This window comes from Lepidothrix coronata, unplaced genomic scaffold (assembly GCF_001604755.1).
Source record: "Lepidothrix coronata isolate B3197 unplaced genomic scaffold, Lepidothrix_coronata-1.0 Scaffold27, whole genome shotgun sequence".
NCBI classification, from domain to species: Eukaryota; Metazoa; Chordata; class Aves; order Passeriformes; family Pipridae; genus Lepidothrix; species Lepidothrix coronata.
The window spans coordinates 6,791,208-6,863,296 of record NW_016690207.1 but is presented as its reverse complement, the minus strand read 5'-3'; the positions used below and the strand labels follow the sequence as shown (position 1 = coordinate 6,863,296).

At 46.1% G+C, this 72,089-nt stretch overlaps 1 protein-coding gene across 1 annotated transcript; it reads right to left on the bottom strand.

Moving 5' to 3' along the window:
• Positions 1 to 33,994: 33,994 nt before the first annotated feature.
• On the bottom strand, positions 33,995 to 66,585 carry BARX2 (BARX homeobox 2). The gene is made up of 4 exons (XM_017809455.1): positions 66,357 to 66,585; positions 38,099 to 38,396; positions 35,008 to 35,092; positions 33,995 to 34,270 (listed from the first exon to the last, which is right to left on the bottom strand). Exons 1-4 carry the CDS (start codon positions 66,583 to 66,585, stop codon positions 34,016 to 34,018), a joined length of 867 nt encoding a protein of 288 aa, XP_017664944.1. The 3' UTR covers positions 33,995 to 34,015.
• Positions 66,586 to 72,089: the final 5,504 nt, after the last annotated feature.

Here is a 72,089-nt window from a genome sequence, read left to right as displayed (position 1 = left end):
CCATGTCCATTTACACCACGGCTGGATTCAAGTGACCTGGCTTGCAGAAGCAGGAATCAAATCCCAACTGAATTCCCAGCCTTGCTCACAAGAGCCTCTTTGTGTTTATCCCCAGGTTTTCGCAGCAGGTCCCGTCTCTCCCGACTCGCTGCTCGCCTTCAGGTGATTAACATATTCTAGAGCGCTTGGGGATGGAAAGTTCCTCATATACAAATAAATGGATCTAACAGAGACGTAATGAGGCTGTAATTAGTTAACGTTTGCAGAACGCCACGAGAGGCACGGCAAGCAGCGCTCAGGAAACGCGGGTTTATTGCTGCAGAAAATGTATTATTGTTGGCACTGTGGGAGCGTTAGCGCAGCTCCGTGCCTGCTGTCGGCTCACCTTCCATGCTCTTTCACAATTGTTATTCCTCCCGAAGGGAAGTGGGGTGTGAAGGTCGGTGATTTGCATCAGCAGACTGCTCCTTCGTCAGGGCAGGGATGAGGAGCTGCGAGGACACGGAGCGGGAGGGCGGCACTGGGCAGGACCTGGCACGGGGTGCTGGGTGTGCAAAGCTTGCCCTGGATGGAGGTGCAGCCTGTGCAAGAGCTTGTCTGAGATCTCTGCTCTGTGGGCACCAGGGACAGGACCCCAGGGAATGAAGCTGTGTCAGGCCAGGGTCAGGTTGGATCTCAGGCAAAGGTTCTTCCCCCAGAGGCTGGTTGGGCACTGACCAGGCTCCCCAGGGCAGTGGGCACAGCCCCAAGGCTGCCAGAGCTCCAGGAGGGTTTGGATGATCTTGTGGTGCACATAGTGGGACTCTTGGGGATGAGCCTGTGCAGGGCTGAGGTTGGACTGGATGATCCTTGTGGGTCCCTTCCAACTCAGCACGTTCTGTGACTCTGTGACCTTGGCTGTGGGATAAATATACTGTCAGACTCTTCCACTTTAAAAGTAATCCTCAAGAGAGCAAGAAATGCCTTACCAGGGAGCACTTGGGCATTGCTGCTCTTTGCCAGAGATGCCTTTACCTCCAAATTTGCAAACAATCTTCAAGCAGCAAATTCAACATCAAGTTTTAGGGCCCTCCTGTCCCTCAATCCCTGTTTAACCCTTGCATTAATAGTAGATATCTATAGTTTTGACAGCCTCAGTACATAGAATTTCAGAATGGTTTGGGTTGGAAGGGACCTTAAAGACCAACCAGTGGATATCTTCCACTAGCCCAGGTTGTTCCAAGCCCTGTCCAACCTGGCCTTGGATACTTTCAGGGATGGGGCAGCCACAGCTTCTCTGGGCAACCTGTGCCAGGGTCTCCTCACCCTCACCAGGAAGGATTTTTTCCCAATATCCCATCTAAACCCACTCTCTTTTAGACTCTTTTAGCCATTTTTTACAGTCAGACGTCAGGTCTGACAATGGTTAAATATAGTGCAGAGGGCTCTATAGGTTGGGGGTTATGTTAAGTTGCTCCCACACATTTGAGTGCAAATATCAGGACTGAGCTAATCATGACTGAATATTGAGATAAGGGGAAAAATATGTTCTACAGACTGAGCATCTGCCCTTTCACTCTATCCTTGTGCAAGTCATAGAGGCGCATACGTTGAAAAGTTAAGATTGAAGATTTCCCACAAGCAGCTATGACTAAATATTTGCTTCACCAGGAGTATCTGGAGAGTGGATGAAAGCACCCTTAGCAGGTACAGGGACACGTACACCTTACACACATACACACATAGATGCATCAGCACTGAAGGAGAGGACAACTGTGACCTTTGGAGAGTCTGAAAAGCAAAACAAATCTAATTTCACTGTATCTTGGAGGGAAGGAACTGAGACAGCAAGTTGCATTAGAGACACTTGGCACACTGAGCAATGGCATTTGTTTTTCTGGTAAGTTCTTAAATGCTTTGAAAGAGGTGAAACGTGATCCATCTACAACATAAGCTCAGAGTCATCAATTCTAAAGCCACCCTCTCAATTACACTGACAAACAGCATTTTCCTCTACAGAATTAGGAGCAATCTCCATAATCCCTTGGCCATTGTAGCTCAGTGATGATATGCCATGTGGCCATGATCCTGTGGGCTGCCAGCCCAGTGGGTCTCCTGGGCGGGGGGATCACTTGGATGAGGGGACCACAAGGAGATAACTGGAGATGGCACTAGAAATGCTGTTGGCAAAAGAGGGAACACTCTGCTGCAAGAGATGGCACTGACTAACCATGGGGCCTGATCAGATCTCTTTGCTGGATATCTGGGAGCTCCACGTGCCACCCTGATCCCACTCTGCTGACCCTCATCCCTGCCCTGCAATATTTGGGAGGGATAAGGTAGGAAGGCAAGGAGGAACCCACCCAGCCACACTAAAGCATTCTGGGCTGCTAAAGCCTTTCCCAAGTTGCAAAGCTTTCAGTTTGTTTTCACAGCACTGGTAAGATGGGGCTTGGAGCAACACGGACTAGTGGGAGGTGTCCCTGCTCCTGGTATGAAGGTTGGAACTGAATGGTCTTTAAGGTCCCTTCCAACCATTCTGGGATTCAGTGTACTGAGGAGGGAGCAGAAGAGCTCAACAGAAATGGTCAGAGGACCAGGGAACATGAACTATATAAAGACATGGAATGAACTCATTTCCACTGATGCTCAGATTCAGACTGTGAATTTGTAACAAACCCAACATCACAAGCTGGCTGCAAAAAGAGCTCTCCCACCCTGGCTGCCATGGCAAAGATTGCAAAGAAAACCACAAAACCTAAGACCTGCAGCAACTTCGTGGCCTCCATGACTCAAATGATGGATTAGGATGTGAAACACACCTGTGGAGAATACATGGCTGCACCTGGGACAGCCAAGCTACCCCCAAATCCATATTTGAATGAGATTCACAGAGCCCTGCATGGCCAACTGCACCTTCTACCCACAAACCATCTCTTACCTAAATTTCTCATTCCCACATGGGTCTTGTGTCTCACCTACCCAAACAAGCCTGGCTTTGGTAGGCCAGCCCCAGGAGGGAAAGTGGAAGACAGCTTCATTGCCAATATCTAATCATAATTGGGAATCCAGAAACTACTTATCTTAGGAATTGCTTAATAATGCACTTAGTGTGTGAAGGATTATCATTGTATAATTAAATACAGAGAGTTTCACGGAGGGAGATAAGGATCCTGTGCAAACGGACAAGGAGGAAGGTAATTGAGATTTCAGCTTCTGCTCTGCCAGCTTCTCACCCAGATCACTGAGAACTGCCTCAACATGTGTGCCTGGAGAGAGGAGGGCTTGGAAAGCGGGAATGGAGAGGGGGAAAGCCAGCCTTGGGCATGTCACTCACTCCTGCCCTATTTGTCCCCCCCTGTTTCTATGAGCTGTGCCCACAGAATCCACAGGAAGCCCTGGAATGCAATGGGGGAATTGGTGCACAGGAACAATGGAGCCCTGGGGTGTGAATTATTTAGTGCTGAGGAAGAACAATTAAGCTCTGTGAGCTATTAAGGCCACAGGTTAAGGCCAGCCCTGTGGCAGAGTGAGGTTGGAAGAGCAGGTGAGGTGTGACACACACAGGGGACGAGTGGTGTCCAACCTCCAACAGCCTCAAGTTATTGCTTTGGCTCAAGGGACAAAAAAAGTCGCTGTTGTGATACTGCAAACACCCGGAGGACTTGCACAGGAGGTTATTGCCAACCTGTAGCTGAGCATTTCAAGGGTTGCTGGCTGTTAAGGAGGGGGTGACATAAAACCATACAATTGTTTGTGTTGGAAGGGAACTTAAAAATCCAGTTCCACCCCCTGCCATGGGCAGGGACACCTTCCACTAGCCCAGGTTTCTCCAAGCCCCGTCCAACCTGGCCTTGGACATTTCCAGGGATGGGGCAGCCACAGCTTCTCTGGGCAACCTGTTCCAGGGCCTCACCACCTTCACAGGGCAGAATTCCTTCCCAATATCCCATCTAACCTGCCCTTTGGCAGTTTAAATGTGACACCCCAGCTCCTTCTGCCTTTGAGCTGAGTTGCCAGGTTGCAGGAGGTTTAACATCCCTTCTTGAGGAGAGAGGAAAAGCCACCAAGGCTCTATCAGATTTATTTTGCTGCTTTGTTGGAAAGGGATGTGGAATAAACAGAAAAAGAAAAGGGAAAAGAGCAGGCAAGTGGAGGGGAATACAAATGAGAGTAGAGGTCCCAGCATGACATTTCTGCCACAGAATCACCTACATTTCAGCAGTGGTGCTGCCAGAATGTTGCTCAGCTCCTGGCAGATTCATGCCCCACTTCCTGGGGTTACATGAGCATTGGCAGCACTATTAGTTATGACATTTATCATGGAACCCATAAAGCCTCACAGACCCTCAGTGCCAGGCACTGAGAAAACACAAACCCAAACAAGCAAACCCCTCTTCAGAGGGTGAGCACATGCAGGGAAGACAGGCTTTGCCTGTGTGAGGAGGAGAGAGGATGAAAGGAGAAAGGCAGCTGTTGCTCACTATTATTTTCCAGTCTTTTCTGCCCAGGGAAAAAAGTAATTAGAAAATGTGTCTGGAGTAACACAGGGATCAATGGGAATGGAGGAAACAACCTGGAACTATATTCTCTGCACCTACTGAGTCTCAACTGACTCATCCAAATTACAGGATCCAGGTCCAGCCTCATAATCGAGGTGGGCAGTGAGCTTCAGAGAAAAGATCTTCAAACATAAGATGCTCTTGACCACCCTCTCCACCCTGAGCATAGAATCCTGGAATGTTTTGGATTGGAAGAGACATAAAAGCCCATCTCATTCCACCCCCTGCCATGGGCAGGGACATCTTCCAATAGACCAGGTTGCTCCAAACCCTGTGCAACCTGGTCTGAACAAGCATCTCAAAAGCCAGAGGATTGTTCTCTCTTTCCTCCCCCAAGGACACTGAAAGAATAAGCAAATAAAAGAGTCAAGGAAAGAGGAAAATGATTCAAGGCCCTTTGGCAAGACAAGCAGTAGGTGAGCACCAGCTTTGTCCAGCCAACACATCCAGGAACAAAATAAAGATGTAACAGAGGAGGGAGAAAATATTTATTTGCCTTTTTTTTTTCTAGTCCTTTTCCCTTTCAACCAAATAATATTATGCCATGGGGCTTTGACAGTCATCTGGAAACCACACAAAGCCTGTTTGTTCCCACTCCCCTCCTGGACCGGTGGAGCAGCTCTGAGGAACGAGGGTGCAAACCAATGGCCCAGCTCCACTGTTTAAAAGGGAGAAGAGGAAGGAGCAGGACAGAAGAGAGAAATCCCTGCAGGGGAGGCAGGAGGAGAGTTTCAGAGCCAGAATTCCTGGGCATGTCCCTTCCACTCCAGTCTTCTATAATTTGGAACAGCACAGCATCTCTTCTCACCCAACAGGACCCTCATTGCACTCCAAACCCACTGCTGAGCCACCAACTCAAATTTAGCTACAGACATCATCAGGACAATATTTCACTTGCACAACAAATCCCAGGGAATTTTTAATGGTGGACTTTAAGCCCTGTTAAATCGCAAAGATCTGCAGGAAATCTTGAGTGGCTCCTTCCAACCAGGCATTTAGGACACGATAAATTTGGTCTGAACTTAAACTTCCTCCCACGGGGAGCTCTGCCAGCCAAAAAGCACTTTTAAGGCAAATTCAGAGTGATGTAATGGATATGTGACTAAAGTAGTGGGTTTTAGGTAAGCCTTAATCCTTAATAAATTACAGATAATTTGTATGTAAAGGGGTTATAAAGACTATCTGGATACTTTTAATAACTAAATGGCTGAGTGAGGAGAGGAAAGAAGAGATGAGAAGACCAATTAGATATGAATTTAAACAGGAGAAACACTGGCCTGGTGGAATTAAAGCGCTCCGTGGGAAGAGGAGAGTTTTTTAAAGCATGGGAGAACCTGGAGGTGAACAGAAGGAAATGAGGAACTGACTTACAGACAAAGTTGTTTTCTTTTGTGGGGAAAATAAAAAAGATCACAGTATGAAAATCGAGCATTTTGAAGTGCTCAGATTGATCCTTTTTCAACATTTGAGACTTTTTCTATGTCAATGGCCTTTAAGAAAATTATAGCTAATGGCCTTATCAGCAAAGCACTGATTTATCAACAAGGATTTCTGCTTCAAAAAGGAAGCTTTTGGTGAAAAACGAGGGCTGTTAAGATTAAGCACTAATTTAAATTTTTTTAAAGGACATTTCAATTTTTTTTCAGTTTGATTGCTCAGTGTTCCTCAAATGCAACATAATTCAATTATCTCAGACTCTCAGCATTCCTGTATCAAGTGGGATGTTTAGAGCATAAATGGTCATGGGCTGTTTGCCCCAGCAAGCACCTACGTGGTTCAAGCAAAGGTTTTCCACTCATTAATCCACCACAAAATCCCTCTGCATGGCGGGGGATTTACTGTAACCTGGGCAGAACATCACAAAGGGGTTTGCAGGATTTGGGATGTGCCACTCAATGCTTGACTTTCACCCTCGGCATCCCGGACACCCAGCTGGTCCCACGAGGGCTTTGCCTGACTCCCTGCATCCCAAAACTTGAGTGTCCCCAGTGCTGTATCCCAGACAGGTTGGTCACCCCATCTTTCTGCGGGAAATTTGCTCAGAGCCACTGACCCATCCAAGACCAGCAGGAAAATAAACACGGGAATTTCTAAAGCACCAGAGTTTGCCTTTGGAACACAGTTTGACACTCACAGAATCATAGAACAGTTTGTTTGGGTTGGGAGGGGCCTTAAAGGCCATCCAGTCCCACCCCGGACACCTTCCACTAGCCCAGGTTGCTCCAAGCCCTGTCCAACCTGGCCTTGGACACTTCCAGGGATCCAGGGGCAGCCACAGCTTCTCTGGGCAACCTGTGCCAGGGCCTCAGCACCCTCACAGGGAACAATTCCTTCCCAATATCCCATCTAACCCTGCCCTCTGGCAGTGGGAAGCCATTCCCCCTTGTGCTGTCCCCTCATCCCTTGTCCTAAGTCCCTCTCCAGCATTCCTGGAGCCCCTTTAGGCCCTGGACTCTAAGATCTCCCGGGAATCTTCTCTTTTCCAGGCTGAACGACCCCAGTCTGTCTCTGGTCTTGCTCCAGCAGCTCCATGTCCTTCTGACGTTGGGGGTCCCAGAGCTGGAGGCAGCATTACCAGTGAGATCTTACCTGAGCAGAGGGGCAGAATCCCCTCTCGCCTGCTGCCCACGCTGTGGGATCAGCCCAGGACACAGTTGGCTTTCCGAAGTCACATTGAGCCTCTCGTCCACTCACACCCCGCTCTTTAATGTTGCTTTAAAAATCTGACCCTTTCCTTATCACAGAATCACAGAATATGCTGAGTTGGGAGAGACCCACCAGGATCACGGAGTCCACCTCCCAGCCCTGCACACGACACCCCAAGAGTCCCACCATGTGCCCGAAAGTGTTGCCAATACATGTCCCATATGTCTTTTAAATCCCTTTTTCTCTGCCAGGCTGCCCTTCCTGCCACTGCCAGAGGTGCAAACGCAAGCAAGGAGGAGCCCACCACCAGCACAGGCATGGACACTGTGAGGAGGGGCCGAATCAGTGCCCCCCTCCCTCCCAGATCCAATCTTCCATGATCCACTGGTCTGTTTTAGCAGGTGATGGATCTGGGGGCAGATAATTCTGCTTGCTGGTTAATTAATCCAGTGTTACAAGAGTCTAATGACCGCTCCTAATCCCCCTGCAATAACATTGCATACCACCTTTCCAAGCAGGGCCACCTGTTGGGGTGCAACCGGGGTGTTTGGGATCGTGGGGCTACTGGTGATTAGTGCCATACCCACTGCTGGTATTTTATTAGCCCCAATTTGATATGTTATCTGCCTTGTACACTTGATCTAAGCCTGAAATATTGTTTTACAACATTAATTAAAAAGCACTGACACTGAATGCCTGGTTCACATGCTCCCATGTGATTTATGGGTTGCATTTAATCATCTGACAACTGTGATTTACCACATCTACCTGGTGAGTACTGTGTGGACTGAAATCGATTAATGTTTGGTGGCTTTATACCTTGCTGGGGAAGGAGGGAGAGTTTCTCATGAACAGTAAACCCCAGACACACCAAAAAAAAAAAAGACAAGTCAGATATTTCAGGCATCTAAACTGCAAACAAGATAATGTGACCTGGGCAGAGTCCCACAGCAGCTGTTTGTAGAGCATTGCTTTATTAAGGATCCTGGTGACTTTTCATGGAAGGTTTAACTAATTAGTTGAGTAGGCCTTCGATAAACGAGACACTAAGTTATGTTTAGCTTTAATTACACCGAAGGCCTGTTGGCCCATTCAGTTGCTCCAAGTCAGACATGTGCTGAAGTGTTTTGCTGAATTAGGGTCAGTATAAATACACAGCTCCTGTAAGCACCTAGGAAGCTGTGCTGATATTAATGTAGTGAATGCAGATTTGCAGCTGGGGAAAAAATATCCAGAAAAATATTAAGGAAAGAAAACAGCTGGAGCTCAGAAGGGGCACAGCAACAGGCACCTCCTGTTGTTGATCCTACTCACTTTAAAAGGATAACATGCACATTTGGGGTGAGAAGCAGCTTGCTCTGGCACTTTGCCCTGGTGCAGTAAGATTTCCAGGTACAGGGAGGGAAGGTTATTGCAGAGGGCCCTGAAAGATGGAGAGTTTAGCCAGATGTCCTCCTACCAGCTTTGTCCCATCACAGTCCTCTTCTGCATCATAACATCCTTCTTGTACCTCTCCTCTGTCCACCACAGGCTCCACATTCTCCCAGTCATTCTCTCCTACTCCTATTTCCATCTCCACTTCAGCCCTCTCCTTCCACCACCAGCAATTTTAAATGCAGAGCTCTCTCACACCCCAAACTTCAACTACTCCTTCCAGTGCAGCCTCCTCCATCTCATATCATATTTGCAATTTGCTCCTTCTAATTTTCACCCACCTCTTTCCTTCTCTGGAAGCCTTGGGGGTTCCTTAGAGCAAGTGGGTCACAGCCAGCTTCATAGCTCTTTCCTTTCCACTCCCAGCTGTAGGGAAACCCTGAATCCTTCTCTTTTTCAGAGGTGTTGGGTCCTAAATTCCTCCAGGACGGAGGGAATGGCTTGCCCTTACCACTGCAGATACATCTTCTTTGTCATCTACTGTCTCCAAAGGACCCTCTGTGTGTACTAATCTATTCCCCCCAAAATTCCAGAACACCTCACATTTATTCTCATTTTCTGTTCTTCTGACCCAAATGTCTCCTGGTTTTCCCTTCCTGGATGGTCTTCCCAGCAGTTCCTTACCTTCCCTTTACCTTCAGCTGCTCTCAGGCTCTCACTTACCTTCTCTCCTTGATATTATTGTTATTATCATCATTATTCCCCACTTGTTTCTACCCTCAGCACAAGCACACCCTAATTTATACCCCCATCCTTCCCATCCCCAGTTGCTTTTCATTAAAAACCTCATTGTTTTTTGGTAGTTTTTTTCCCCAATACTTTTGGCAGTTGCTGCCCCTGCTGCTCTTTTCCCTCCTCTGCCCAGTTTCTTTTCTGCCATTTGCCCTCCTCCCTCTGGCACACAGTATTTCACTCCCATTAAACCAACATTTCCCAAAACAAAGAGGATCAGTATTCAGGTGGAAAATGTCCTAAAAACCTCAACATCTTTGCTCTCCAGATGAATTTGTGTTACCCAGTTGTTTCCCAGCTCCTCTGTTTATGTAACCTTGAAGCTCTTTTGTACAATCCTTTAGTTCTGACAGCTCAAGATTTGTTATGAACTAGTATTTTAAAATCAAAATAACTCAGAGGTACAAGAGATTGTTTCAGAGTGCCCAGACAATCTGGGCAGGGAGAAGCAACACTTATGTTGTTTGTTTTTTTTTTTTTAAGGAAAGACTTTTCCTGGCTTACCTTGTCTTCAACTCAAGAGTTGTTTGAGTAAAACAAACCCACTCCCTTTCCAATTTAATGGCCTTTAGGAAGTTGAAAATATACACATGGATACACACGTATTGTCTTTCTACCTGGCGTTTCTATGTGAATAAAGGGCTCCGAGCCAAACCCAATCAGATAAAATCTTTCAGGAACGTTTATAATGTCACAGACTTGTGCAAATCTCCAGAGTGTTTATAGCAACAGGCACCACAACAGAGCCCAGGCAGAGCGGGCACCTCCTCCAGCTGTTGGAGTGCTGGGATAGATGTGTGGCACCGCTGAGGGAGCTCCTGGCAGAGCTCAGGGGTGCTGAGGAAACCACTGCTCTGCACTCACCCCCTGCCCCGAGACCCCAGATGGACCCTGGAGGAACCCCCAGGATGGGGATGGAGCCCAACCGGCCCAACGAACCAACCCTGACTTAGGACGAGAGGAAAAGACCTCAAGTTGCACCAGGGAAAGTTTAGGCTGGACACTGGAAAAATTCCTTCCTGGAAAAGGATTGTCCAGCCCTGGCACAGGAGTCCCCATCCCTGGAAGGGTTTAGAAGAGTGTGGATGTGGCACGTGGGGACATGTTTTAGTGATGGCCTTGGGGAAGAGTTGGGCTCAATGATCTTAGAGGTTTTTTCCAACCTAAACAATTCCAAGATTCTGTATTCGCGGGTCCTTTTGTAACAAGACCCTGAGCTGCTGCACCAGTTCCTGACTCTTTGTATGAAGGAGATTAAACAGGACTTAATCACCCCATTGAAAGTGCTGTGAACTGTCAAAGACCTGGAAATCCTGGAGCGTAAGATCCAGCATGAGAAGGAAATATTATTATTATGCATTACAGTGTGAACTATCTTGTGAGGAGTTGCCCAATGGATATGGAGAAATCATCCTTCAAGTTGTGTTAAGATAAAGAGGAAAAAAACAATTCTCCTAGCTGCAAATTTTCCTACCAAAATAGTTATTCCAGAATAGCTAATCTGATAAATATCCAAAAGCAGACAACTTCTGTGTCCTGGAAGGAAGGAGTTTCATGATTTTCAGGGATTTCTAAGCATGTTTTTGGCTGTTTTGCCAGACAGCACCTAAAATAGAGGGTTTCCACTGACCTGGGCCAGACAGAAATATAAATAATGTCCATGAGGATAACATGGAAGTGATTAATTTGAGTTCTCTTTCACAGAAAAATGGGCTGGAAGGATAAAGCCAAGACATCCTTAACCATAAAAACCTTCCTACCAACACTTATCCAATACATTGATTTCTTCAAGGAATAAATTACCTGGTTCAATGTTTCTATTTCTCAATGGAAATTACTTTCCAAGAAGCTGAGTAGAGTCTATTTGCTTCTCAGTGGACAAGTCCTTTCCTTTTCACACCATTCAGCGAGACAGGAGGTGGGACCTTCACCTGCCAGGGGTGAATGCTGCCAATGCAGATGTCTGTCAACAGGTAAAATGAGTCCCTGGGCAGCTCAGGGGGATAGAGAGCTTTGAAATGGGATGGAAAAGTGTCCTGGGAAAGACAAATGTGATTTATTGAGCTAAATCACGCAAATAAAAGCAAGTAAGTGACTCAAGCATGTGCTTGCCTTAGCAGGGGTCAGCACAGTGAGACACATCCCTCTTCCCACCTGGTGGAAAACCGCCCCGGGGGATCCTCCCAGGATCCAGTTGATGATCTGGGGAACATCACTTTAAGCCAATGTGTTTCATTTCCAGTCCCCTAGGATTCCAGAGGAACAATCACAGGGGTGAAAAGGGAAGCTCCACCCAAGTTTGTGTTTCACAGGATGAGAGGAGCATTATCAACTGACAGGGAGAGGAGCCCGAGGCAGTGAGTGCCGATACCGGGCCTGCACGGGCCACGAGCTTTGATTAATGACCCCACTGGAGTTTTTTATGTCCCTCCATTGCATTCACCAGGTGGAGGAGATGCTGCTGGTCACCAGGGAAGGTGACAAAGAACCCTCACCCCCAGCCTGCAAACTCCTCTCTTCCTGAAAAACCCTTTGCAAATAGAGATCATTTGTGCAGGGCTCAGTTAAGTGGGTTTTAAACAACAATTAGCTGGGGATGGGCGATGCAGACACAGAACTGCCATTAAAGGAGGAGAAATGATTCACTGCAGCACCTTTGGAAGCGACACTGTCTTGTTGTGGGAGGAGAGGAGAAAGTACCAAGTGCCCACTCGCCAAACCGCACTCTCCTTACTCAGAGGAAATTTTTATATTGCCACCCACACAAACCCAAACCCCCATGACTCATCCCCTGATAATGAGATCAGCTTTAAAGAGACCACATTCTGAATACAATAAAGGTTGTCTCCTAAGCTGAAGGCACTTTTTCCAGCTTTTCCCACCTACTGAAAGAGGTGGAAATATCCTGATTTATTTTTCTCTTCACTTCTCCCAGGAAATGAGGCTGTCAGGAGATCCCAGGACTCCTTGAGCCAAGGATTTTTGGACAAACACCACCTATCCTCGATATCCAGCAGAAAGAATCCCAGGAGCTGGCAAAGGCCTCGTGCTCTGAGAGCACTGCCTGAGTGGGAACAGAGAGCTCTGGCCCGTGATCAGCTCTGGCTTGAGATGTTTCACTCCTTCCTGGCTCTCCTCCCACTGCTCCGTTTCCAGCTCAAACCCAGTGGTGGAGCACAGAGAAAGCATTTAACACCTGAATACACCTCCTACCCTCTGCAGCTGCTCTTGTAGGGCAGGATGGGGCTATGAATCATGGATCCCTCTGGGTTTCGGACAAGAAAAATAATTCCCAGAGGGATTTTGAGGCTCAGCTTCAAATTTAGGGTCTCTCAACCCCTCTGTAGGTTTGCTGGGTTTTTTTACATTACCCCTTTGGGCTCAGGGTTCCAATTACTCCTTTTCATTCCTTTTTTCTTTAATGATTCGGAAATATTTGAGTGACAGTTCCTTTATTAAAACATTGTTATCAGAAAGCATCCAAAGGTGGGCAGGGCTAGTGCTGCACTCAGGATTTCCATGCCTGAGGGAGAGCAAAGCTCTTCCTGGCTCTCACCTGGCCTCTGAACAGCAGAGGTTTGCTGTGCAGGCTTGGCTAAAGAAGACAGAAAAGCATGAATGTCCCGAAAGTTTGGTAGGAAAATTAATGTCCATTACCCCAGAGAGGGAAGAGATGAGGGAAAGGAGAGATCCTTCAAGAGTTTCTTCTCATCCCGCTCCTGGCAGGGGAGCCATGATCAAGGACAGGGGGTGGGCACGGGATGTACTTGTTCACCTTATCCTGGTGACCGTTCACACAGCAAAGAGCTGAGTCCTCTCCTCCTCATCTAGTTCTTCACTCACCCAAGATAAATCCAGTGGTAGTCATGTCTGAGACCCTTCTTTTGGAGCCTGGACTTTTCCATGAGTCATTTTTCCATGGTTCACTTCCTCTCCTCCTGCTTTGCCCATTGAGTTTCTTGGGACAAGAAGCCTGTAATGGTCCATCACTTGCTGGTAGAAAGTTAGTGCTATGTGGCACCTTCTGACACCTTCTGGCACATAAAAGTCTATGGAATGTACTCCGTGGAAGACCAAATTACTTGCTCATGGATCTGATGGAAAATGAGCTTTTACTCATCAATCTTTCCCCCCCCCCGCAAGTGCATATTTCTTCCCTTTTTCTTTAAAGATCATTCTAACATGAGACTTGGAGCACTGGGGCCAGAACCTGAAATAATTGTATTTAAAAAGGCCTCACCAGGGATTGCTGTTGGGTTGCTACATGTCTTCTTTGAGCTCTCTCATCTCCCAGGGCACATTCTGGCTGCAATTTCCAAGAAACTGGGTAAGAAGAGTCCAGCTACTGTCCCCAGCTTACCTTACCTGAGGAATTCAGGGTTTTGGGATGGTGGGATTGAGTGCCCAACACACACTGCTCTGTCTGCTCGACACAGCACTTTCCAGTGCTCCCAGGCTGATGTGGTTTCTGCCCAGCTAAGTCAATAAACACCCAATGGTTGTGATAAAAGGGGAAAACAACCCAACTATTTGTTCTCTCGTGCCTATTCATGAAGCAATTCCAATTTTTTAATGGACTAAATGAGCCTGAAAGCCACAAGGAGGACCTGGGAGAAGAAAGAAAACTTGCCAGCTGGGTGTGTTTGGTGGGTCACTCCCACGTTTTGGCAGGAGGGGCATCACTGGCACTCAGGGCTTGGCTGTGCCATCCCTCCTCTGCTCCCTAGGGGCAGGAAATTGGAAAAGGGGGAACTTCTGATTTTCTAATTCTGCTTTCTGCAAATTCCCCTCTTAATGGAATTGGATGGATGGTCTCGAGGCACAGGGCAAAGCCCCTTTCCTAGAGGCCACTTCTCTTTCAGGAGATCAGTTTTTTGGGAAGCCAACGTGCACTCTCCTCGATGAGAGACAGGAGCGGGGAGGTTCCCCCTGACGTGCAGGGACAGACCCTGCCGAGGACCGCGGCCACTCCCGGCCCGTCCCGTGCCAGGGGCTGCCAGGCCCCAGCACAGCCCCAGCCCACTCTCCTGCTCCCCACTGCTTGCTCTCAAATCTCTTTTTCCAAAATGATTATCGGGGCTTTTTCCTTCTTGCTTTGGCTTGGCTGGGTCACCTCTGTTGACTGTGTGTCCTTGTGCTCGTCTCTGCTCCCGAGCAGTTGGACACGGGCTGTGCCAGTGGAGCCGTGTGGGATGGGGGAGAAGGGTCTGGACAAGCAGGATGAGGCTCCACTTGAGACCCAAGATGGTGGGGAAAATTCAGCCAAAGCACTCAGTTTCCTGTACATTCCCTTTATTATAATTTAATTATTACTACTATTAATATTATTTTTATTATTACTGTTGTTGTCTTGGACTGAAATACCCATGTTGGGATTTTATTTTTGGGTCCCCTTGTTTTCCCAACAGAAAAAATATATCTGCATGTTTGAGGGGAATTCATGAACTAAGCAAGCCACAGGGAGAAAACACCTAAAATTTCAGAGTGGGGTGGAGCAGTTGGATGGGAAAGAGCCTGGGGAGGAGCTGGGAGAAAGGTGGTACAAAGGTGCTCAGGCTGGAGGCTTTGAACATGGGTGAGAGACATCAGGGGAGAAACATAAGTAGTGAGGGACAGAAAGTAAATGAGAAAGACTTTTTCTGCTCCCTTGTTTACCCATAAAACCAGAGAAGCAAAGCAATGTACACCACGTGTGCCAAGGGAAAGGGGAGGAGAGGAAAACCAACAGCCTTGCTGGCTCAGAGAGATCTCCAGGGAAAAAACAAACAACCTTTTGTGCTGTCTGGGGAGAGACACTTCCATCATCTTTACAAATTTCCACCTTGGGCAACAGCTAAATAGCCTTGCATATCTACCATCGAGACACTAAGAGCCCTGCCATAAATCTAAACCTCAAACTATCATTATTTGCTGAGGAAAATGAATGGTTTGCTCTGCACATGAAAAAAGAGCAGAGCTCCTGAAAGGGGAGACCCTCTTGGGCTGAGCACCCTCCCTGGCTGCATTTCGGGCTCACTCCTACTTGTTGGAAGGATGAGTGATTCTTGCATGTTCAGCTTGCAGAAATATCCATGGAAATGTGCTATTTTCTTGTCTCTTAAAGCTGACATTATCTGTTGCTTGCAAGAGCGAGTCAGGTTGGGAAATGCTGCCAGGTGGTCAAGTCTCAGCCACTCATTTGCAAAATGGGGTTAAGGAATAAACATTGAAGATTCTTGGGGTCCCAGAAATGACAATAATTGCGGTTAAACACATTGATACAGTCAGGAAAAGTGCCCAGAGCTTTTGTTTTCCTTGTTTCTCCCCCTACCAGAGCCCAGGTAGGGGCAGAAGCCAGTCCCAATGTTGGCTCTGGGGCAGCTGCAATGGGATTTAATTCCTCCCCTCTCATCACAGTTTCCTTTGCCCAGTGCCTGCGAGCCCTGAGGGACAGCAGGGGATGAGGGAAAACATCAGTTTCTTAACAAATTCTTGTGTCATCCTCTTGACAGCACCTTTAAGCACTGAGTGACACTCAGGAATGATGTGGCTTAACCTCAAGAGTTCAAGCAAGGGAGCATTTCCCCTTGCCAAGGAGCAGCAGTAATCCCTGGAGAAGAAATCCATCCCAGCCCTCCCCTCCCTGCCAGCAGCCACCCAGTGCTTCACCCACATGGCAGGGACACATCCAAGGCACCCTGTTCCCTCCAGGAGCTGTGTTATCTCCAGGGTACCGCTGCACTTTGGAAGAGCATCAGGGTGGTTGGTCTTGATAGGCTTAAAGGTCTTTTCCAGCCTCAGTGGTTCCATGATTTTGTATTTGAGAATGAAGGGGTATCACATGTTCCCCAAAATTACCACCTTTCCATGACTGACCATAGACACTTCCTTAACCAGCTGCAAATGGAAAAGGAGAGGGGTTAATGCAAAGCATGGGGAAGGTGAGCCCAAGTGGAGCAGACTTTGGAGCATCATCATTCCCATGGGATGCAGGCTGTGCAAACAGGGCGCCCAGCACAGCAATGAGAAGCTGGATGCCAAGGTTTTCCCCCAGCACTCCCTTTCCAGATAACACTTGTTATCTGGAGACAAATAAAAAGCCACTGGTTTAAATCCCAGGGATTAAAGGTTTAACATGACCAAGAAGAAGAAGCCTGAGGAGCATTAATTAATGTTTATATGTGGTTTCTACCTTCTCTTTGCTTTTTTTTCACCCTTTGTCTGCCTCAAAAGATGATAGGTGGAAACAGCTTCTCCTGCCAAGGCCAGGCTTCACTGGCTGAGACTCTTCTTTCTCCTCTCCAAAACATTTCAATACATGGCCTCATGATACATGTGGCTTTCCCGGTGTTTATCTGCAATTATGGCTCCCATTGTTCCCTAGCACTGGACTTTCTTATAGGCTGTGTTCTCCACACGATGATCCCAACCTGGGAAACCCTTGGCATCGCTGCCTCCACCACTGGAGCATCACTTCTCCTTCCTCTCCAAAACGGAGAGGTAATGAACTTCCCATTGATGTGACATTAAGAGCTGCAAATTCCCACCCTCAGTGGATTTTCAGGAGCTGCTCTGTGTGTGATCCTGACCTTTTTTGCTCATATCTCTGGGTCAAAGCTGTTCATGGGATGAGCCCCTGGCAGGGAGGGCAGAAGATGACACACCTAATCCCCAGACAGATGCTCAGAGGGTAGAAATGGCTCCCCTCTGATTTATGTCAGCTGGAAATACAACTCAGCTACGTCCCTAGGTTTCTGTATGATATCTGTATAACATCTCACTATGCTGCACTTGAACCCAAGAATTGTAGCTAAGCAAAAATTTCAGACTACTGCAACAGGCTGTTCCCTTCTCCTGCCCCAATGGAATACAAATCACCAAATTATTTAATGAAAAAAACCCCAACAAACAAACCAGAAAACAAACAACCCCCCCCCCCCCAGATATGTTTCCCTTTCAGATACTTATCTAAGTTTCTGAAGTTTTTTTAACTGCATTATACCTTTTCCTAATATCCTAAACCTCCCCTGACACAACTTCAGGCCATGCCCTCAGGTCCTGTTCCTGGTCCCCACAAAGAAGAGATCAAGAAACTTCATAAAACCATCCGTGTTTGGTTGTAAACTCCAGGCCTTGGATGTTGGGAATGCTGAAAAGTGGGTGCTGCAAGATAATGAAATGATAAATTAATCTCTGGGTTTTTTTCAGGAAACATCAACAGAAACAGCCTGGGGGAGATACAAACCCCAATCTAACAAGATGCCCTGTTCTCTGCATTTTCCATCATTCCGGTCTGTCCCACCTACAGATGTCTGTCCATTCCCTCTTTCCCTCCTGTCATCCCTCTGCCTCCCCAGAGGCTGATGCCCAGTGCCTGGGATGGGGCTGGAGCTGCAGGACCCTGCAGGTCTGTGCCATCCACACCTCAGCCACCACCGATCCATGTGCAGTGACACCATGTCACAGACCCCAAATGCTCCTCTCCTGGGATTTCCCCCTGCTCCCTCTCTCTATAAAGCAAGGTGGCCGGGCCAGGCCTGTGGGAGCACGGGTGCTGCCAAGGCAGGATTAAGCCTCACTACACTGGAGGATTCCAGGCACTGCCCAGCGAGCAATTCTGCAGGAAAAGGAATCCTGGAGCCCCCACTGTGTGTACTGAGTGACCACAGACCCAGCCCAGAGCATCCATCAGCTCTTGGGGGTTATTCCATCCTTTTCCTAAAGAGTTGTGGTGATCCGGCAGCGCTGGGCTGGGAGGTAATGTAACACCATGAGGGGTAACCAATGTGATCCCCTCTTTTCATCCCCCTTAGAACACAAGCACAGAATTAATTTTAACTAGAGGAAGTCTCTTAAGAAGAGAAATTTACCCTGGATATCAAGTGTTTCCAGTAATGGCAAATCCCCCATAGCCTGGGCACTGTTTTGTGCTCGATTATTCACGCTGGTAAAACGTCTCCCCCGCTGTCTCCTCCATCCACCCTCTCCATTAGGGAAAATCCAGCAGATTTAGAAATGAGACCTGTGTCATTTCAGCTTCTGTATCAGTTTTTAATGCAGGAAAGAAAAAATGTTAATTACACAAAACCTTCCCCAAGGATTTGATTCTCCAGAAGCTGAAATTGCAGCTCTTTGCTTCCGACTGGAACCCAAGAGCTGCTGAACTCACTGCCAATGTAGAGCCCTGCATGGAGGGACTTGGCACAGCCCAGCCCTATGAATAGAAGGTTCTGTACTGCCCCAGCCACGTTAATGCTGTGTCCATTCAAAAACCCTGAGCCTGACACGAGGGAATGTTTCCAAAGGGGATTGTAACTGTGAGCTGTTATTAAGCATTAAGCAAGTGCAGCATTTTCTCTGCTCATTCCCCAGGTTAAAAACAAAGGCTCAACACAACATCCCCACTCACAACCTGTTCAGAGAGCACCTATTTTTACCGCAACATCTGTTAGTACACCAAAGCACCCAGAACTCCTGAAAAAAAATCTGGATAAAAATAGATTTTTGTTAATTATAAACACCAGCAATTACAGAGATGATGGGTTTGATTCTGCTCTTACCTGCTGACAGCACAAGGACCAAGTGGGAGAAGGAGGGCAGGACTGTGACCCTGTCCTAGTTAGAACAGCTGAGACCAGTTCATCACTGGATGGGTGTAACCCAAAACTGTGCATTCTATAGCCTTCCATGCCATTTCCCAGAAACTGTTATCAATGAACTATTTACACCATCTGCACATAGAGCCTGACTCCTCAGGCTATAAACTAGGTGCTAAGAGGCCTGAGAGATAGGAGTTGCTCTTGTCCTCACACCCATTAAGGAACCCCCCACCCTGAGGGAGGTACTGAGCATTCCTGCCTGAACTGGAGGATATATAATCTTGGAGTCTTGGGACTTTTTTAACCACTCGTGGGATCCAGAGGAAGACTGCAGATCACCACTCTCAACCAAACTGCAGACCACCACTCTCAACCAGACTGCAGACCACCGCTCTTGACCGGACTGCAATCACCACTTTTGACCAGACTGCAACAGCAGTCTCACCAACAGGTTCTCCCCTCTCCCTTTATTTTTGGACTCAGGGGGCCCAAAGAACACCACTCTGTTCATGCCCCAGGGTGCTGGGTTATACATTTGGGTTTTGTGGGTTAAAACCAATTGTTTGTCTGTATAATTGTACTTATTGTATTATTTTATTAAATTGTTATTCTGACTTATAATCTCTCTTTTGGGTTGAGTTCATTTTCCCCTGCTGGTTTACCTTTAAACCAGCACAGACCCAAAGGCACATGAGGGTGCCCAGGGCATGTCCTTACCCCCATCCTCCATGGGCAAGGGGTGGATCAGTGCAGAAGGGAGAAGGAAGGATGTGCTTGAGAGCCTGATGAGGCTGCAGGACTCTTGCCACACGATGCTCCTGAAACCCAAGAGCCAAAGTGTAATTTATGCAGATAATGATCCCTTGGGTCATGACAGCCAGGAGTAAGGAGTGTTGGGAAGGCAGATCCAATGTCACATTCCGGGGTTGACCCAGCTGGCAGAGGGCAGGAAAAGGAAGAAAGATTGCTCTGCATCTGTCTGAGCCCTTGGTACCCACTGCTGACATGGGCTGGACAAATTGGACTCTTCTCTTTGGACACCCAGTTTTCTAATTTATTCCATATTCTCCACTTCCATGGAATCCCAGACTGGTTTGGGTTGGAAGACACCTTAAAGCTCATCTCGTTCCAACCCCTGCCATGGGCAGGGACACCTTCCCCGAGACTGCTCTCTGTTGTGGGTGGTCTTCAGCTAAAAACAAAGTAGTCAAACCCTAAGACATTTGATTTTGCTAAAAATATCCAGAGATCATTAATTTCCATGCAAATCAAGCCCTGGTGGCTTCAGATGTTACTGAGACTGCAGCAATCTAAATTAAGGAAAGGATCTTAACCTCTTGGTACAGTCAGAGGTGTTTCCAGAGAGTGATTCACTTCTGCAGGAGACAGGATAAATTGAGTCTTTTTCTGCACTGGCCAGGTGGAAGGAGATAGTCAGCTCAGACTGAGCAGCAAACTTCTAGATGGTCTAAGTCAGGTGAGATGAAGCCCATCCAAAGGGAGAAGTGTTTGCATCTGCTGTTGTGTAGCTTTGCCTGACAGATTCTCAAAATGAGAATAAAAATATCTTACCTTAATTTAAGAAAATATAAGTGATAATAAAGTTGATTTCCTCACCTCTGAATTGTCAGTCCTGAAAGGGCTCATTTTTTACATACCATAAAAGCTACAAAACTTTGACAAATTGATCCAGCTGTCAACTGAAACTGGAGGAGAATGTTAAGAGAACAAGCAGCAAAATTGTGTAAATCATAATAACTTCCACCAAGAAATCATGGCAGCATTTCCATGAAATCCAGGTGAAATCCACTGCTATTGGCTCCTTTGGCTCAAGAACATGACTGATATGGTGATGTGGTCATGAGAGTTACAGCAACATGAGTGGAGCCCAAAATACATTGTCAGACCCAAACTAGGCAGCAAAGCTGATCATGGCTTCCCTGGAGATGGCTGTGAAGATCCAATTTCAGATAGTAAGGGCTGGTGGCTTCAACCTGACCCTCTTTAAGGCTCACAGGAGCTCTTGGGGGGTTTGCACACCCAGTTTATTGATGTCCAGCTTTGGGTTCCTTCACCAACTCACCCCCAACAGCAAGTTCCACACGACTGTGGGGTTTCGTGATCCAACTTGTATCAGTGAGAGTTCGGAAGGATGCCGAGATTGAAACCAAAACACCGTTGAAAGCTCAACAAAAACCAATATTTATTATCAAGAGGTGGCCAACAAAACGAAAACCCGAGAGGAAGGAGTAGGAAAATAAGCCCTCAGTACGACTCCCTCTCTCAACAGGTGTTGCTTAAGAAATTATCTCACTGCCCCAGAATGCTCAGAATTCCCCAGAGCAGGAGTTGCATCCTTGGAGTGTCGGCAGGCTCACAGGATGGCGGCGGCCCCGCAAAGGGCAACATTGGCCTTGGATGTGAAGCTTGAGTTCCGCTCCCAGCACGAGCCATCTGCTTTTGATTCAATTCATTGGGGACGTCTACCTGGGCAGGTGTGGCCAGCATCTCCCAGCCAGAGGCCTTCAGTCCCTCCCCTTGTTATGCAAGTGGCATCTCCTCTGCACATGCGAGGGTACCTTGGAATTCCCCCCATGCTTGCGCGTTATACCTCAGGGGTCTTTTCTAAATGAGTCTGGGGGCTTACTTCATCCTCCTCCTCTTCACTTTCTGCTTCAAACGCCCTTGAAAGGTGATCAGCCAATCATAAGACAGCAATTAATTTCAGTTTATACAAGTTCTCGTTTATCAGTGCTTGTTTTCTCATAACTTGGCGGGAAAAGAACAAACTTTCACGACTGGCTGGGCCAAACACAGACCACATCTTTGTTGATAACATTAAGCCCTGATACACAACTCCAGACCTGAATTGCTCCCATTCCTACCTCTCACCTCCTTCTGCACCTGCTGACTGGACTAGAATTACAGGTGATAAAATATTACCAGAAAGTCTGTTGTAATATTTCCCCATGCACCGAAAGCATGTAAATTTAGAAGAATTTATGAGCAACTCTGGCCAAAGCCTTTTGAAGGCATTGCAATAGACTTCTTATGAGCAGCTGAACTCACGTCCATGCTCACTGCTGTCAGACAGGACCCCTGGGCTCTGCACTCCTGCCACTCTTGTCTTTGTTATTTTGGGATTTGCGCTTCAACTCTTTGTGCTTTTAGTTTCCACATCTGTAAAATGGGCACTTAACTTAGAAGTTCTGCATTAACTAATGTTGCTAAAGCATTAAAATCATGGCCATGGAGTTCTTGTCTTGATTTCACCCTGTGAGGAGAGTAAAATCAAAGCTCATTGCTACAGAAGAGAAGCCTTTGTGTCTCATCTTCCTCCATGAGATTGAGTTTCTAAGGTATGTTAAGAAACGAGACCCCAGAGGGGTTAGTGGTGTCCATTTAAATCTCTCAAATACCTACGCACAAATATACCAAGTGCACAAGGATTAAGTCTGAATCTGAGTGGATTAGTCAAAAAGATTCCACCGTAACATGGAACTGCTGGAGGAAAATATATAAAATTGTCGTTTTTGTCAACTTTACAATACAACTTGATCCCCCATGTATAATGAGCTGTAAGCCTGGCAATATCCCGGGATCAAGTGAAGAGAAAACTTTCACTTGGGAAAAAAACAGAGGAATTCAGAGGGTCAGAGCATCAGAGACATGAGAGATGGGAAACCTGAGGCCACCTTGCTCCCTCACTCAACACCCCATAGTCCCCACCGGCTGCACTCCTGGAGCTCGTCCAGTCCTGCTGCAAACCTACAGTCACACACACACATATAAATATATGTTTACACACTCCCAAGGTATTAAAGACAACTATGAAAGATTAGGATGTGAAGGACGTGATTAAACATATGAAATAACATGAACAAACAGACAACCTTGCTCCCTGGTTTGAAGGTTATACACATTATGATGCTACAAAAAGGGGGAGACAATTCTCTTGCAAGAAGAACATCGAAAATAAAGCAGGTGCAGCTTCCTGCAGTACTTCCCTGGCTTATGAGATGGTTCAGCTGAAAGAGGGCAGAAAAAACCACTTGTAATAGTTGTACTGGTCTAGGCACTGACCTTTAGAAGTTGCTACCAGGCTCCATGGATGGAAGAAGTTTCCAAGGGAAAAAAGCAGCTCTGACATAGAATCACAAAATCTCAGAATGGTTTGGGTTGGAGGAGACATTAAAGATCATCCAATTCCACCCCCTGCCATGGGCAGGGACACCTTCCACTAGCCCAGGTTGCTCCAAGCCCCGTCCAACCTGTCCTTGGACACTTCCAGGGATGGGGCAGCCACAGCTTCTCTGGGCAACCTGTGCCAGGGCCTCCCCACCCTCACAGGGAGGAATTCCCTTGAATCTGTCGTCAAAAGACAGGATGCACCACTCTACCCTTCTGGCAGCTGTGGGGCAGGAAGATTAAAGGACAGCAAGATTTTTTCAAGGTTTTCAAAGAGAAAAGGTCAGACCTTCTCCTAGGCTCCCATATCCAGGATTGCATTTGATCCCCAGAACTCTCCCTGCTTTCTTCCTAAAAATCCTCCCGGCCTGGGCCTGGTTGTCAGTGGCTGCATGACTGGTCACAGCTTATTCATAGCCTTAATTAGCAGGTGTGTGAGTGCCTGTACAGCCACATTTTTAGATCTCTGGGCTCTTGCAAGCTGTTGGGAAAAAAAAAAGGCATTATTTTAGGAAAAATAGCACTGCAAACCAGTGACATTCAGTTTGACGTGTGAGGATAAATTAAGGATGAGAATTCATTAAAGAAAACTCCTTCATCACATTCCTATCTTCAAGGAGAAACACAGCTGAGTTTCAGTTGATCTTGGCTTCTTCATTGACCTGGAGCAGTAAATTTTCCCCCCTTTTAGTGTTTAAATAGTTTGTCAGTGAATGATCCCATTCATAAAGTGCTGGCGATGACAGTTCTGCAAAGCTAAATGGCACTTAACTGTGCACTCAATAAATCTGCAACAAAAATAAACACAGAGGGCGAGAGGGAAAAAAAGATTAACAATGGCAGGGAGCTAAAAAGGAAAATTAAAAAAAAATCGCTGGCAGGTATGAAAGGACATTGTCATTAAAAGTGTTTGGAGTGTATTGAGCAGCATTGCTCCCATTTCCCACCCCTGTTTGCCTGACCTTTGAATTCTCAGAAGAAGAAGGGCTGGGCTGATGTCTGGGAACTCTGGTTTTGGTCAGATAAATGTGCTGTGGGCACTGCAGAGCCATCTGTCCCTGTCTCTGGGCAGGTTCCTCATCCACTGGCACCCCCTGAATTAGCCAAAGGACTCGTGGAAAGCAAAATTTGCATTTATGAAATGGTAACCCTGATTCCATACAGGAAAAATGAAGGCAAATCCTCAAATTGATGAAAGCAAGAACCAGACTGAGGAGGGAAATTAGAACAGAAAATCTGGAACTACTACAATCCAGTAAGAAACAAATCTCATGTCACAAACAAGATCCTTATCACAGAACCACAAACCCGAAGAGCAAAAGTTTTAATAAACCAACCCAACACTGAAAAAATGCCACCTGTATTTAAGAACTGGGAAGAAAATTTGACATAACAGACTTGAATAGCCTCAGAAAATAAAGCAACCCCAAACATAGAGGATATACAGGGAAATGGGATAATGTGGGAAGATGCTTGCTGTGGAAAATCTCTCTCTTCAATAGGATGATGGATTTTCTGGACAAAGCAAGGGCCATCCACCAGCAATTTGTGTAGACTCTCTAATTCTGTAAAGGGAATTAATAACTTCACTGACAAAAGCAGGGGGTTGTGTGAGTGGGTCCAGAGATCTCAGGAAAACATGTTCAGAGAGAGACAAGTGGGCTCAAGGAAGTTTATTAACAGAGTTGGTCAGGATCCTGACTGAGACTGATTTTATATAAGTATTTAATTAAAACCACGGGCAGTAAAAGCAGCGTTGAGCCATCAAAGTTTGCTGATGACAAAAAGCTGAGTCAGATTGCCATTCCCCAAAGGAATTGTACCATCTGCAGGAAAACAGGAGATGGAGGACGGGAGCACAGGAACAAGGGAGGACATGGAAGGAGCAGACCATGAGGGTGGTAATCACTGAATGATTAAATGAGGTCTCTGGCTATCAAAATCAGGTGGCCCACCTTCAAAAAACCAGCAATTTGAACTCCAGAATGAGCCAGATAAGATATCTGGGGTGGAGGCTACGCTGCTGTGAGACCTTTGCTGCAGCAACGTGTGTAATTTTCATCACCTGTGTTCAAGAAAGATAAATCCAGCCTGGAACAGAAGCAGCAGGAGGATATGGGAGTGATCCTGGGAAGGAGTTTATCTCATGGGACAAGCCTCCAGGAGCCTGGCAGGATAAAGGCTGCTCTGAGATCTGATCCCCAGCTTTAAATACCCAGGGAGAGAAGCAGCAGAGAGGGAGAACTGCTTGTGCTAGTGGACAATGCCAGGGAAAAAATAAAATGCAGTGAAATGGAACATAGAGAAGCGTAGATAGAAAATGTAATGAAGGGCTGCCACAAGAATTGGGCTCTGCAACAGCTTTCTAAGAGGAGTAGAAACCTGAAAAAACCCTCAATTTGTTTTTAAACAGAGACTGAAATATTTGTGAAAGAGAAAGGATGAACAAACACATGGAATTGCAACAACCTGGCCATATTATCCCAACAGACCCTGCTAATCCTGACTTTTATCTCCTGCCATGGTACAGGATCCCAGCTTGAAAGCCCCCCCCCCCAGCACTAACACACAGAACCTTGTTGCACAGGGAAAAGGGGAATATTTGTGTTATATTTCACAAGTATCCTTTTCCCAGTCTGATGATGTTGTAACTACTCTGAGTTTAATCGAAGTGAGCAGTAAGAAAGAACAAGCAGGAAATAAAACTGATAAAAATAGGATCCCCCGAAGAGGACACACAGCTCTGAGGAGCACTTGGAACATCAGTGGTTTGGTAACACTACCCTGTTTACCTGCTCCAGGTTTATTGCCCACAACTAGAATTCAGTTTCTTTGCTAACAGCAGGTCTTGAAAAAGAGAGAAAATCTAGAAAGTTTTGTTTTTCTGGAAGGAAAAAAGCATCCTGCCTTTGATGGATGTGCTGTAAGTCCTGACTTAGGGGAACCAGAGCTGGGGGAGACACGTGTGACACCCTCCAAAGGGCTCTGCACCTCCAGAGAGCTGCTTGGAAGTCAGGATTTGTCCTGGGTATCTCAGAGTCTCAAAGTCAAAGTGAGACAAGGGCTCATCTTGGCCCTTGTCCCACACAAACTGCCCACGTGCTGAGGAAATCAGGGAAAGCTCCCTCTCTGCTGCCTCGGGCTCCCCACAGATCTGCCTGAGCAGATGGGCTGTGTCCAAAAGGTCAATGTGCTTGGTCTAATCCAGCCCAGGGCTGGGAGCCAGGGAGCAGAGCATTCCCTGGGCAGGGGTTCAGGGAGAGTGTTCCACAGCTTTCCAACAGCGCCGTGAAGGGGAGGAGCAAGTTCATGGTCTGCTGCTCATCCCTGGTGGTGACATGGCAGGAGCAGAGGGGCAGGTCCTGGGGAAGGGGAACAATGAACCTCAGACTGAGCAGGGAAATGACTGGCTGATACTTCAGGAATGACTTATTCCCTCTCTCCTCGAACTTGGAACAAATGCCAAACCATGCTCTGCTCTCTGACATCTTCATCTCACTGCACCATGGGTGACTTTTCACTGCATGAATGGATCTAATTATTACCTCAGGGGTAAATATTCACTGAGGCACACGGAGAATAAGGGAGGTAACTCCCAGTCTGGGCTTCTAATCCCATTATCAGACACCTCCTCAGCATCATTATCCTAAATACTACAAAATGAAACACAGGGGGAAAATACCACTGTCTTTCCAGTAATGAGAAGCATGGACAGGAGAGGAAATAATTTCTCTGAGTCATGTTCCCCACCCAAATAATAGAAATATCTCTGTGTGGAGGAGCAGATGACGTTATGGATTAGCTGCTGTTAATTTTCACCATGAAACAGCTCCTGGGTGCAAATCCCAACATGGAAAGGGAGGTGGCCCAGATCTTTGCTCTCTTTGAGGTTTGCAGAGAGCTGATGCTCTGCATCCCTTGTTTGCAAGGGATCAGGCCTCTCAGACTGAAGCTGTGCTCCTCCAGTCCTCCCACACCAATCCAGGGATGGGCACAGGCACAGGAAAAAGGGCGAGATTGTTCTGGATACAGAAATTGTCCTGGTATGGAGGTTGTGGCTTGGGAGCAGCCTCAGGCGTCAGCTGTTCTGACCCCATCACTGGGGGTGGATCACAGCTCCGGGAATCCCAGGAGGTGCAATTCCCCAGACCTGCCATGGGAACAACTCTGACCAGGAAGGGGCAGAGACAGGAAGGTTTGGAAGAGAGCTGGAATTGTGGGCAATCCAAACTTCCAGTAAGGAAAGGGAAACTTCCCTCCTGGCAGGACCTTGGACCCAGAACACCAAGGCTTGTACATGCACTAAAGGTCGGGATGGAGGATGGAGGAGAAGTTTCTCCTCACTGAGCTGGTGCCACCAGCTCCAAACAGATTCACTGTGAGCAAGAACCCCCAGCCTGTGACCTGCTTGTGTATTTATCACTTATAATCCACCACTTCCAAATTTTTTGCTCCTCATTTAACTACTTAATGTTTAGGAGAATCTGTGTTCTGCAGAGGCACCAGGAAAGCTCCACAGAGAACTGTGTGTTCTGGCTTTACAGATAATCTTCCCCTCTAAATGTTGGCTTGCTAAAAAGTTCTTGAAAGCCCCAAAAATCTGCAGGGTTTGTATCCAACAGCCTCAAGGACAAAGCCCTGCTGTTTTCATGACAGTTGACACTGCTTTTTTTTCCCATTACTTTCCTAAGAATAAATAAGTAAGAGCAGGACTACAATATCAGAATTACGAGGTGACACTGCTGGAGCAACTGCCCAAGCTGTGACAGGAAAGGATGCTACTGAAAGCTTTCCCCACTGGGTTCCTTCTTGCATAAATACCAGGACCTGACTGAATTCAGGCAGCTCTCAGACCTGCTCCAACTTAATTCCCATTCTGCAACAGCCTCTCTGACATCTCACAGGACTGCAGGGTCTCTTCTTCATAAGTCAAACCTGCCTGAGCTCATTGGGGTCTGTAAGAATCAGCATCAGAATTGGGGTTTGCAGCTCTGATATAACTAATAAAGGTTTTGCTTCAGTTTAAGTAAGAGCTGGGCTCTGGGTGCTGTGAGAATGGTGAAGCGTCCAGGAACTCAACCTTTACCACCTGACAAGGCTTGTTTGGGAAGGACATTAATGGCCCTCATGTGGGAATTGCAAAAGGCCTGAAATATTTCACTGTTGTTTTATCTACAAGGGTTTGGTTCTTTTGGTTTATGCAAATACCAGAAGCATTTGCCCAAGGGGTAACCAGCACTTCCTCCCCTTTTGTTAGTGCTCCAGCACATTCAGCCGCCTCCTTCCCCAGGAAACTTTGGGTTCTGAAATTCCTCCTTGATAAATTTGTTTCTCACTGAGCTCTGGAGGGAAAGCCCCTCCTCCCAGCTGCCTGCAGGAAGGTTATCCAGGAGCAGATGATTTCAGGAAACTCTCTTAGTGAGTAACACTTTCCATTACTCTCAGTTGTTTGACAAAACAGGAGCTCCCGTGTTTCCAGCAGTGAGCTGACCTGTCAGAGCAGCCGGGGGGGGGGTTCCCTGTCCATTGGCAGCCGAGCGGCCCCTCTGCCCTTGGAGCAGCCTCTCTCCCTTTTGGAGCAGCCCCTCTCCCCTTGGAGCCGCCTCTTTCTCCGTTTGGAGCCACCTCCCCCTTTGGGAGAGATCCCAGCAGTGATAAGGGGTTCCCTTCCCAGCAGTGTCTGTAATCATTCCATTGCATTGGGACAGTACATTACAGGAGGTTCACAATATGAGAAGGGTCTGCAATTGGGGGGCAAAGCCTAGAAACTGGGTAGCTGGTTTAAAAAACACCCAACAACCAAAATAATTCTATTTCTTCTGGGGGAAAATATATTTAAATTTTAGCCTGCATTGAAAATCACCCTCATGGACTCAAACTGCAGGACTTCAAGGTCTAAAGCTTGTATCCAGTTATAGATTCCTAGACACAAGACAAGTGATAGGTTGAGTGGGGCTTTTCTGTTTTGGTGGGGGGTTTTTATTGTATTTTAACCAAATAACTCTAATTTAGGAGATTTAAATGGCAACTTCAGTGTAAAAACAAAAAGCTACTGTGCTCCAAAGATTGATGTCCCCAGACCACCTCTTCTTCAGTTTACAATAAAACCTGATAAATCCTCCTTGGCAGTACCAGACCCTGGGAAGAAAGAGGAGCTGGGTTCTCATGGGGTATCCATGCCCAACATGTAAGATTCTGTAGGATCTAGGTTTCACCAAATCTCTCCCTTTGTCAAGTCAGAAATTTGGGCTCAAATCCAGTATCGTAGTCTAAGTCTAATCCAACTGTTCTTTACCCAGCTACGCTTTAACTTCTATTATATAAAAATAAACTTATGAAAAAACCTGTCAGTCATCATCCTTGCACATGTAGCTAAACCCTAGAAAAATCTCACTTTACAGAAATAGAGCTTTATCTGTCCAAAAAAATAGTTGACTTTTCACCACAATTATTTTCCCCCTAATTTTTATATTTATGTAGTTTCATTGTGTAGTTTGATGCAGTTAAGCTTTTCCCTTTTGCCTTTTCTTTCTCTCTTCCTTGGCTCCTCTTTTTTCACTCATTCCTTTCTTACTATCCTTTTCCATTTTGCTGCCGAAGAAAGATGATGGAAAGAGGGGGGAACGCTAAACCCACCCAAACACCAAATTTCATTGTACTGGCCTGAAGCTAAATGAATCCAGACTTTTTTTTTTCCTTGTTCATCCTTGCTGGGACCTGGGGGAACCAGCCTGTGGGATGAGCTCAGAGCTTTGCAGAATTATCTCGGCAGTGGGTACAATCAGAGGTGGGTCCCAGCCAGAACTCCGGATATGAGCAGTTTCCATCCCTGCAGGGGAGTTTGGATTTCGACACCGGGGCTTGTTCCTCGCTGTCAGGACTGGAACTGGAAGCCAAACACCCCTGAACTTCAGGAGGTTCAGCCCCCAAGGGTTCATGTCTCTGGTCAGGCTCCTGGGATGAGCAACCAACACTCCTGGGACAGCAGCTCCTGGGAGGCACAACACTCACCAGTCTTTTATAGAAATAAAAGCACCTTCAGGACCCACTAAAGGCCCTTGGACAGCCCTTGGCTGTCACTCTGGGGGTGCAGGTGAAGCCTCTTTGTGCACATTCCCTCAGTCCCCAGCCCAGGGAGCAGCAGTTTGGCCTCACATCTGAATTAAGGCCAAGAGGCAGAGCCAGCACAGGGACAGCACAGAGACCTGTGCTGTTCTTTCTGGGTCTCAGGAGCTGGGAACAAACTCAACTCACAGCCACAAGAGCTGGGCAGCACCACAGCCCTTGTTAGGGGCTAAACTCCAAAGCTAAACTTCCTCCAGCCCAGCTCAGCTCAGCCCAAGGCAAATGGAAGAGTTGCTCAATTCTTGGCATTCCACCAAAAATCAGCCCAAAGGAGGAAAAATCTTAAAACAAAAGGAAAAGCAGCACTTGCCTCCCAGCAATGGGTGGGATCAGTATGTTCAGTTCCACCAGAATTTGTAGATGTTTTACTCCAACATGGAGCAGACAAGAAGGATGAAAAGATTTAGGCAAGAAATAATTCAGTGGTTCCCCCCTTTCTCCCCTGCTGTTTCCTCTCCATCCAAACACACATTCTGATCATGCTTTCCATGGACACTCCGGAGATTATCAGGAGAGACAGTGAAAGTCATTCAGTGTGAGCAGAGCAGAGGGTGTTCTGAGGGCTCATTTTGCACTTAAACAATCACATTGAAAAATCAGATACTGAGATTGCTACTCTGACAAAGGAGGAACAAAAACATCTTTAGTGTCTTATGGACTCATTAAAAACTAGCCTAGGCAGTTGGAGTATTGCATTTTCACCCAGATTGACTCATAAGTGATTAGAATGGGATTAACAAGGAAAAAAAATAATTAAAACATCACTGGAACTGTTCCCACTGCAAAATGGGGCTGAGTCAGAAGCAATTATTTTCATCTGCAAAGTGGGAAATGTCATTTTGTAAAACTCACTTTACCCTTGGCTGGAAAATGGCCAACTTTGCTTTGCTTGGGGTTTAGACACATATCCTTAAAATTTTTGGAAATTTTTTATTTTCATTCTTATCCATTTCATTGGATAGTGCAGAAACCCCACACACCACTTCCTAGTTCTGGGCAAGAAAGTGATTTCCCCCCCCCCTGTTTCTTCTTACCTAAATCTATCAAAATTCTTCAGGAATTTAGACAAATCCATTGGGCACAAAAAGCAAAAAAACTACCAAACCCACACTCATTATTATTGTATGGAATATGCTTGGGTTGAATGAAAGGCTAAACACTGAAATTCCCAAAATGCTGTGTTTAAAACACACCTCTGAAATTTATCTTGAAAAATTAATAAAATCTCAGAATGGTTTGGGCTGGAAGGGACCTTAGAGCTCATCCCATTCCAGCCCCTGCCATGGGAAGGAACACCTTCCATAGACCAGGTTGCTCCAAGCCTTGTCTAGCCTGGCCTTGAGAACAGATTCACTATATTTCACTTTGAACCCAGACAAGTTAAAATATCTTTGATGCCTTCCCTGACAGTCAGCTTTTTGTTTCTAGAATGTTCTGCATGTAAAATTTGATTTAATCAATTATTCAGGCTTATAAGTCAATGGAGTAGAGATTCTTGCACAGGGTTTTTTTGTAATCTGATGGTGAAACTCATTGTTAGACAAATTATTTCCAGTAAATTGCTCTCTTCACCCTCCCCAAGTACTGTGGCATTTCAGACTTGTGCAAACATTTTATTTTGAGATAAGAGTGCTGATGCCACTATCCAAGAACAATAGAGGATGATTATGGATCTGAGAGACCATCTAATCTAATTCCTGTATAAACAGGCTATAGGCCTTTTTTAAATTAAATGCCATTTCAAGGCCAATAGATACGGTTGAACTAAAGCACAGTTCTGGAAAGAAAAGGGGAAAAAAGACATGCACGGATAAAAATGTGCAAACAACACACTCCAGGCAAGTGCCAAAATCCTGCCCCACCACCTTTGCCTCTCACTGTGCCTGTCATGAGCCTGTCAGGGCTCCGTGGAAAGAAAAAATGTCCAAAGACAACCACATTTTGATGCATTTTAGTGGCAGAGGAAAGACTTTGCAGCTCCCAGCTGTTTTCAACACAACTGGCAAGAGGGAAATGTTTTATCTCATTTCCATCTCACATAGGAAAAAGGAGCATAAGAGCCATCAAATACCTGAGGGTTTCCAAGTTCTTTGTAAATGAGCCTTGCTGTGGTAAGTCTGGATTAGGTTTAGGTGCAAACCTGTAAATGCACTTCAAGCAGTAGTTGCCTTTTCCCAAGTGGATTATTGTGTGTTAAACACACGGTGAGTGGAGCATGTCCCACCCTGGCTTGGTCGAAGGCAGCTGGAGTTTCACCACCTGAGTATTACTGGATTCAGGTAATCCCATCCCAGAGCTGATGCAGAGCTGTAATTAGACACTTCCAAACACCTCTGAGCAAGAAACTGGGGAGAAAAGAAACCCTTTCTCCCCACTCAGCTCTCCTTGGATAAGGCACTGGAGATCTCTGGGTGTAATCCTTGCCACCATCCCAAAAAAGGGATATTAAGAAATCATCTTCACATTGTCACAAAGAGACATTATTTGGGTGTCCAAAACTGGAGCAGGGGAAGTGACAGAAAGTAGTGCCCTGGGTCTGACACATTCACCCAGTGACAAGTGGCATTTACACCCTCACCTTAGCAAGGTGCTACAAGTAGTTTACACAGAGCTTTCTGTGCAGGAAAGTCTGATGACTCCCCTTTCTCCAGGTTTTGTTAGAATAGAAAAAACAAGCCCAAAAAAGTCCCTGTCTAACACTCTGAAGTGAGAATCTCTGAAAGAGAAACAACCACCACAGCGGTTTGATTTATATATTTAATTTTTAATTAAAAAATAAAGGTTATCTTAATACATCTCTTGCAGCCTTTGGGCAAAATGCACCCTTACCAAGACTTTATGAAACATGATGCACATCTATTCTTGGCGCACATCTTAAACAAACACCAACTTTCTGCAGCAACTTCTGAAATCCATCATCCTGCCCAAACCCTGAAAACATTGAATAGTTCATTTAAAAAAAAAAACCTACAAAAATTAGTAGTGGGCCCAAAGCAAAAATCCCAGATCCAAGCATCCCAAAGCTTTTGGAGCAGACTGAAATCCAAACCCTCATCTAATTCCAAGTTTAATCCTGGATCACTGCAAATTCACAGACACGGCACCCAAACAACCCAGAGAGATGCAATTGGAATCCTGACCCGGGAGAGGATCTCCCTTTGGAAGCTTTGAGCTCACCCTGGGCCAAAGCAAACCTGGGGGTCTGAGCCCCTTCCTAGAGTTGTTTGAAGATGGGCCCATCCCTGATGAAATCAGTGCTGGTTACAGGAGGAAATGGTGCCATTGGAGCTCCCGTTCCTTGTCTGCCGCTGGTCCGAGACCAGGCCAAGCTCTTTGTTCTTTTGCACAACTCCAGGGCAAGGGTAAAGCCAAGAGAACACCCTGAGCCCTCCAGCCCAGCCACACCACACACCTCTGCCTCCCACCTTCCCCTGGACCTCTCCAGGAGCTGTCTTGGGTTTCCAGATGTGCTTTCCCTGGAATCATGTTCAGGCCCCCATCCCAAAGCTCCCTCACCAGAGGGACAGGTTGGCACCACTCCCACGGGATGTCTTTGTTCCACCTGGCCCACGATGGCTGATTCCCAAAGGCACAAAGTGACCAATCTTTAGACTTATGCACAAGGTCTACATATATATATATATTTATATATATATGTACACACACACCATTACATACATATTTAAATATATATATACATATATATATTTGGTTTTGGTTTTCCTCTTTTATCTCTTTTTTGCTTTTCTTTTTCCCTCCTTTCTTTCCCTTTTAACTTAGTGGTGTAGTCTCCTCTGAGGAGGGTTCTGGTATATGTTCTGGAGATTTCTCTGTCTCCAGCGAGGCTTCTTCTGGCTTCTCCTCTGTCAGTTTAGGCTCCTCAGGGGCTTGAGATCCCTCTGGCTCCTGACTCTGGGCCTGGCTGTTCATTTTCTCCTCTGCTTCAATCTCCTCCGAGGTGGGAATGGAGTTTTTCTTGGGGCGGCCTTTGGGCTTCGTTGGAGCTTCCTGGCCCCCCTTCAGCACCTGGAGCAAAGAGATGAACCATCAGGATCAACTTGAACTCCATCCTGTTCCTGTGTCTAATTCCCTCTCCCTTCACACCATCACTGCAGCAGCAAGACTTCCAGCCAAAGATCTGTATCCAAGCTAATCCCAAATTGGTTTGAAGTGGCAGTAACTGTCACATACATTCCAAGGAACAGCCTAGAACTGCATGTCCTCTCCCAGATCAAAATTCACGAACACCTCCACTGGAGAATGTCACAGCATTGTGGTTCCCAACCAGGACTTATTGCATGGGTCTCCTTTCTAAAAAGGTTTTAACTGGGAAAGGGCCACAAAGAGGAGAAAAGAAGAGATGAAAGGCAGGAATTAGCGATATCAGCTCTCCAAACTGCACTGTTTTCTGCAGAGCAACACAACCTTTTTGTCTGTGCACAGAACCAATCCCAAAGCACTGAGATCACAGGAGTGCCAAAAATGCAGAGGGAGATATTTTGGTTCTTCCCTCTGTTCTACTCTCATTTCTTTCACCCCTTTGCTTTGTATCCTTTCTCCTGCCTGTGGTCCCCCCTTGCCCACCACACATGCTGCAGTATGAACACGTTAAAAAAAGAGACCATCTCTAGGAAAAACGATCAAGAATAAAACCAAACTTGGTATAAATAGACTCAAATTACTGACAGGATGCTCAGCTTTCAAATCTGTTCTTTTGCAACTAGTTTTTAAGGACCGTGGAGACATGACAAGGAACCACTCACCATTTTTTTCCACTTCATCCTACGGTTCTGGTACCACGTCTTCACCTGGAGCTGAGTCAGCCCCAAGGACTGGGCTAGGTCGAGCCTGGGAGACAAAACAGACACTGAAATGACTTTACAGAGGACAAGAAGAGCTCAGATCCCAGGTACAACAATCAATCCAACACTGTAAGAGCATTCAACAGTGTCCTCTGATCTGTTGTTTTGAGAACAGTCTCACAAAAGCAGTAAATACCATGAATTTAGGATGTAAAGACAGAGGCTGCTATGGAAGAAACAGGAATATTTAGGTGTTTTCAGACTCTCTGTTCCCTTTTCTCCTCCTAGAAGTCACGGGGTTTGCCTGCCCTCTTGGAAACACAGACCTGCTGCACTCCAACTGCTGACACTCTGTGTTTGCCCATGACTTGGGGACATCACATCCCTGAAAAACAGGCCTCTGCTGTTTGAAGCAAACGCGTAGGAGCAGACACCAGCATCAGTCTGCCTTTGAAAGTGCTATTCTTTGTATCACATTTCTTCTTCACTACCTACATAAATCATAATCCTTTCCCATTTCTAATGGAACAGGAGTACATCTTAATCTATTCATTTCATCAGCACTCTGCCATTGTAGGCAATTTGGGCTTATAAGGGAATTCATTATTTGTGTGTTTTGCTTCAGGGTCTGAGTGGCAGACAACCCATAATCCTCATTCATCCTCCACAAATCTCCAACCCAGGCAAGTTCATGTGAAGCCATTCATTATTTCTATATTAAACCCCAGGATATGAGGCAAATGCAGCTCAGGGTAACTCCTGATCCTTCCCCACAGGTGACAGCACATGAATGTGGCAGTTTTGTAATGGAATTGCACAAGGGATGGGGTTGGAAATCCTCAGCAACACCAGGAAAGTGCCCCACAGAGTCACATGAGTCCTGCAGGTGGGACAGCTCCAACTCAGAGCCACATTCCAAAGTGTTCTGGATTCTGTGACTTCTTGGCAAATATCTCCTTGCCTTTGGATGGGGGAGCACATTTGTCAAGGCTGAGTTTTTCATAATAAAACTCTTATTTCAGTTGGGCTCCTGGGGCAACGAGACTTGTATTTTCAAGCACCCACATCCCCCACACCACCTCCCTGGGCTCCAACTCACTCTCATGGATTCTTGCTTCTCCCCTGCTTTGGAATCACTCTGGACCTGCAGGTTTGTTATGCCACCACATAATGTCTGTACCCCATTGATTTAAGATGTCATTGCTGATATTTAAGAGCAAAATCTGGCAGTTGTTGCCCTGTCACACCACACTCCCTCACTACCAATAAACCAGGTGCTCCAGGTGCCCTCCCAGGGGTACAACCTTCTGTCCAGGCCAAAAGCTGCAGGAGTGAACATGGATCGCAAATTCACTGCTTTGCCATCACATTTCCAGCCAGGAGCTGACAGAGAGAAACACAGCTTGGCCAACTCTTGGTGACTTAGTTCACATGTCCTGTAACTCTTTGACTACCTGCAAGCAGGGTGCCACCTCTTGCCACACACCTCTGTCACCAGCACTGCCTGGAAACCCAAGGAAACAAACACAGGGGACGTGGGACGTGGACAGGAATTGCTCATCAGCCCCAAACGTGTACAAAGCCAAGGAACAGTCACATGATAATGTTAATTAACAGCCTGAAGGGCTTCAGCAAGTGTCAACCATCTTGTGAAATGAAGCTGTGAGGAGTCAGTGCATTAGGAACTCTGCTGTGAGACAGGGTGGCCATGGCCAGGAAATCTGGTCTTGCTGTGACCCTTGGCTTTGGTGACAGGCAGCAGAGAATGCCATCTTCAGTTTAAATTTAAATCCAGGGCTGGGGTACCTTTCAAACCCTCTCTAGGTTTACAAACTTCATAGAAATTGGATGGGTCTTTTTCCTGTACCTCCTCTAGGTTTACAAACTTTGTAGAAATTGGATGGGTCTTTTTCCCTATAATTTAAATTTGAAGAGTAGAATTGAAAGCCTTTAAAAAAGCTAAAGCCTCTCTTAGTTTGGTTTGCCCATGTGGTACCAAGTAGTCCCTAAGAACTCACCTTTTCCTTCAAATGACAAGGAACTTGCCTGTGCCTTTGCAGGCAGAAGTCAACTCCAGGCAACCCTGGCTCTGTTTTCCAAGCTGATGGACAGGACACACCACCTTCCCACTGAATTGCTACCCAAGGTGCTGGCTGGAGCCAGATCAGCAGCCAGCTGGAGAGCTAACCCCTCAGGTGCCATGGACACACACCATCCCCCACCAGAGCTCAGGGCAAGACAGGCTCCATCTTTTTTCAAGTGTGCAGCAGGAGTGGGAAAGACAGAGAGCTCTTGCTCTGTACCTCTGAGCCTGGAGACCTGCTCCAAGCACATACACCACAGCTGATTTCCACTGATGTGCTCTATTCCTGTCACCTGTGATCCCAGGAGAAGTTAGCCTTGAATTTGAATCTGGCCACCCAGCAGCCAGTCTCTAACGTGCAGCTGCCATGGGTCTGAGCTGGTCCAGGAGGCTCCTGACTGCAGAGGGCTGAATTCCTGCCAGGTCCATCCCCATGAGGACGTTGTGAGTGTTCCTCAGCCTTGCCCACCCAGGGCTGGCAGTGAGGAGTGGTTTGATCTGGATCTCAAGTCACAGCAGAGCTGCAAGTTAAACTGAGTGCTGTCCACCTTTGAATGATTTAGGGAAATCTGCATCATGAAAGGTAAGACAAGGAGGAATGAGGTTGTTATACTTCAATCTTCATCAAAAACTCACCAGTTCCAAAGTTTTGTTTTCCTTTGGTGCCATCCCCCTGTGCTGTGAAGTGCCAGAGCTGCAGGAGTGTTTGGCCAATGCTGTGAGCACAGGGTGGGATTGTTGGGGTGTCTGGGCGGGGCCAGGAGTTGGACTGATTATCCTTGAGGGTCCCTTCCAACACAGCCCATTTTGTGATTTTATGGTCTGCCCACGTCCTTGGCCAATGCAGAGACCTCTCTGTGGAGCCAGAAAGCAGCACATCCACAGGGAGTGTTCAGTGTGGGGACAGCTGAGCAGGGCTGGAGCAGCCCTTCTGTTCATCCCTGATCCTGCTGTGAGCCACTGACCTACCTGTCGGGGGTAGAGAGATACTTCTGCTTCTGGAATTTCTTCTCCAGGCCCATCAGCTGGATCTCGGTGAAGATGGTCCTACTGCGGCGCGGCTTCTTGATCCTGGGCGTGGGCTGCTCTGCCTCCGACTCGCTGCTGCCCTGGGCCTCGCTGGCCACGGGCTCTGAGCCCCCAGGGCCCGGGCAGGGCTGGGCTGGCAGCACCCGGGAGCTGGTGGCAGCGGGGAGCAGGGGGGGGACCACGGAGGGCTGCCTGGTGATGACAGAGATGAGGGGATACGCCCGCAGAGAGGGCGAACCTGGCAGGGAGGGAAGCAGAGGGGGAGAAAGGTCACTTCAGTGGCAATGTGTTCAAGTGGTGGGAGCACTTGGGGACAGGAGGGAGACAGGAATAGTTGTCCTGGCTCTGTCATTCGCTTGTTAAATCACAGGATCACAGAACATGCTGAGTTGGAAGAGTCCCACCACGATCATGGAGTCCAACCCTCAGCCCTGCACAGGACCACCTCCAAATGACCACAAGCAACTCAGTTCCCCTCTCTGGCCTGTTCCTTCCCACATGGATGAATTCCTATGTCACCTGCTCTAGGTTACTCTGCTTTGGCAAGGGGGTTGGACTGGATGATCTCCAGAGGTCCCTTCCAACCTCCCCTACTCTGTGATTCTCCCAAGCTGCACAGCTTTCCCTCAGCGGGGGGGTCTTGCCAGGTCAGCCCAGGGAAGGAAGGATTGCCTTTCCACTGACTAGTTTTTCTCTTTGTAGGGGCTGTTATAACACACCCCAATGAAGTCACGTCTAATTACCAGAAGAGATGAAACTTCAAGCAAATGTTGAAATCTGTCCCCATTCAGTTCCCAACTTTGCTTCCCTGTGGACACCAGGACAGGGTTCACTTGCAAGTCACCTCATCTCCCCTTCCAGCCAAGAGACAACACAGTTCAATTCACAGCTCATTCCCTGCATCACATGAATCACACTTGCAGCCTATATTGTCCACACTGACCATATAGGAAGATGAGGATGAATAGGTCCCAAAAATTCTTCACTGACTCTTGACTCCACAACTTACACCAACTAGTTGATACCATCCCCATAAACGAACCAGTTCTGCTCCAATCCTTTCAGGTCGGGGCCGTTCTGGGATGACAAATCCAGATCCCAAGCTCTAGAGGAAGTTCTGAATCATATCAGGCCTTCTGATTTACAGCTGTAGCTGATTCCTGCTCAGCCTTAGCCCCAGGAAATCAAATGTTCCTTTAAAATCTGGGCAGGGAAATAGGGCCACGTATGGGAAACAAACACTCACTGTCAGATCCACAACTTTGCAACCAACCTGCAGAGTCTTGGGCAAGGCACTTTCTTGCACTCATTTGCCAAATGGAAATGATCCTCCTCACCTACTTCACTGGTGGTAAAACATGGATTAAAGTTTAATGTACATAAAGTATTTGGAGATCTTTAGATAAATGGTGCTGTGGAAAGGAACGTGTTACACCAGCAGGCCTGATTGGGAAACCCTCACCATGAATCACCACTAATGAAAATAATGATCTACAGACCTCATGAGTTTGTTGCAGTGAGTAGCTCCTCACTGTGGAAGAGAGGAGTTCCCAGCCTGGCCTGCTGGTGACCTGTATTCCTTACTCTCCTCCCTGAGTAAAGGGTTGTGATCCCAGAAACCAGGTCCCAGGAAAGCTGTGGTGCTCAGGGGAGATCAAAGAATCCCACAGAGTGTTGGTCATTGCTTCTGTCCACAACCATGGCAAGTTGTGCAAAATCCAGGCACTTACAAAGCAAGTTCGGGAAACTATTGCCAAAGCACTGTGAATCCCAACAGACTGGGATGTGAGCATGACCGTGACTACAGACTGGGGTTTAGACAGACTGCAACTTAAATCATCCTTTCTCCTCCACATCTCTGCAATGCCAAAACTCAAAATATTTCCATTGAATTGAAAGTCTTCCACTTAAACCACCAAGGAAGTACTTGAGAGATGAGATCAGAATTGCCCAGCCAACATTTAGCTTGTGTAAAGCTTTACCTACCTTTTCTTTCTGTGGATTTGTGCTGATCTGCAGCATCACTGAGGGACCTGGCAGAAACTCTGCCTTGATTTACAACCTCTCTGCCTGTTCAAAGACCATAAATAAGGACAGAGCACGCTGTCCTTTGTTTTACACTACTAATCCTGTGCTCTCTGATACTTCTGCACCCTCTGACACCAGCCAGTTACACAAAGGTAAACCAGAGCCTGCTGCCATATCCTGTATGCTCTTCGTCAGCACCCACTGACACCTGGAATAACAAAAATATGTCGACCCACCAATGGAACAGACCATTTCCTCTCTTTCAGCCAAATATGCCAAGAAGAACCAGCCCCTCTTCCCTTTTTGAAGGGCTCCTCCATTGCCAGAGTGCCCTGCAGGAATCCTGAAGCCACCTCCAACACAATGTACCTGGGGGAGCCGTGAGCTGCGTTGGCGTCTTCAGCTGGGGCTCAGCCGTGCACCACTGCTCCTGTTCACAGAGGATCTAAGAGAAGAGGCTTCACACATCTCAGTTCCACCCTGCTCTGAGTAAGGAGACTGAAAACTGATGCCCTACTTTACTCCCTGAAGGAGTGGATCCAGCCTTACTACACTCCCTTATCCTGCTGTTATGGGGTCCTGGTTCAAACCTGCCCATCACAGGGGAGCTCCTGCTCCTCTATGAGTTCATCCTCCAAACTGTATCCCATAGCCTGTCCCATTCCTCTCCTTGCTCATGGGTGGCTTTTGGCACTGGTTAATTGATACTTTTACCCTTGTAGCCCCGTATATTTCCAGCAGGGCTCTCCATAAAACACAAAATTACCAAGGAGTAATAAATCACCAGAGCTCAGAAAGCCCTGTAAGGGTATAAGTGACTGAAACCTCTGGACAAAAGGATTTTCGCAAGGAACTTTCTTCAAGGGAGGTCAGCAAAAGCTATTTGATATCAGAGCAACCAGGAATATTTGCTTTCCTGTAAGCCGTGGCAGCAGCACATGGGACTGCTTGGAGTGAGAGGAGGATAGTTACAGTAGTCCCAGAGCTTATGATCTGCCTTCACCAAAGAGAAAAGTCTCTTCAGACTGTTTTTCTAATAACCAGTAGGATGAGGATGAAAAGAACTGCCTTGCTCCTTCCCCGCTCAGCAGCAAGGACTCGGCTGTTTTTGCAGGGTCCGACAGTGCTCGATTATTAGAGCAGCAGATGACACTGCACTTGTTCAGGTCTGTGTTTTCAAGTGTTGAGCACCTGAATGAGGGGATTCATTTTCCCAAACGTTCAGCAGCAGCTGTGCCCTGGCCCAAGACTCAGAAAGGCTCAGCACAGGCTTATTTTTGGTGCCCACGTCAGGACACAAATTTATTTACAGCCCTTCTGAAACCGCTGCGCGACTCGTGCGCGAGGCGTGGTTTGTAACCGCTGAGCTGCTTCGAGCTCCAGGTGGGGAACAGATCTGGGAGGCTGTTGACACCAAGTGTCATGTATTTGTTCATCATCCATGTCCCTAAGAGAAACCTTTGCTTATGGTTTGACACCAACAGTTGTGACAGAGCTCTTAGAAACCATCATAAATAATGAAATCTCCTGCTGAGGTTCAACCCAGCTTATCCAAGATCAGTGTTCTGCCCTCAGCCTGAGGAGGACACAGCGTGGTTGGGGCATCAAGTAAGGATGACATCTAGAGAAAAATGGGGCTTCAAGGCTGCAGATGTTTTCGGGGAGGGGAAGCTCGAGGTCAGAAAGGGGGCAATGCTTTAGCAGCCAACTCTCCTTGCAGACAGAGCAAACCAGAGCTCCCTGACCCCTGCTTTGCACTAGGCAGCTTTTAGATCCCAAAGAAAAAAGCCCAAGTTTAGTGTCCTGCTCTGGATCTAGTTATCCCACAATTCAGAGGCCGCTGAAGTTGAGGCAGCTCATTGTCTCCATGAACATGACTCCCCTTAAACCATCCATACAGTTCTCACCCTGATTGAGCCGTGCCTTCCAAACACTGCGAAATCTGAGCTGGATCTAAACTTCACATCCCCCAGAGTTCAAAGGTATTTCAAGACTGACATGGTATTATAAGAATGGAATAATTCCCTAATCTTCAACAAATTAAATGCTGGCAAGGAGCTATTGTCTGCTCAGCACTGTTGGGACATGCTCTGTCTCCCAGGGTGGGATGAATGGAAGTGAAGGGCTCTTTCCTTTCCATCCCTGCCTTTCCGAGCAGTTCCAGCTGTTGTTTCAATGTGTACTCACCTGCACTGTTGTCTGGGCACCTTTTCCAGGCCTGCCACATTAGTCTTTTGCACATGAAAACCAAAAAGCTTCCCACAAAAGCCAGAAAGTGAGGAATTTGCTACCCTAGGAACACACTTCCTGTGGGTTATTGTTTCCATCAAAAACAACCAAGAGACCCCCAGTGCAACACCGAATCCACCAGTGGTTTAGGACTTAGGAGGTCTCAGTGCTCTTCACAGGGACAGGGGCTTCATACAGAAAAGTCCCAGTTTTATCTATTGGAATAGTCTTAATCACCCCAAGGCCTGGGGTAGTCTTGGGCTCATTTTGCTGCTAAATGCTTGGGAAGTATTAGTGTAATCCACACTTCACACTGCTCACATCTGAGGCAGTGCTGCCTCAACAACAGAATTTTTCCTGGAGTTCTTTTTTTAAGGATTTGAATAACCTCAGTTCCAAGTGGTAAGAAAGCTCTTGTCCATTCCATAAAGTCAACATCTGGCCAGTCTGCTGCTTGAACCAACCGAGAGCTAAAAACAAAAAGGACATTGGATCTGCAGAGTGTTTTTTACTATCTGAAAACATTTTGCTTTGCCGTTTAAATTGATCTGTGTTGGCAGCCCCTGGGCAGTGAATAATAGATCTACACTAAGCACTGGCACACCACCTTGAAATGAATTGACTCACTCAAACCACACAGATCTGGGAGAACCCTGGACTCCTGTTTCCTAATTATATGTAAAATATTTGTCCTATAAATATATTGGGATTTAATGTATCCAGAGATTTTTTTCTCACTTGTTTTGCTTTTCAGCAGCAACATCCAGAAGGTGTTAGACCAGATGACCAACCTGAAGCCATCTCTACTCACCAGCTTTCTTTAAATTCCTTCTCACCACTAGATATGGCACAGTGTGTATCACCACCACTACACCAAATCACCTTGCAAAAGTTTTAATTAAAAATAAGTACTTCTAACAAATCTTTTCCCCTTCTTTTTCCCTCCCTCCTCCTCCTCCTCCCTGGCTTAATTTCAACCCCAGCAGACACAGACTAAAGGGAAGGGAAAAGGGAAAGCACTAATTAGTTGCACTGTTTGACTGCCGGCAATGGCAGAACAGTTTTCCTCCCAGGCAAACTCAGCTAATGCTGTTTTGGAAAGAAAGAAAGCAAAAGGAAGGAAAGATTTATGGATCAGCTCCTCTTGGCAGGTCAACCCTGCTCGGAGGCAGAATGAAATCTCAGTCAGAATGGGCTGCACTGAAAGGCAAATAATAAAAGCAAATGAACTTACGACTCAGGAAGGTCTATAAATCCATCATCTCCTGAGTGTCAAACAAAAGGAAACCAAGAAGGAGTTGAGTTCATTTAGTAAAGAGCTGCATTTTGCTGAAGGAGCAGGCAGCCTCCTGACAGGGAGGAGCAAGCCTTGAGTGAAGCAAAGAAAGCAAAGGAAGCAAGGAAATGTTGAGAATTAGTTGAACCACACACAGTTTCTTTAGTGGGGAGGGTGTTACATCTCCTTTTTCCACCACAGAGCCCCAAAGGCTTGGATTTGCCAGCCATGCCACTCTCATGGATCTTGGCTGGATTATACCAGTGGAGCCAGGGCTGAGCAGGGAGCTGGTACAGCCCAGAAACTCAACGTGGCCCAGGAGCCAAGTGGCTGAAGACAACAGCCAGGTGCCCACTGTGTGCCCAGGACACGGGACGTCCTCTGGGTCAGAGTGGGCTCCTTGGCCTTGGCTGGGGGTTGCCAGAGCTGCCAAAGGCGTACCAGGGACCTGACAGGACTCTTGCACAAGGGCTGTGCTCCCCTGCTGAGCTTCCTCAGCCAGCAGGCACCACATGGACCTGCAGCACCTCTCTCATCCATCAAAAACCCCACTGAGGGCAGCAAAGCCCTTGCTGTGCTCAGGTGTGACCCCAGCCCATCTGTTTGTGCTGACGTTGGATTTAAACCTTCTCTGCTCCATCTGCACCCGGCTCAGGCCCTGAGCAGTTCCCAGACATGAGGGTCTCTTCTCTATTAACTATTAGAATCAGCTTGCATCAGGTTCCTCCCAGGACCAATGCTGTGCTCCACCAAGCACCCTGGTAATGACAGAGAGGCACCGGGAATGAGAACAGCAGAGGGCTTTGAATATACCAGGTAAATTCATATCCCCTTAGGAACAAGTGCTTAGGAGGGCAATAACCAGGTCTGCCAGACTCCTTGTGAACAGCCCAAGATCCAGTCTGGAGCACTGCCATTAACACTTGAATGCCATGTTTGAAGGGTGATGCCTGCCCTGTGTGTGGTGGGAACACAGATCTCTCAGCCATCCCCAGAATGGGACCTGAGCCCAGGATGTCTGGGCAGGGGTGGGCCAGGGAGGCTGTGAGCACTGTGTTGGCAGCTCCACAGCTTCCACACACCACACATGGGCCTGGGTGTTTGCCCTGGGAACACACAGACACAGAGGGGCTTCCAGGACTGGACACTCCTCGTGTCCTCTTGGAATGGGCTGGAGGTCCAGGCACAGGCACAAAGTCTTCCTAAAGCTGTGACCACAAGGCAACTGAGCCTCCAGCCCAGGGGTGATACCTATGTATGGACTTCAGTGTTTTCAGCACCCCTGCAAAAAAGCTTGGCCAGAGATGTGGTGGCAGGTAAGGAACCCTTGTATTGACCAGTTCAGACATTGATTCTCTTCTCATTATTTCCAGTCTTACTGTAAGACAACCCTCAGATACTCTTTTACACTTCCTACACCTCTTTGAATATTGGAATAGCTGGAAAACCTGCAGGAGATCCTCAGAGCCTTTACAGGTGCCAATTTCTCAACTCTATAATCAGATTTTTCTGTGATTATTGCATATTAAATAGGAATCCTGAAACTGGGAGTGCTTGAAAATGCTCTTTATTGCAATTCCTCTTCTCCAGCACGCAGAGCTCGGTCACTGAGAATTAACCCTGTTTTGAGAAAGGAGAATTGTCTTTGGGTTTGTTTCTTTTTCTACTTGTTCTCTTTTTCTTTGGTTACATGTGAAAACCAGTTGTAGCTAAGCTGGAGCCAAAGTCTTTACACAAGAGCAGAGGTGAAGGACACCTCTGGGACATTTTGAAAGCTTCCAAAAATAGTTTCAAGACTCAGTCCAAATGCACAGAGACAAAATTTCCATGGGAATCATGTCATGGAGGCCACAGGAAAGCAGAGCTCTCAACCCTGAAATCTTAAGTGCACAGCTGGAACAAGAACAGACGCTGCTGGGGCTCCAAAATAGCATCAGAGAGGTTCCTTGGAGGAAAGTTTAATTGCTCCTCAACCAAAGACTGCAGGTACATTCACACCACGTTCTATTTTCACTGCAATGAACCCCATTAGCCCGACAAGGACCAAGAGTCTTGCAAAAATTAAATGCAAATCTGCAACGCAGCAAAAACTCTGCTGGGTAGCAACTGGTTTCTCCCCATTGTGGAAGAATCCAGACCCAACTGGTGGCCATGGCAAAATGCCCATGAGCTGCTGTGGAGCCAGGATTTCACCTGTGTGTGTCCACAGAAGGAACACAGAAAACAAAAAAAAAGAAAATGAGTGCAGCTAATTTTAGCACAGCTAAAACAATCCTTTCTACAGGCATTCTGACTGAAGGCCAGTTCTTCAGGACCTGCACCTTCTGTATGAGCCAAGTGTGAGTGGCAGAAATAAGTGGCATCTGATCAAATGGTACATTTTGACGTCAGTTTCTCAGCTGGGAAAAAGTTGGGGCTCATCCAGGAGTCCTGTTTTGCCTTCCCTAAGAGAACAATCCCTTCTCTCTTCAATCAGTTTTTTGAGAGAGTAGGTTTTCAGCTCACTCAGTTTCAAACAAAACCACTGGTATCTGTAAACATTAAATTAAAAGATGCTCTTCCCCAAAGCATCTCTCCCCATGCAACTTCCAGAACGGCTCCCTAGGGATGATGGAGCTGGACACAGCTCCAGCTGCCCTTCTCCAGGCTCTGGAGCACTTTGAGCTGTGGTTGAGTTCAGCCTAATTTCAAAACCACCTGTGAGATCCAGGTTTTCCTCTTTAAGCCTGTCCCCATTAGCAGTGTATCAACTTTCACATAATAACAGTAATGAGTAAGTTTGGAGGGTGTGAGGTGTGTGCCACAGGCCTCCACAAAAACCAACTACTAATGTAATTATCCTGACTTAATAATGACATTTAATATTCACATTGGGGGGTTTTATATGTTTGAGGCCCTGTACCACAGTAAGTAATTGGCCTTGAACAACTGAGGAGCCCCTCCCTGACTGAGACTCATCCCATTCCCTGCTGCCAGGGCAGATGTGGAACACCCTGCCTTACACAGGGCTGCATGGGGGGCAAGCATCTATTCTAAAACCACACTCCAAAACTCTCCTACCGCATCAGTGCCTCCAGGGCTGGCAGATCCCTGAGGGATGGCACTAGGGCTCTCCTGGCAGGGCTGGTGATCACCATTCTGACCAGCTGCCTTTGTTCAGGGCCATCAGAGGAGGAGGAGATGAGAAGGCCTGGCTGTGCTGCTGTCCTGGGACTGTCACTGTGCCATGGTTCCCTGGTATCCCAGCAATGCTCAGCTGCTGAGTTTCTTCCCAGTTTCCAGAAGGATATAAGCCAGCTCCACCTGGGTGCCATGGGTTGCTGTCCTTGCACACACAACCTTTCTTCCAGGCTGTCTGTCAAGCAGGGGAGTGTGCCAGGACCTTGTCAGATCCTCAGTGAAGAGGAAAATGTATACATAAAGATTTATTTTGTTTTAAAGAAGCATTTAAAGAATCTATTTGGCCAGTACTCCAGAAATCCTTTGCAGCAAATGTGGCTTCATCAGTGCAGAATGAATCAGAACACACACCACTACTCTATTCTGAATTATTCTGCTCCACGTACTCAAATGACAACCTGCCTTTTGGGTGGGTGCCCCCTTTGACTCAAACCCACACCCTCCAGCCAAACTAAGCGTGGCTCAGAGAGGTCCTGCTGTTTGTCTGAGGCTACATAGAGGGAATCTGTCTGGTATTCCTCACCTTTAGCTGATGATTCCTTTAAATCCTACTCAGTGGGAAAGGAGGTACACTGAACACAAGCAGATCTGCCCTAATATGTCCTACTGGGATATATGGGCCCAAGGCCATCAGAGCTGAAAACAGCTCCCAAGGGATGGTGGGTTTGGAAGTGAATCTCCATTCCAGACCCTCACTGGTGGGACTCCAAGGGAGTTCTAAGACAAGGCCACACCAGTCCCAGGGAAATAACCACCAGGACATCCCCACAAATGACAGCACTCAGGAGGGCAGGGGAGTTCCTGGAACAGGAGCTACCAGATCTGTACCAAGGGACACTTGGGCTCCATTAAGCAGTGTCAACCTGAAGCTCCTTCTGTTGGATTGAGTCACATTAAAACACGTCAGCCAAGAGTACCCTCCATTCCCAAGGATAAGGCTCAGCTCTAGAACTCATCACCAGTTGGACCCACACTGAACAAGCAGAGTAGCCAAAGGATGACAGAATGGCTTTACAGGGAGTCTGGTCTTGGCTCCTGGCGGGGAGGAGGAACACGGCACTGGGATGACACAACTCTCAGGGTATCTCAGCTTACGGTGAAGCAAGGTTCTGTCTTCCCTGATGACAGACATGACCAGACATCAGGGGCACTGGGGAGCAACACAGGAGGCCAAGTCCAATCCTCTGTCCAGAAGGTGTCACTGGTCAGGGAGCAAGATTTGGACTTGGATCAGGAAACAGTTCATCAGAACTGAGAGGGTGGAGTTTAATGGAAGGGTAAGTCATGTTCTGTGCTTTCTGTGGCTCCCTGAGCAACCCTGCCTGGCCACCACCCAAGCTCCGAGTCTATATGGGCTTGGGGCTCACACATTATGGCCATTCTTGCATCCTCACACATCTGAGAAATAAATCTGCCTCCTCTCAGGATTTCACAGTTTCTGTCCAAGTTCAAAGGCACAATGCCATGAGCGCATAAATCAATCAGCCCCTCACTTCCTGCTCTGTTAATTATTATCACAACATCCATAAGCAAACACCAGCCCTGGCCAGCTGACTGGCTGTGCACACAAAAGCACTCTTCAGGTTTCTCAAGCCCACCCTTGTGTGGCTCCAGCAGAGAGCTGCCCATAAATATCACCACCTCTTCCTGCTCCGAGCTCTAAAACACACTGCTGAGTGACACATGGGAAGGAAGAAAGTGCAATTGTTTCCCAACACCGCACTGTGTAAATTTTGCCCGATGGATCTTTTGGAAAATGCTTTTTTCTTCTCAGGAGAATAGTAAATCAGTGTTTAAAATACACAGACATCCCCCTCTTTTCCTCCTGGCTGAAATGAAAGGGAGACTTCAGCAAGCCCCACTGTTAACCTGAAAGGGACCTGTCACATCTTGGCAAAGCCTCTGCCTCTTATAACTGTGGCTTATCATCTCAAGGGTTGCTTTATTAATAATCTTGCCCCCATCAGGACACATTTAGGAGAGAGGTTGGTCTCTCTGAGCTGCATATATGATTCTTTGATCTTGCATCTGCCCCAGCAGAAAGAAAACTCATCTCTGTTTTCTCTACGGACAAAAATAAACTCTGTGGCCAATTTGGCCAAACAGCTGCACAAACAATGCAATTTAGAAGGATGCAAATGATACATGAGCAGGTTTTGTTCACAGCCTGCCCGTCCTTTGTGGCTGCCAATTAGATCAGTGATCTTAACCCAGCTCTTGTGGCTGGATAAGGAGCAGAGACGGGGAACAAAGCTGAGCATAATGCACATCACAGAGTTATTCCAGGAAGCTCAAGCCCCATTATCAGAATCTAGAGCACCTTGGAACAGCATTTCCTTCAAAACCTGATCTCTTCGGTTGAATAAGCTGACAAAGACTATGTCACAGCTTCCACCAGCACAGGGCATGGCTATTTTTACTCCCTTCACATCAAGTAACAGCACACCCATGTCACCCCCTCTATTCAACCTTAACCCAAAAAGGACAGCTAAGCTTTCACGTTTTGGATGGAGGAAAAAATACAGCTGAATTTCCAGTTTATAGAAACTTTTCTGCCAACTATTCTGGAACATAAAAATCAGTGCTGGCAACTTCAACCCCGAAGCAGCATCCTTAACTTCAGGTCTATTTATATTGTGTACAGTCAATCATGAGCTGGAGATGTTGCAAGACCCCTCAGCCATGGTTTATCCCCCACACACCTGCAGCCGTAGCTGCTCCATATGGACACCGGGAGCTGGATACTCCCAAGGGTTACACCCCCATCTCCAGGCAAACTGTGTTTAATTAGCCTGCCCTGTGGCCCAGGAGTGAGTGAGTGAGGACAAGGAAAGCTGTGCTCAGTCCTACAGACACTGTGGAAAGAGCCTGTCAGGCAGCACATCACACGTGACCTGTCACTGTGAGCAGAGCACGGGGTGAAAGCTCAACAACCAGAACAGCCCATTTCTTGGTGGAGAAGGACCTAAAGGACTCCAAACAGCCACTCAGCCCACTCTAAGTCAGGGTGCACTATCTGTTCCAGCTTGATTTGTAGTAGCCAAGGCCCAGGTCATTCATTTCAGCGTCAGTGGCATTTTGGGCTTTTTCAGCTGAAACACAAGGCAAGTTTCACTCTTACTGAAATTCATCCAATCTCAAAAAGCAGGCTGGGAAAATGTATCAAGAATGGGCAGTCCCTAAAAGGACACATCCAAACCCAGCAGTTCTATGAGAAAAATGTCCATCTGGAAGCTGCAAAGTGCTTTGGAGGTGTGAAACCACGTCCGTGTCAGCAAAGCAATGACGAGGTTCTCCCAGTCACCACAGCTCAGAGAGAAGGATGAGCCAGAAATTCCAGTTGGTGAGCTCTAGGTGTCCTGAACTCCTCTTGCCCAGAGAAGCTGTGGCTGCCCCATCCCTGGAAGTGTCCAAGGCCAGGTTGGACAGGGCTTGGAGCAACCTGGGCTAGTGGAAGGAGTCCCTGCCATGGCAGCAGGTAGGACTAGATGAGCTTTAAGGTCCCTTCCAACCCAAAACATTCTGGGATTACAAATACAAGCTCCAAATACAAGCCCCCTCTCATGTCCAACATCAGCCTGCAGGGTTTTTTTTGTTCTGATAGGAAGTCAGCCAAGGAGACTGTTTTCACATCACCAGACAAATAAAGATTAAACTTTGGGTGGAGACAGGCCCTAATTAATCATAAGGGATGGAATTAGGTTTCAGCAGTGCCCAAATTCTGCCAGCTTTAACTGTGAATTAATGCCATTATGGGCGAAATGTTAGAAGCACAACTGTTCCTGACAGTTCCAATCTAGAACTGCAAACGTGCCATAGAAACACTCTGATTTAGGGATCCAGGTGGGAACCCCTCCCTCAGTCTAAGATTTGGAGGGTTTGGAGTCCAAGCCTTGGTTCTCACCCATCAGCACATCTATTTCCCTGCAAATCTCCATGGCCCTGTCACTGTGGAATGCAGAGTCACTGTGTTCCACAGGTATGTTGGGCCTCCATAATCTCATTTAAATACCAATCAGAGAAGTCAACAGGCAAAAAAACAATGCAGCCCTTTCTTCCCTCCCCCAGTGGGTGGGTGTGCAGCTCCCACTCGCACTAGAAACAGCTCCAGGCTGATGGAAATATTGTCACATTCCCACCAACTTTACCCTGCCCCTTAAAGCACCAAAAGAACAAAGATTTGCTCACTTGGTGTAGATTTTGGGGAAAGTGGACATGGGGCACAGTGTTTCCAATCCTGCCACTGCCTTAATGTTCCATCTCCGCCAAATCCCTGAATCCCACTGGATTTCTGTTCTCCCCACATGCAAAATGAGGGAGATAACACCCAGCAAAGCACTTTGTCTGGGCTGGAAAGGACTCCAAGAGCAGCCACAAGGGGGGCAGAGGTGTTTTTGTCTTGCTGCAGACGTTGCCCATTAATAGATTGCGTGAGGCCTGTGTTGAGAACTCTCCTTTGTGTCACAGGATTATGAAATCCCTTAATGTGCCATTAATATATATGCTAATTTGGAAGCCATGCCTATGTCCTATTCTTGTGCAACCCTCGATGTTTCCACGGGAACCCCTCCAATACCCGGCACAGATGCAGCGCGTGGTTTTTCAAACCAAAATAGCTCTTTTTCAACTCAATTTTCGAAAGTTCTCCCGACCCAAGAAAATTATTCTGCCCAAGATCGGCTGTGGCTGCCAATTTTAACATGATGCTGCTGCTCTAAATGAGTCTGCAGGGAATATTTTTTTATGTTTCCCAAATATCACCATTCCCAGACTCTTATGGGGCGCTGTTGGGATGAAATTCTAGCAGACAGAATCCGTACATTCCCAGTATTTTTATTAAGCTTTGAAAGAGGGGCTGTACCCCACCTGTAATATTAAACTGTCCAGAGAATTTAGGCAATTATTGGCATTTACTGCTCTATGATGCAAAACAACCAACACTTCTGACCCATCTCCCTGAATTGGTTTGCTTTGCTCAACAATGGTGTGATAATTTGGAGGGATCTTTCAAATTCCGAGAACCTTTAATTCAGGTTTGGTGAAGCCCATATGAAAAAAACAGTTTCAATTTGAATATTTTTTGAACATCCTCCTCATGTTTTACTCTCTGTTGAAGTATTGATGCCATGCCCAGAGCTGGCTCTGATTCCATCCCAGGAGATCTGCTGGGAAGGATTTTCAGTTTATGTAGAACTTAGGAAAGACTTTCTTGGACACTGCAACTCGTTTCACTGTCTTGAACTAGATTTCCTCAAATTAATTAAAAAGTGCTTTTTAAATCCTTTTCCTCCTTTCTTTAAGCCATTTTACAGAAATGACAATCTTGTCATTAGATGGATGCAATGTTGAATCCATACAGATATAAATGTATAGTTTGTTAATAAAATGTTGAATTCTGTGTCTGGTCTGTGCATTCCAACCACTTCTAAAATAAACACTCAACCACCACCTCCTTTACATGTACACAATGACATAGTGCAGAGAAAAGTGCAGCTGAACCTAAAGCAAGATCAGAAACTTATAATCCAATACAAGAATTGGCTCAAAATACCTAAAGATTTCAAATTATTTTAGTCCTTTATTAAAAATACAAGAAAAAAAAGACCAATGGAATTTAAGGCACTTGAGTATTTTGCCCCTTTGAAATTTATAGTTTCGGAATGTCAACACCTTCCTACTTGTTCCCAGTTTGGAGGGAACAAAACAAGAATCTCGAAAAGTCCAATGTAAAAAAATAATTATGTGAGTTGTCTTTGCACATATTAAAAAGAGGCAAGAAAAAGGCATTATTAATTATTTTCTCCTCTCTGTGGGTCACCTTTCATGCAATTGTTGAGAACAAAACACACTCCCACCAAGACATTAACATCTCATTTCCAGCACTGCTTGGGTGAGGAACCTGAATAAAAATAAATGGCTCCTCCAATGAGACACACCATCCATCGTCAGGGTGTAAAACACAGTCATTAATCACTGCACAACCCACTTATTATGGGCATTCAAGCACTGGCAACACAAATGCTTATAAAACAGGGGCTCCTTTCATAATTCCCTGCCCTGGCTCTCAGCAGTTTAGAGGCTTAACCCTTTTACAGCGAGGGATGGGCAAACTGGTTCTGCCTAATTCCAAACCAACTTGACGTCACGGGTTCGAAAGTTCGGCCTGAACTCAAACGTTCTCAGGTGCAGTTTGTGCTGAGAGAGAAGAAGCTCAAGGGGAGGAAGGCAGTGAAAGAGCAAATCTGAAAACCCCACAGGGCATGGACAGAGTGTAAAAATCCAGTGAAGAGTCAAAGTATGCATAAAAATTGGTGATGAATGAGTTGAAATACCTACAAAGTAATCAAAACAGCTTTGTCTTAACACTTATTTTATGTGATTTGTGGGGAAGTCTCTTCCCTCCTACAGACTTCACTGTGCTGGGAATAAGCTGAAGAATTTTATTTGTACTTAATTAATCCTCATGTTAAACATACACAGTCCCCACTGCCCACATTACTTTGGGCTTCTCTTGCATTTCTTAGCGAAGGATTTTCACCTAAGTGTGTAATGAAACACTTCTTTTCTTTAAAAAATGGGAAGGATGAGGAATTCAGTGAGCATGTAACAGCTCCATGGCATACATTAAGTCAAGGACAAAACCAAGTAGGCATGGCCAAAACACCTGCAAAGCTCCCAGCTTTTCCATGGGGCTCTGCAGAATCCCGGCTCCAGTCAGAGATCCACGGCGTGTCCCAGGCTGCTCAGCAGAAAATGCTGATATATTTGCTGTCTGATGCAATTCCTTTTCTTTTTTTACACACCCAAAACTTCTGTTGACTTCAAGGAGTAAATAAGTGGGGACAGGAGGGGAATCAAGAGGTGCTGAGAAAAGCAGCGTTTTGCCATCATGTGCAGCATGAAAATACCAAAGCCTCGCTGTTTACTGAGAGTTGTAACAAGTGAGACACCTGAATGAAGACAATTCTTACGGAGACAAACTAGATAAGGTGTGTACTTGAATTTTCTCCCAGTGTGAAAACTGGCCCCAGTTTAACCAGACACAGTAATTTGTCAAACACTTCAATTAAGTTTCTTGACAACTGGACAAATATTTCCAATGTTGGTATCAATTACTGGAGGCAAATGAGCCATGATTGGCTTTGGGGAAAACAAACATTTTGAGAAGACAGATTAAGAGTCCACTGCATTTTAAGTTACACTAAAGCCATGCACCAGGAAATGAACACTTAAGTTCTGGGGGGATTTTTCAGTTAATTAACAAAGCAGCACTGGGTGGCAGCGGCAATTCTATGATAACTTACTCCATATGTAAGAAATACTCGGTGAATATCTCATAGGCAAGTGGGATGTGCCTCAGCAAATGCTCAGCAAGGAGTCAAAATCACACAATATCCTGACTTAAAAAGGACCCACAAGGGTCACAGAGTCCAACTGCACAGGACACCTCGAAAACCACACCAGAGGTACTCAGAAATTCATCACCAGCTCTGTTTCCTAGGAAATACTGGGAGTTTTCCCAAGGTAATTCCCCTGAAGGAAACGTTTTTCTTCCAGCGAAGTTGCCGTCAAGGCGCTGTGATGAATGAAAGTGTTCTGGGCAACCTTCACTGCCAAAAGGATTTTCTATCCCATAATTTACTCCAGGAAAGTACCATTTTCACTTTGCAGGCGTAGACTCAGAGATAAATACAGCAGGAAAGCGCATTATGACTGGGTTTGGTTTGTGAAAGGCAACACCAAATTGGAGCTCACTGGGGAGTTAATGAGTCAAAGCCCTCATGCCAAAGCTGTGCTGGGCAGTATCTGGAAGCAGGGAACAGCAAAGCTGGGGTTTTAAATATCTGTCAACCCACTTTAATGCATTTTTGCAAGTTGTAACATGACTAATCTTAATATTAAGAAGGGAGACATAAGGCATGGATCACAGAAATCAGCTTTTTCAAACATATTAAAGCCACAGTCACCTATTGCTATCAAAGTGTCTCATTGGTGGTGTTTTTGTTCACTGACAGGGAAGAAAATGGCCAGTATTTTTTCTGAGTTGAGAATGTGCCATGGAAATCCTGTACCAATGTTTATCATGGTTCTGTCCCTTTTTCCTGATTCAAGCTGCTGGGTGGGTATCACTTTTCCTCTTCTCCAAAGGACAAATTGCTATTTCATAGTTGCAAGCTCTTTAGAATGTGTCAGTGGAAGCTATTAATTGATCCTGATATTAATAGAAAGGCATAGAAAAGAGAAAAGGATGGGAAAAAAAAGCCAAATGCCTACAAAAACAGCAAAAAAAGGAAAGGAAATAATTTACCAAACTGAGTTTTGAGACTAAAACCCAGTCCACTGAGCCAGGTACAGCTCTAAGACACCCCAGCACTCCTGTTCCAGCTGGGCGAGCAGCCAAACTGAGCTTTTTAATTCCCACCCGTGTCCCATTTTCTGTCCTCTCACTGCTCTGCAAACGTCCAGCACTTCCACCCCCCACAAAGACCTCTCACAGAGTCAGAGAGATGTCCTATCATTAAAACCAGGATCAGGCCTATCTGTCATTTTAACACATGTAGGCAGTGTATAAACTCTTCTCTGAATTACCACGGCAAGCACTATTGGACTGTCATGTGGGAGATACTTCAGTTAGGGTTTTTGAAGACTTTAATTGTAAAGTTCAGAAATTTCTCTTAAGGACACAAATATAACTATCCAGACATGGAGTAGCTTCTTTCCTGTTGGAGAACCAGTTCCTGGGCAAGCCAGTAAAGCCACAGAGTTTGTGGCACCTACATTTCTATCCTCTGCCTTACATTACGGTTTTCACCCATTTTGTGTGCAGTTTCCCCTGATGAGGCCATTCAAAATTAAGCAGTAGCCTGATTTCAAATTTATTCAGAAAAAAAGATCATTTTAACACAACTGCAACAAAGGCAGAAATGAAACCAGACTGATCCCAACCCTCCAGAAGAGCTTGGCATGAACTGGGAGCTCGTCTATCTGTGGGGATGAATTTAGTTCACTTGGAGATGGGAATGACCCCAGTGAACAGCTATTCCCTGCTGTCTACACAGCCTCCCACATCCCAAGGTTTTGATGGGATGGCACTTGGGATGTGGAGTTAAACCCCAGCAGACAAATGCCAGCCAGGAAATCCTAAACCTGCAACTCGGAGCCTTGGCCCTGCTGGAAAAGGAACAGGGAGAGAAATCCTGTAGACAGAACAAAAAGGATCAATCCCGAATTTATTAAAAAATACAGAAATTGTCTTTAATGAGGCTTGTGAAAAACTGTTTAAAAGATAATCTGCCCAGTTTTGTGAAAACACCACCATATATGGTTGAACTTGACAAATTGAATTATTTATAATTCCATCTTTTTATCATGTAGGTTCTTTCTTTGTAACTAATATTTTGGATGCTGTACTTTGCTCAGCTGAGACACAGATGAACACCCATGAGCAACAGAGCTTTGAGACTAGCTCGTGTGAGAGTTCCATTAATTTATGAGCTGATACTTACACAAGTAAGTTCCCTAAATCCTGACAATTAGATGAAACAGCGCCAGGATTTCTACAAGCTCCTCTCAGACATCTTTGCTGCCTCTTGTGATGCAATCGCTCCCCCAGCGAGTCAGTGAGGGACAGAAATCCATCCCCATTATCAATGTCTGAGCCATCTCTCCACCACAGGCAGGTGCTGTGGGGATCAGGCACCACTCAAAAAGGTCCCTGTGTCCCAGCCCCCAGAAAAAGGGTTTCACCAGAGCTGTACAAATACAACAAAATCAGCTGGGGTTTCAGAAATGCCTTTGCTTTAATGTAATTTAAGTGCTGAACTACCTTACAGTAACGTGCTTTCAAATGTTTACAGTTAAGGCATAATTGAATTTGACTCATTTTGGCCCTGATCCAGTTGTGATTTAATTGACTTTAGTGGGAGTTGGACTGGCCTCTAAGTAATTTTAACTAAAATAATCCATCAATTGTTCCTCACCCACTTCATCAAGCTCCTTCCTATCATTTATGATTGCTCTATAATTTATTGCAACAAGGTGAAACGAACCCTTTTAACTTCTGGCACAGCCTCCTATCCCTCAGTGGAGAACTTGCCTGTGAGCAGCCACCTAAAGCAGCTCTGCTTGAGGGAAGCAAAGAACACAGAGAGCCCCAAAGTGGTACCGTCTTCTGCTGTCACAGCAACCTCCAAATATCAGCTCCTCCAGCCTTTAGTCACCAAAGGAACAAAATGAACTGTTAGCAAAGCTGTCAGGAGGAGGTTTGGAACAAAACAGGCAGAAGGATGAAGTGAAATGTATTCAAAACTCACACAAATGTTTTGTGGCCAAAAAAAAACCATTTTACTGTCTCAATGATTATGTTACTGGTTTCTATTTCAGGAGAACTTTTCATCTTTTTACTCTTTGAGCCCCAGGAATAAACCCCACCCAGAGCACTGGGCCTTCCATAAGACGGATCATGTTAAGCATGACATGGAAGGAGAAGTTTTCCACAATAAAGTATACCACTGCTAATTTTGCTGTAAAGATGACAAGCTAATCTGTCATAGAATATCCTACTTAAGCATCACACACACTTCTCTGTCTTCTAAAAGAAAAGGAGATGCTTTTATTAAGGCTTCAACCCTCTGTGCTTACACAAGAGTGTTCTGGCTTTTAATGGATCAACGTAGGCAGCTCTACACAAGATGTGGCAAGAGGTACCTGTACACTCCAAGCTACTTGTTGCTTCAACATTAGTTTTCAAGATGTCTATTAAAATTGAATTCAGATGAAATTCAACCCCTGTAAGGTGAAATCTCAGCTTAAAAAAAATAATAATAGTTTGCACTGGCAGGAAAAGTAGCATTAACTACCCAGGGACTTGCAAAATTATCATTAGAATATCCAAATAGCAGAATGTCCAAAGCCAAATGGTGGCCAAGTGTTTAAAGACGAATTGGTGACTACATGGAAAACTCTCTGATTTTGGAGAAAATCCACAAAATGAGTAGTAAGATGATCCAAGATACAGGGCAAATATAAATCCAGTTCAAGCCCTTCTCTGCATAAGCAGTCCTGTTGGAGTCAGAAAATCAACTACACGAATATAAACCACTGACTTGTCAAAGAATTTACAGGATAAAACCTGAAAACACACATCCAAGCACATTTTAAGATCATTGAAAGTTGTTGCTCTGACAAAAAGACCATATATTCACAAATTTTCTGTCATCACGTCTCCAAACAGACTTGTAATCTTGTCATATAGGAAACTGTGGAAAACTGGTTTTCTCCTTCTGTCAGAAAACAGAAAAAAAAGTGTGATTTTTTTAAACAAAAAAAAGAACAGCAAAGCAGAGGTTTTGTCTATCAAGGGCAGGGTTCTTACAGGTTTTGGTTTTAGAGCTTAAATATTCAGGATGTGTTCACTGCAGTCCAGTGAGGTTTGACTATCAGTGCAGGAGTCCACATTGGGGCAGATGGAGGATATTTTGTGGAACGGGTGTTTTTTACCCTTCCCTTCAGCCACTCAAATGGGTCTCAGCTGTTCCCAAACATCTGTTCAAAGTACCTGCAACTGGTGACTTGGTGTTCTGAGCTGACTTCTGGCCAAGAATCGGTCAAAACATAAAGGTGGGAAAATACTGGAAAATGGAAAATGTTAAGTATTTACTGTATTAGCCAGGTCCTAACACCACAGGGCTCTATTTTTTAAGGTGCCATTAAAATGCAGTTTTGGGAATTTCACATCACTCACTGGGCCTTTCAGATGGATTCTCCCACAGTCCTGGGAACTCAAGAAATAATGGATAACATTGGAATTCTACTGCCCAGCTCTCATGAGCTTGTCCTTGTGATCCCATCCTGTTACAGGCCTTGTCTTGACTTGACTTACACAAATACAGCTGAGATCACAAAATAGGTCCCAGATTTTCCAAGGAACTGTTACTTCCTAACAAATGAAGCTCATGTTAACATATCCTGGGTTCTGCAATCCAGAATGCTTACACAGAACTAACTGAAAATGGTTTTCTTTCCTCAAAAAATAAAAAGAAAAAGAAAAAGAAAGAAAATTTAGCAATACCAAAACTAATTTCATTGCTTTGCCAAATGTCTCATAAAAAGGCAAGAACTATAAAGTTTGTTTCAGCCTTTAGAAGATAATTTTTCAATATTTTATTCCAGATCAAGTATTTTCTCTGATCTGGTTTTCCACACACACGCTTTTTAAACCTTTACCTTGCCAAGCAAAATCTGTAACGTTTTCCTTCACTCTTAACCAAAATGGACAAGTGATGACTATTTTTTCAATCTGCCAACAAACCAAAACATCCGTTTTTCTGACTACTCCTATTTTCACCTGGATGAGATGAGATTTTGTGCAGGGTCTACAGATGCAAATCCCAAGTTTCCAGTTCCTCCCAGCAGGGCTGTGCAGTCACTTCTGACCAGACAAGGGACCGAGGGAGTGAGCGGGAGGAATGATCATCAGAATGGAGAAATGAGGATTATCGGAGCAGCAGAGCCTCTCTAAGCCCAGGAACTGCCAGCAGTAGATTTAGAAACAAGTCTCGCGAGAGCACTGAGCAAGTGCCTCCAGAGATCAGCTCCTGATGGGAAGATCAGTTCCCAGGGATCAGCTCTGCCATCCACTGGTGCAGTTCCATGCAAAACTTCCTTCCCTACGAACCAAGAGCATGGAAGTGAGAGTTCAGAAGGCAGAGATTCCCCTCCACCTCCCAAACCTGCTCCCAACAGCCTTGTCAGCAGCAAATCCTCTCTGAGGGTGGATCAATGCCCCGATCACACACTGCCAAGGCTGGGATCCAGGGAGCTGTCCTTCCCCGTGGAAAACGAATGTACTGCTCAGCACAAGTAAACAGAAGGAAAAACAACAAGTCTCCTTAGCTACTGCTCTGATGGATCTGTTCCCTGAGCCTGGGGAGGACTGGGAGCTTCACATAACACATCGGCTGTGAACGGTCTCAATTCCTTCCCCACCTTCTCCAGGGAGGATTTTTGCCCTTGTTCATACCCAGCTTGTCCTGAGGGCAGCAATGCTGGAGGTCACTGGTTCTACCAGATGAGACTGTCTTTTCCTTCATTTTACAGCAGCAAGTTGAATTAAAGTCATAAAAATAATAAAAAAGGCACTAATCTGCATTGCACAGTCTCCACGAGCAGTGGCCAAACTGAGGACACCTTTTAGAAAACCTCCCTCGCTGAGCAGATGGATTCAAACTGTGCTCCAGAGGCTTTAGAAAATGAGGTGTAGGTGTCAATTTTCCCAGTGGAATCCCTCATTCATTAATATCCCCTATTAGAACATTCCTCCACAATGCTGTTCATGCCCAACCACAACCACAATGCTGATTATTTGCCACAGTAGGTTTTATTGCAATCACTGGGGTGTGATCTTTGTTTTGTTCTCTGTAGCTTTGCCTTTCACTGATTTCTTTTATTCACTATTATATTCTCTATTAAGTGTGCTGAGATACAGACAGCAAAATCAGTCTTGATTCCAATTTTCTTAATATTTAGCATTGAAACCTCTTTAGAGTCAGATTTCCCTGCTCAGTTTTCAGACTCTGATCTGGCTTTGCTTCTGAAATACCACCTCTAATATTGGATATAATCCAACAGAGAAAATTAGCAGACACTTCTCCAAGTATCTATTTAGCATCACCAAGCCCATTATTCTCCCCCATATGCCACTTTTGGGCATTTCTGAACTATGTTTTCTGCTAAAGACAGCAAAACATGCAAAAACCACGGTGGCCACCCTGAAAAACACTGAGCTCTTTAAAATTCCATTTTGTTCCCAATCTGCAGCAGTTACAGAGGAATCCCCCTTCACTCCATATGCTTGTTCCATTTGCTCCTCACATGGGCTTTTTCCTGACAGCAAATCCTGACTTTTCTGAGTTTTCCGAGAGCAGTCCAAGACACTAGCATGAATGTGATGGCGTCTTCTGCAATCTCTCTGCAGCAATATCATCTCTGAACTCTCTTACATTTATTAAAAGTACTCCATAGCTTCACTAATATGGAATCCCAGACATCTACACAAGCAGCACTTTGTATTTTCCAGGATTAACAGATTTCCTTTCTAATTTTGCCATTATTTTTTGCTATCAACTACAGAACTATACAGATCTTTGCAAACTAAAGCAAATAAATACAGGCAGTTTTCAAAATATCTTGTTTTTCCTCATATGTCTGCACAAATAATCAGCAAAAACCCCAGGCAGCCCTGCAGCAGAGCAGATTTCCACAGGGAGACACTTCCAGCTTTGCAATTTAAGTCTGCCCCTACCAATCCTGTATAAAAACACATATTCATTTTGACCTGCTTCCCTCAACATTTTAGGATATAGATTTTCCATGGATTCATGGGTCTCCTGAGCACCCACTTCACAACGGGCAAGAGCAAAACTCTTTCCAACACCTTGTAATATTGACTGGGATGCCACTGTGTACTGGGGGACAACAATCCAGCCCTAGCTCAAGATTACAGGCTGAGGGAATGTAAAGTAAATCTACTTTCTCACTGTGGTTCCCTAAAAAGGCTGAGTGAGGAACCAGAAACATCAAAGGTCACACTTTGTCTCCTGAGCAATGAGTCCCTGCAGGCCCTGGCGGGTATCGTTCAGTTTAATCCAGAAAATACCATGGATACAAGGAAAATGACAGTTAAAAAAAAAAAAAAAAAGCAGTTCCTAATATCATCCTAATATAAAACAGCATAAGACAGACACAGAACTGGAAGTGAAGAATTCAAGTTTTGAGCAATTTTAGACACCTGCCTACATTGAAACCCCAATCGCACAAACACCGAGCAACGTCTTGGTCTCAAAAAAAGCCCCAAACAAAAAAATCCACCAAGCCAAAAATCCCAATAATAATTTCAAGGAAAGCAAGTGATAATAATTATTAGTGTTCTTTAGAGGCAATTTGTTGCACAGGAAGAAGAGTAGTAAATTTTCAAAAGTAAGTAAACAAGAGGAGAAGATGAAAGTTCCACTTCTGGAGTTGTGGTGCTTTTAAATGTACATGGAGCAGTAGAATCCCCTTGGACACAACACTCCTTCCACAGGGGTAAATATCTTTATGTTCAGTAGCTAATTCTCTCACAATATACTGATGTATTTGTGCCTTCCAAGGTGGTGTTCAGGTATAGCAATTAAAGAGAAACCAGCACAGCCCCATCTGAGACAGGCATCAGGAAAAACCTTGGCTTAGGACAGACATAAATTACACTGATGCTCATTAAGGTTTAAATTATAAACCACTAAGATATATTCAAATTTGGGGTTTTTTTATGAGCTCTGGAATAGGGCCTGGTACAAATGAACACCCAGCAGACAACGAATAATTTGTACGACCAACTTTGCTGAAATAACTGCAGAGTCTGTGACTGAGAGCAATGCAAGGCTTTGCAATCCAGACATCTCAGTTTGTTTGGAGAGCTTAAAAAACACCATCCAAGAGCAATATTGTTGATTATTAATACACAATGTCACAAATTCCACCCTGACCAGGGATCTCACACAATTCCCCTCCACACCGCAGCCACGACCACCTTGGATTTCATTTTTAAACTATTTTAGTTCCTTTTATAAATACGGAGCATTTCCAATTTTACCTTGTAACATCACATGCTGACAATGTCCTTGAATTCTTTGTCATGCACAAAACTACAAATATGGCAACTGGGATTTTAAATGTATGGCTTACCCAAGATTATGAAAAATACAGGAGACAAACCAGAATTGGAACAGACTCTACAGCGGATATTTTAAAATGCAAAATTGAAAAATTATATAAAGACAATTTGAAAAGTGATTCTTACAGGAGTCTGCTAAACCTCCAGCAATCAGTGTAACAAACCACACATATTAACACTGTGTCATTACTTATACAAATTAATTAGCTATGACAGAATATGAAAAGCCAATAAAAATATAAATACCATGAAGCAAAATTGTATTTTCCCTCAGTTCTCACAACCCAAAAAGTCACAAGTGAAAGCAGTATTACCCACCATCCAAAAATATTTCTAATATTTATTTTAAATTTTTTTAGTGGCTCTGGACCCAGACCAGCATTTTGTTACAGATTTGGTGTGGGTACAGCCTTGTTTATTTGCTCAATAAATGCCACAATTTCAAACACCGAATTTTAAGATGGGGATGGAACCCTTTCACAGGGAAAAAGTTTTCTTTCCAAAGAAAAATTTGGGTTGGGGGTTATTCCAGGCTCTCTGCAATAGGAATCTCCCCAGTGACATCGATGGCTTTGCATTAGACCTCCCGAATGCTCCTTCCAACTAAACTGTCAATCTGTGACCTCACCATGCCCAGGAAAAGTCCCAAACGCTCCTTTCACCCCCCTTCTCCCTCTGCTTGGCTGATCTGTTTTTTCCCAATTCAGCTGCACTCACTCAAATATTCAACATTCCATCACAGCCGAAGGAGCCCCATTTTCCGCCGGGTCACCGAAGTTTTCCAATCTCTCGTCACTTAACGAGGGCTGTTGTTGAACACACAGACTGCACACGTACAACAGCTTCTATCTTTCAGCTCCAAATAAATTATAAAGGCAGATCAGCCTTCCCTGACTTCACCCAAGATGAAAGAAATATTAACTCTTTAGCCCATGAAAACAGCTACAAAACCTGACTCACGACTCGACAAAAAGCCACTGAAAAGGGGTTCAGCTGGAGAAACTTGTTACTCATCTCTGCTTCAAACCCTCCCAGGTCCCAGCTTACCTTACAGTAAGGCAAATTTCTGTGGTTTAGATTTGGGTTAAGACTAAGTTTTTTAGATCTTGAAGAGACTAAGTGCTCACTCCGTCCTGATTAACTCCAGAGGCAAAGCAAAGGTGGGCAGTAAGTTAAATGCCATAGTGCTGTATTTCTGCAGCCTTTAGTCCCCAGGTGGTTTGGGGTTGTTTTGTTTATTTTCTCTGTGTGTGTGTCTTTGGGTTATTTTTTGTGTTCGTTTGGTTTTTTAATTTTATTTACAGATTTGTATTGGTTATTGTTCAAGGTCTTTGACATTTAGTTCTCCTTTGTGGTACTGTTTCTTAGTCAATAATTTCCTGTCTTCTATAATTAAAAGAATTCCCATTACCTAATACATATAATCCTTTAATTGTGCCTATAAACCTTAAGATCTGACAGTTTGGAACCATGGACTTTTGTAGCAGTTTATTCTTTAGTTTTAATCCACAGTCTCTCTCTGTATTTCACTTCCCGAGCACTGCAAGTCCATGAAGCTTATTCCATTAAAAGCAAGATACTCACAACCAGGCTGACACAGGGACAGGCCAGAGCTTGGGCCAGAAACACAACCTTGAGACAAATTCATTAAAGATCCCAGGCACAAAGAGAAATAGGGCTTTAATTGAAGAGTAAGCACAGGAGGCACAGCAGCATCACTCCGAATCCACTGCTGAATCATCCGAGGATATTGATTATTTCATTAATATAAATTCCTCTTGCACAGACAATGCTTGACCCAGAACAATGTATTTAAAATTTTTCTCTTTTTTTTCCGATGGGGTTGGTGACAGTCAAACCAGCTGCTGGGAAACACCTCACCCATCCAAAATCCCGAGGAGCCCTTAGGTGACACCCAGGCTGTATTTTTTGATGCTGAGTTATTCATACAGCTTCTGGACATTGATAATATTCCTTTTAGGTGCTAAAGAGACTTTCTTGTCTAATTCTCTCTCTTTCTGTAGAGAAGGAGAGGAAAACCTCTTTCCTTATCCTGGTGGATTGAGGTCTGTGGGCGGAATCGGGGCCTCCGTGTTACACACTGAACCCCTTTGGGACCGTCGTGCCTATTTTGGCCAAGCACTGAATTTCCCTGTCTGTGCAGTAGCAAGGGATCAGCTCTGAAAAATTCCCTTGTCAGCAATATCTTGATTAACAACCAGTTCCTACATAAAAACATGTCAGCGATTCGTTCGGGAAGGGAAGGGACGTCATGGGCAAACCCATCGGGAGAAGGAAATGTTGAGTGAGGATCACACTATTCAGGCAACTTCTTCTTCCCCAAAGCTGGTCATCATGAGCCTTAATTCTGATCCAGCCTCCTAATCCCTTCTGGATCTTTAATAAGTCGTATTTACAAAATAAATATTGAGGTTGGAGGAAGATTTGTGCTTGGACCAAGGATTTACTCTACTCGTCAAACTCTTAATATACCCCAACATCAAGTTTTCTATTAGCACAGCTCTGCTAAGAGCTGAAAAGATCCTTCTTATTTATATTCAGCCAAGCAATAAAATCCCACAAACCAAACCAACAAACCTAAGGCAAAGTGCAGGCACTGAGTTTTTGAACACAACTTAATACAAATACAAAATGAGCTTTCCCAGGAAAGAGAAAAAGGAAAACTAGAATTCTATGACCTTGAAATACATATTATTTTTACTGGCAATTAGTCCTTTATGAATATTTGTCAATAGATAAGATTTTTTGAAGACTGTATTTTTAAATTGCAGTTTCATTGTCTCATTTCTCTGAACACATCAGGTGTCACCACTGGAAGGGTGGCCTTATGAGAAGGACAGAAACCGGACAGAAACCTGCAAAACTTCCTGCTTCACCAGAGAGAGGGATTTTATTATTATTATTATTATTATTGTTGTTGTTGTTGTTGTTGTTGTTGTTATTTACAATCTGAAATGCATTCTAAGACTACTATTTTTACTTTTAATGTGGATTTTTAAAGGCTCACATTAGACAAGTCTGCTTGGGAAATTTTATAACACGCATGATCAAGACCCAGTCACTCCTTGTGTTGCCTGTACAGGGCAGAGCCACTTGGTGTATTTATTTGTGGTGTCTCTGTTTGCAAAATCATCAGAATTATTTTCTTATCTTTACTGTTAAAAACAGCCTAAGCTCTTTCAAAGACATGAGAATTTAGGGTAGAAAAGCTGTACCTCTATAGCATTTTTTCTTCCTTTTCCCAGTATTTCTCTTAATTTCTTTGCACTCCCACAGATGCAATGAAATAATCACCGGAGGTTTCAATGAGCACGAGGTGAAGGGCGATTTCTGCTCCTGTGGAGCTCTTTAACTCCTCGTCTTTAGCTGATTGTGGATTTGTGATCACCCCGAGGGCGATTCAGCTGAACCCACCGCTGCCCACGGAGAGTAACTAACGGGTGACTGGTTGTACGAGATGGTAACTAACAGCCGATAGTAACCAACGGATAACTGGTAGCACGAGATGGTAACTAACAGCCGATAGTAACCAACGGAAGTAGGAGCTGGTAACTAAGAACTATCCCCGCGCTGGCAAACAGCGGGAGTGGGAGCAATCCCTTCTGCGGGGTTGGGATGGGAAAGCCGGGGTTCATCCAGGGCAGCGCTGGGATGCGGTGGGAGGTTCAGGAGCCGCTCGCTCGAGCCCCCCCGACCTCTCCGAGCCCCGGGCATCGCTCGGGGACCCCCCGGCCCCCCGGGGTCGGGCTTACCGGCGCAGGAGTGCAGCGGCTTGGGCCGGACCAGCAGCGACGGGCACACGGAGTAGAGCGAAAGTTTCTCGAAGTAGTCGCAGGTCTCCTTGGAGAGGATCTCGTCGATCATGAAGGTCTTGTAGCGCCTCCTGCCTGCCTTGGGCCGGCCGGGCGCGGGGAGCCGCGGCTGGGGATGCGGCTGGGATTCGGGAGGGGGCCGGGAATGGGGCTGGGGGTGGCCGTGCATGGCGGGACCCCTGCGCGGGGCTACCGGGGCCGCGCCCGGCTCGCATGGGCGGCCGGCGGCCCGAGCGGACCCCGCGGTGTCCCCCTGTGTCCCCTCTGTCTCCCCGCGGTATCCCCGCTGTGTCCCCACTCCGTCCACTCTGTCTCCCTCTGTGTCCCCGCTGTGCTCCGCTGTGTCCCCTCTGTACCCCCGCTCTGTCCCACTGTGTCCCTGCTGTGTCCCTGCCCTGTCCCCTCTGTCTCCCTCTGTGCCCCCGCTCTGTCCCCTCGGTGTCCCCGCGGTGTTCCCGCTGTGTCCCCTCGGTGTCCCCGCTGTGTCCCCTCTGTGCCCCGCTCTGTCCCGCTGTGTCCCCTCGGTGTCCCCTCAGTGTCCCCGCTGTGTCCCCGCTGTGTCCCCTCGGTGTCCCCTCGGTGTCCCCGCTGTGTCCCCTCGGTGTCCCCTCGGTGTCCCCGCTGTGTCCCCGCTGTGTCCCCTGTCTCCCCGCGGTGTGTCCCCGCGGTGTCCCCGCCGGTCCCTCCGCGGCCGCTCCGCGCTCTCCCCTCTATATAAAGGCTCCGAGAAGCATCTCTGCCATGGCCGCGCGGCCTTTTTAGGAGGCTCGGGCTGTCAATCAGGGCTCCCGCTGCTCCCCGCCGAGCCCCATTGTCACCCCGCGCCGGGCTGGGAGGATCCGTCGCTCCTCTCCCCTCCCTGCTCGCTATTTTAAGATACCGGGGTGTGTGGCTTGGCTTGGCTTTTTTTTTTCTTTTTTTTTTTTTTTTTTTTTTTGTGCAACAACTGGAAAGGTTCCAGATTGGGGCTGGATTTTTTTTTTCCTCCTTTCTTCTTCCTCCGATCTCCGTCCTCTAGACTGTAATTACTTAAAAAAACCTAAAATGCCGCATCCCCGGCCCCGACAACTTTCCCGGACCGGCATCAAACCCATTCCCCGGCCGCGAAGTGCTGGAGAGCGGCAGAGAGAGAAAAAAAATCCTGTTTATAGATGCCTTGCACCTATAGGGACATATAGAATATATACCTAATATTTAGAAGATGTTTTTCTCCGAAATGGCGTTACTCGGTCCCCGAGTCCGAGAGGATATTCTGCCGTATTCCTGCTTAGTTCAGCTGGATTTTTCACCAAGCTGAGCTTTGAGCCCCTTCCTCTGAGGGCAGAGGTTTCCCCACTGAAAATTTCCCTCCCAGGCTGAGCTCTGAGTTTTATTTCTCAGCTCCGTGGCCTCGGACATCTGGTTGAGCCCAGGAATCACCAGGACACCCTGTACCGGGGAATCGGTGGAATCCTCCCGATGAACTGCAGGTCTTCCAGAAGCCACAGCCGGCTCGCAGGCTTTACATGGGAAAAGACAGGCTCATTATGGAGATCTGTTACCCCCAAAAAAAATATTATTTGTAGGCTTCATACAAGGATTTAAATATAATCTGCAAAAAGTCATCAGCCACCCTCAGCTCTCACGCTCCGGTGATCCAAATAGCAGCAAACTCCTATTTTACTCGTAGAAAACTCAACCTGTTTTTGCAGAAGGCAACAACCATCTCAAACTCTCCTCAACGATTTGGGCAACTTTTGTTTTGTCAACTGTATTTTTTAAAAGCCCTCAAAAAACTACAAAACTATCTTTGACCTCTTTTGTGAAAGCAATATTTCTTTTTCAATTGAAAGTACCATTTGCCTTTCATTTCAAAGATACATTCGCTGAGTTGGAGAGCCCCAAAATCAAAATAAGATATTTGTGTTGTCCACACGCTGTCAAAACTGGAAGGCAAATGCAAGGAAATATCAGACTTTTGATATGTCTGTTGAATTTATTTTCTTAAAACTTTATTACTTAAAAAAAAAAACACGGCACAGCAAATTATAATACAACAAAGCTAAAGAAAAATATTTTGCTCATTAAATCACTGGGAGGACATTCCAATTTAAAATAAATTGGCTGGAAATGGTTTTGTTTCTTTTTATTTTGAGAAACTAAAGCCATCTTGGTACCAGGAATTTCACTAGTATGATAACAACTAAAGGGTTCAAGGACTTCTTCCCTCCCTGATGGCATAACTCTTTTTAAATTACTTAAACAGTTGCTTTAATTCCTAAACCGACTATGGATATTTAAGGAGATGAACTGACTTCGTTATGAATGTACTTTATGAAAACTCACCTCTTCGTTCACACGTAAACCATTTTAAGAGCTACTTTCTTTGCCTTTTCCAGACACTTTATTTTTTTTTTTTTTAGGAGACAAAATAATTACCAGCAACGTTACCTTCAGCAATTACTGCTTCCTGCACATTATTGCAAAGAATATTTCGGAAGCAACATCCTGAGCAAGCCACTGATTTAAACCCCGGAGCTGCAGCAAAGCTTTCCCTCGGTGTCTGGGCAGAAGCTGCAGCCCCTCCACCCCCTCCCAAATCCTGTGCATTCACTGCCTGTGCAAAACCCGACAGCACAGCAATGTTTCCTGAACTGAGAGCACAACACTGGGAATCCGAGACTATTCCAAGATCCTGACTAGATCAGAAATCAAGAGGGGAAGCAAAGTGTGGGCTCGCTGAACTCACACACAAACTGATCCCAGGACAAGAGTCTCTGCTTGTCTTTAAACGTTTCCTTCTCCCATCTGAAGAGCTGAATATCCAGAGAGAGGGGCTGGCACCTCTGCCGTGCCCTGGGCACGCAGTGCCCTCACCTGAGCCAGGGGGGTGAACTGGCAGGTGGGATCAGCGCGAAACTTGATTTCTTTCATGATTTTTTAAAAAGCAATTGGCCAGAGCAATACGTGGGTTATGTTGTCTGAAACACACGCTGGCTGTCAATCAAAAAGGGGGTGCTTTGGTCGTGAATAATCAGGGGTTTTGTTTCCAAAATTAATGAAGTGGCTGGAATAGCGAACATCTGCCAAGGGGACTCAAACCCCGAGCAGCTGTTGGAGCCCCAGGACTCTCCTCATGCAGGACAGCCCTGCTGGGAAGTGCTGCTCCCGGAGGTGTCTCTGGGGTCGGGGAATGGGGCCGGCCGGGAGGCTGGGAAGGGAAAGGCGCGTTCGGGGAGGTTTGAGGGCAGAGCCCTGGCGCAGTTTGGGTGCGTGAGCCCGGCACCTGCACGGCGCCAATGCGGGGGGACAGCAGAGACCGGGATCGCTGCCTTTTCCACCGGGGAATTACCCCAGGGTCAAGATCCCGCAATTCACTGACTGAAGCGTTTTTTCAACCAGAATTGAGGAGGAAAATAGAACTCTGAGCTTGCAGTCAGCAAGGGCTGTTCCTGAGGAGGAGCAGGGAGGGCAGCCCGGCAGCAGGGCTGGAAGCAGGTCCTCCAGGAGGGCAGTCGTGTTCAGTCGGGAAAGGCACGGCAGGAGACGCTCTGAATTTGCGCTTCTGGAGACGATTTAATTCTGTGACAATTGGTGCTCCCAGGCCCTTTGTGAGCAGCGCTGGAGCCCCAGCACAGGGCACCCCTGCAAAAGGATTAAGCACCTTAGAGCTGTCTTGTTTAGTCCCAGCACAAACACTATCGTAAGACAGTGATTAAGGCAGGGGGAATTAAGCTGCTGCTGTATTACTGAAGTTGTTCTTTAGGTAGTACCCAAGTACCTGGCTCTGCTCAGGGCAGAGTTAGCTGGTTGTGATTTCTTGCTTCTGTATTTATACATTGCCAAGTACCTTGGGATCGTTTCCCTAAGGAAAGGAATTCTGTGTGGTAGGTTTTCAGCTCACTGGTTTCCACATTCAAACACGAATTTAAAATGCAAACCCTTTTTGACAGAATGGGCAGGACAAACTAAAGTGCCAAAGCCTTAAAGTGCATTGGCTCCTGTTCTGAATTCCTTTTTCCATATCAAAAGGGCAAAGATACCTTTCCAAGCCGCTGACATTACCAGGTTTAATCACTAGACAAGTCCCTTTTCCAGTGAAATCCAACCACCTTTGTAAACAGATATGTACAGACATAACCAATCCTGCTAAACACCAGCACTCTGATCACCAGTGTATGCCTTTTTCGGCGTGATATTGGGCTGGATACTTGATCCAGAATAGAAAAATCCAGTGTGTGGCTAGAAAGAGGGAGGCACAATTTGGGCCAGTGTTTCGCTCCAGGGGATCTAGAGGCTTTGTCCTCTCAGTGTGAAAGGTCTCAGTGCATAAAAATCCCTTTGAGTAAAAGATCTCAGCATCTTCCTCACATAAATAAAGTGAATTTGTAGTATCTGCCCCATGCCAGGAAGACTGTTTTGAAGCCTGCAAGAGTGTAAAACACCCCACATAGAAGGTAAACCCACTTTATGTGTGGCTACTGAGCCCTTGGTCCTTTCTGTTCCCCTGACAGGAATGCTTTTTCAAAGACACCTCTGAGCAGGGTCTCCTCCCCATCTCCTGGAAAGCCTCTGGAAAAGCAAGATCCCACCATAGGATGGAGAGGAAAATTTAGTGTTTCTTGACCCTGAACTTTACCTTGGCCCCTTTGCAGATGGCAGGATGGTACCTCGGGGCACCCCAGCGTGTGAGGAAACAGAAACCCCAGAGCAGAGCAGTGACTGCACATCCTCCCATCCCACCCCTGCAGGGAGGCTGCTGCTCCCAGCTCATCTTGACAAGCACATTCACTCCTGGCCTAAGTGACTCTGGAATACAACTCCTCCAAGTCCAGCAGTTTCATTGGAATTTCTTTCCAGCCCCCAAAGCTACAGAGCCTGTCTCAACTCCTCAATGCCATTACTCCCCCTGTCACCTTCAAATCTGTCTGCAGCCTCCTGGGGTCTCACCACACCTCACTCTGAGCCTGACTGATTGTCCCCCTATTCCCTCTCACCCCACTGAGGTGCTGCAGCATTTGTGTGGCCCAAACCAGCCCTGGCTCCACTGTCAGGTTTTGTCCCTAAGAGACAGCCCTGGGCTTGGGGCAGCAGCACAACAAAGTAGCCCTTGAGATGGTCAGAATAAACCAAGGTGCCAAATTATACTGAAAGCTGAACTGTCAATTGGGACACCTTTGTTTTATTTCCTGTTCTGCCCCAAGCCTTAAAGCTAATCTGCTTTGCTTAGAGCCAACTTTGAATCATCTAGAAATAGAGTATAATGGTATTTATCATGTGAGTGATCCATTGGCCAGTCCCCAAATTAATTAAGATGCTCTGGTTTAAAGTAATAGTACAGCTAATAACCATTTTTATCAGTGCTGATAGTGGGCTGAGAACACACAAGCCACGAAGTTCATCCCACAGATTGTAAAGTCCCTTAGAAGGAGATCTTGATGCGGCTTCAGATTTACATGGAGAGAAACTGAGGCAAAGGCCTCACTCACCATCGTGCCTGTCCAGGCAGAGCATAGTCTAAATCCCAGCATTTTCCCCTCTGACCTTATTTTTCCCCCACAGCAGCCCCGGGGGCTGTGACGCAGTGTCTTGATCTTTTCCCAGTAACCCCTTTGCAGGGACACACACACCTGAGCAGCTTCTCCTTTCCTGGGCTCTAGTGCTGCAAAAATCCAACCAGCCCCACCATTGGCA

Coding starts and splice junctions, on each gene's coding strand:
- BARX2 (XM_017809455.1), bottom strand. CDS start 66,585: ATGCACGGCCACCCCCAGCCCCATTCCCGGCCCCCTCCCGAATCCCAG. Junction 35,093..38,098: donor TATCTCTCTACCCCCGACAG/GTAGGTCAGTGG, acceptor TTTGTCTCCCAG/GCTCGACCTAGCCCAGTCCT. Junction 34,271..35,007: donor GGATGAAGTGGAAAAAAATG/GTGAGTGGTTCC, acceptor TCTTTGCTCCAG/GTGCTGAAGGGGGGCCAGGA.